General features: G+C 35.6%; 1 protein-coding gene and 1 pseudogene across 2 annotated transcripts; both read right to left on the reverse strand.

Annotated features, from left to right (window-relative positions):
- Positions 1 to 18,371: 18,371 nt before the first annotated feature.
- Positions 18,372 to 19,728, reverse strand: LOC127791559 (uncharacterized; annotated as a pseudogene).
- Positions 19,729 to 28,378: 8,650 nt separating this feature from the next.
- Positions 28,379 to 30,834, reverse strand: LOC127792271 (F-box protein At5g07610-like). Of its 2 annotated transcripts, none has more exons than XM_052322723.1 (3): positions 30,739 to 30,834; positions 30,577 to 30,646; positions 28,379 to 29,992 (listed from the first exon to the last, which is right to left on the reverse strand). In XM_052322723.1, exon 3 carries the CDS (start codon positions 29,662 to 29,664, stop codon positions 28,774 to 28,776), a length of 891 nt encoding a protein of 296 aa, XP_052178683.1. In that variant the 5' UTR covers positions 29,665 to 29,992; positions 30,577 to 30,646; positions 30,739 to 30,834; the 3' UTR covers positions 28,379 to 28,773. The 2 variants fall into 2 exon arrangements, with proteins under 2 accessions (XP_052178683.1, XP_052178682.1); XM_052322722.1 differs by having other exon boundaries at positions 28,379 to 29,997.
- Between the last annotated feature and the right edge of the window lie 41,255 nt (positions 30,835 to 72,089).

The following is a 72,089-nucleotide window of genomic DNA, read 5'->3' on the forward strand; positions in this document are numbered from 1 at the left end:
TCTATGACTAGAAACATTTAAGATCAAGGCTTATAAGGAATATGTTTCATGATCGTTATCTCTATGCACGACCATATTCCATGAGCCTATTTGATCTATGGACTTTGTCAAGAATGGAAATAATAAAGACAATCATCAATGACAAATAAAACATAATACCTTACAATAATAATTGATTGAAGATAAAGAGTCACAACGAAAAAATATGATCAATTACATATAAATATAATTGGCTTGTGGGGCGTAACTCTAACAGTAGCAACGGTCAAAATTCTGACTGTTGGAGGGGCACTGTAGCGTTATTGTAGCGGTACTGTAGCAATAGTGAAAAATTATTTTTTTTGTCCAAATTTCGCAAAATTATTTTTTATACATTTTAGAAATAATTTGAAAAATAATTTTAATGCAAAATAACATTTTTAAAAATACACACTTATAAAAAAATGTTTAATAAATTAAATTAAAAAATATTTTTTTAATAGAAAATGATATTTTTGGTAATACACATGTTATGAAAAATATTTTATAAATTAATTAAACATAATTTGATACTATAATTAATATATTTAATAAAAATGCTCTTTTTGTTAATCACTAAAAATACTATATTTTGTATATTGAAAATTCTCTTTTTGTTAATCATCAAAACTTTATTAATATGAGCAAGTTGGCTCAACAACAAGGTCAATTCCAACGGTGTGATGTGGAATGGAGTTTCCACGATAGGTTGAGTATGCTAAGGAGATTTCTCAAGGTTGACGTGTTGTATGATTTTGTATATGTCATGCTTACGTTCATTTCATGCATTCTATAAAACTGTTTTATGTGCCATCACTTAGATGATTCAACATCTAATTTGGGTTCTACCTCTGAAACATTCGAATGTTCCAGACGAGGGTTGCAACAGGGAAGAGGACGTGATTGGATAGAGTTGAGAAAGTATGAGCGTGTTAGATGATATTATGTTTTCTTTCAGTTATGTAATCCTTATTTTGTTTGGAAAACAGTTTGTATGAATGGTTGTAATATCCTATGATTTTAAGTTTTGTTATTTCCGCTGCATGAGGTTATGCCTTGTTTAGCTTAGATATGTTGGTCTTAATAATACAAAGGCTGGACTGGGGTTTTGGGATTTTGTTAGCATGTGAAGATTGTTTTTTGGAAACACTGCGCGTGTATGGATCTTATGTATTGACGAAAATCCTGGTAACTCCTTATAGTGACACGCCAGACGAGGCGAGATGTTACAATATTCATTTGCTTCTTAAAACTCTTAAAGAGTTTTTAATTATAATCTCCATGCTTTAAAAATTTAAATTCAAATTTGAAGTGGAGACCAATTTAAATATCTTAGTAGACATAAAATTCTATCTCCCACTATATGCTATCTCAAAGTGCAAGTCTAGCCGGAAAGGTTGGATGTAATACCCCAGAACTTGATATAAAGCTTGGATGTTGTAATAAAAATTATAGTAGTAAAATAAATGGTATTTGATTCAGGGCAAAAGAGAGAAATCTTTAATTCTATTGAATTACGAATGTAAAAAGGGTCAGAAGTACCTAGGGAAAGAGTTAACAAGGTAGGATTTTATGGTTAAGGAGGTAAAAGTGTTTCCAATGGAAGTTGAGGGTTAAAGTGTAAACATAAGTGGTTTTAGGGCATTAACGTAATAAGGGAAAGGAGGAAACCGGGCCTAAGTGCAAATGTCACAACTTGTAAAAGGGTTAGTTTGTTTCCAACTAAAGGGAATGATTGTAATGATGAGTCCTTATCCTAAAGTCACATGGAGGCATGACTTGGAGGAATGAGATTGGATTTGGAGAAAAGAGATAATGGTAATAATGAACCTTTACCCTAAAGTCATATGGATGCGTGACTTGGAGGAATGGGATTGGACTTGGAAAGAAAAGAGATAATGGTAATGATGGACACTTATCCTAAAGTCAGGTGGAGGCTTAACTTGGAGGCTTGGGATTGGAAGGAAATGGAAATTTAAGATAATTCAAAGGGATAATTCAAGGGTTAGTAATGATGACTTGGGAAGAAAAAAATGATGTAACTTAAAAGCTAAGGGATATCTTGAGATTTGGGGTGTCTTGGGAGATTATATAAAGGGGGGAGACCTATGTGGAAGTGAATTATAGCAAGTGTAGTGAATGCATCAAGTAAATCAAAGAACAAAAGACTCAAAGGAAGCAAGAAAGAAGAAGGGTGGAGACATCTCACCAGAAATCAGCCAAAACAGCGGATAAAACAAAGAGGTAAGTTGACTTTCTTTCTGTGGGTTGTAGAGAGCGAAAATGGGAGTCTGTAGGTACAAACGAAGAGTAAATTGGAGCAAAAATGAGCAAGTTATAGCATTTTTAATTTTAGGTTGTAGAATCCGTAATAGGGGAGGCAGCGCATGCATTGCACGCGCCAGCTGCTGCTGCGCATGGCCGTGCGTGGCCACCCTTCCAGAGGTGCGTGAGGGCGCGTCCAGCCTTCATTTAACCTAGAATTTTCACCATAATTCTCCTATTTTAATTATCTACAACCCCATGTAAAAATATTTAAGGTTTGGTTCACTTAAATGCGTGATTTTTGCAGAAACAGCCCCTAGTGCTCGAAACCGGGCTGTGAACAATACTATTGAAGGGAAAACGATCAAGGTGAGTGATTCCTGCATGTTTTGTGACACTTTGAGCATTTGTTGCTTCACTTGTGTGTGGATGTTGGCTTGCATATCATGCCTTTGTGGCTTGCATGTCATATTTTCCCTTGGTTATGCATATTCCTTCTACTTTGTCATATACCATGTTTATGTTGGTGACTGTGGCTAGTTGTTGGGACATCATGGAAGAAATCGTGCTCTTACGATGAGCCAGTGAGTGACTATGATGACCACGGGGTGATTGCAACACCCTGGCATTGCTACCACAGGGGTGAATTTCATAATTGCATTATTGCATTTGCACGGACACATATTTCTTTTTCTGATTCACTCACTTAGATGTAATTATCTAACTCTGGTGTTTCATATCCCTGGGACATTCAATGTCACAGCTTTATTAGAAGTATCAAGTGTTTTAGGTTCCAGATCAAAGCGTGGGCAAGGAGGTGAAGCTTCGCTAGCTTTGGGATTTTGGTTTCATTATGTACCCTTGTAACCTAAGTAATGTATTGTGAATAGCAGCTAAGGCACTCAGGGTTGTAAGAGGTGTGTGTATGTGGGTGTCCTACATCTGAACCTACAATGATGTGTTGAGTCATTTTTGGAATGTTAGAAGTCATGAGCATTACTTATACTTGGAAATGAAATCTAGTGGAAACCCCCTTATCTAACTTTGGTTAAGCTTTCAGGTTTAATTCAATGCTTCTGTTGGTAAGGGTTTCCAATAACGTCCGAGGTCATTATTAGCATAAAGTGAATATCTTAATCTTCTTTGTGTAATTGGAAAGTGGGGCGTTACAGTTTGTATCAGAGCTAGAATAAATAGTTTGGTTTGGGTTTGAGTTAATTAACTTTGAAGATGCAATGGTGATATGAGTTATTTTAAGTTTTGATATGACTAATCTTGGAAGATATTTTGGTTTGTGACAGGAATGGATCCACGGATAGAAGAAAACCAATTCCAGCATGCCATCATGGGAGGATGGATCGCGTTGCTAGGAGGACGATATATGCATCCGGGGGAGAAGTTAGTAGATTTCCTAAATTTAGTTACCCTACTTTACAACAATTTTTGACCTGTGTGATGAATCCCTATATGGTGGACTTACAAATATTCTATTTGATTTCCTTACTAACCCTGGAGTGGCAGGACGCAAGAAACGATCTTCGCATTTTGGGACCCTATAATGACTTTGTAACTTTTATTACCCATCTACGCGAGGTAGAGGCATACCTAAACCCTGTGGGGGAAGCAACAAAGAAACACACCAAGAGGGGGGTGAATTGGTAAATTAAAAATTTCTTTTAAGAAAAAGAAACACTCTCGTTTGGTGAAAAATAAATTTGAAATCTTATGAATGATTAAGCAAAATAAGTAAGAATAAAAATGCTAACAGAACAAATGAAAACAGAGTGCACAAGAGACCAAGATTTATAGTGGTTCGGATTTTAAAGCCTAGTCCACTACCTTAGCTACCAACTAAGGATTTTTAAGCAACTTCACTATCAACCCCCTACTCAATATGAGCAGGTCCTCTAGTCATTGACTAGGTAATGTACAACCCTCCCAATTTAATGGGCTCTCTAGATTATGCTAGGAAACTTTATAGAAAATGTGAAATTGAGAGTCTAAGAGTACAACTCTTAGTTACAAGCTCTCTCTTTAAATAAATAATAGAGGCTGAAAATGAATGGAACAGTGAGATATCAAAGCCTCAAAATTAATAATACAGAGAGAAAAATTAAACGCTCAATGTAACAGTGAAAGCTTTGTAGTTCAAGATGTTCAATGTATTCAACAGCCTTCAATGAGTCTTCAACCACCTATTTATAGTTGATGGTGGATAAGTTCAAATTTTGGACCGTTGTGGGTGGTTGGGCGACCATTAAATGCGCCAAAAACTAGCCGTCGTTACAAGATTATGAGAAACAAATAGTCGACAGATAAAATAGGTTAGTCGACTATATTTTCAAACAAAACAAGGCATAGTCGACAGACAAGAAAGCATAGTCGACTATCTTTTAACATAAATACACATAGTCAATAGACACATACACATAGTCGACAAATACAAAAATATGAAGAAGATTTTGAAATTCATGAACAAACATAGTCGACAAAAGAAAAATCATAGTCGACTATCCTTACATGATAGTCGACAGAGTGAAAAATAGTCAACAGAGGCCGTATATAATTGACAGATTAAACAAGCATAGTTGTAGTGACCCGTGAGAGGGGCTAAGAAATTTTGATTAAATTAAATATGTTTGAGGATTTGAAAATTTGAGAATTTAAATTTTTGGGAATCAAGAGGATTTTCGGCCATGGAAAATAATTTTTGAGTAATTTAAATTTTTAAGAAGACAAAATATCATTATTTGAAATATTGGGATTTTTATTAGAATAAAATTTTTGGGAGGAATTGAATTAATTGATTAAGGGCATATATGGAAGGAGGAGATCAAAAGAATTAAGTGATTTAATTTAATAAAAAAACTAAGAGTTAATTTTGAGTTGGGACTTTGACGTATAGGGTTTCAAGGCCTCTATATATAAATTGCATGGCTTGCAATGTGGCTTCACACTACTGGAAAGATTGAAGGAGGCAGAGAGAGTTTTTGAGAAAAGAGAAGGAAGGAGAGGAAAAGCAGAGGCTCTACATATTGTGTAATACCCCGAGAGCCCAAAGAAGTTAGTATATATCGAGGATAGTGTAAGAAAGGAAACAACACCAGCTGGATACCTTTTGGGCTGAATGTTGGCAAAGAACTCCCAAGTTAAGCGTGCTTGACCTGGGGTAATCCAGGGATGGGTGACCCCCCTGGGAAGTTCGTGTAGGCCCATTAGGATAAGTTGTTTTGGATCTTCCTATCGCTCGAGCGGGATGTTACAAGTGGTATCAAAGCCGACCCCCGAGCCTCTGAGCGCGGTGGTGGGGCAAACCTTAGCGAGGAGGCTGAGTCCCGAAGGGGGTGTGAGGCCCCTATGGGGGGTGCGTGTAGGCACCTTAGGCGAATCCCACATCGGCCATGCACGGGGGGAGATCTGGGACCGGTTGTAAGGTCGCATGACGGGGACGTCATGTGCTTAAGGGGGGGAGAATGTAATACCCCGAGAGCCCAAAGAAGTTAGTATATATCGAGGATAGTGTAAGAAAGGAAACAACACCAGCTGGATACCTTTTGGGCTGAATGTTGGCAAAGAACTCCCAAGTTAAGCGTGCTTGACCTGGGGTAATCCAGGGATGGGTGACCCCCTTAGGAAGTTCGTGTAGGCCCATTAGGATAAGTTGTTTTGGATCTTCCTATCGCTCGAGCGGGATGTTACATATTGATTTTGCAAATAGAGAGTTTGGTTTTGCTTTGGCAAGCAAGTTCTCTCTTTTTCTTCTCTTCTGTTCTCATTATGTGGATTTAAACCTCTTCAATTAATGATTTTCTTGAAGTTCTTACGCCAATAACCTTCCCATTAGCTCTCTGTTCAAGTTCCTCCATCTACATGTACATATATATAAATATTTGTATAACATTATCACAACAACGTTTGACCCTACTGTTGATAAACTGAGAATTCGATCCTTCTTTATTATGATTTGTTCATCATAATTTTCCCTTTGGAGTGGTGTAGCTTATAAGATTGATGGATATATATATATATATTTGTATGTAGGGAGTTGTTGAAATATATATATACATTCTTGGATATATATATATATGTATATGAGTTGCAGAGAATAAATTGTTTGAATTCGATCGCGTTTCTTTTGAAAAATTATCGTTGATTGATTGTGAATTCGTTCCCTTCAATGGGGCATAAGTCCTCTTAAATTATCTTTCACAATAGGTGTAGATAGTGGTCTGATTTTGGAAGTAATATACATATGTATATAATTCCAGAGTCTTTGCGTAAGATTTCAAATTATAAGCAGGAAGTTACTGTAGCAATGTTACTGTAGCACAGAAAAAAAATACATTTTTTTTCCATCCTAATATGAGTTTAGTGCAAGTAGAAATCTCTTTAATTAAGTTCTAAATTAAATTTAAATTATTTTAAATAAATATTGATAAGATTTAAAGAAATCTTATGCTTTAAAAATAATATTAAGCAAGTTTTATTCATCTAGCATATCCTTGAACTCATAAGGCTTGAGGTTTAATATTTATCTTTTGAATTGAACTTCAATTAAAATAATTACAATATTGAGATAATTTGGAAGTGAGAAGAGAAGGCACCAATTTAAAAGATTAATATTTAATTTCATGTCTCCATATAAAACTTAAAGAGACAAATATTGGATGCCTCAATATTTAGCAAAAATATTCGAAGTCTTAAACCCTTATGATATGAAGTTGGAGTTCATTGTTGTTTTTCAAGATACATAAGAGGGTTAAGTTAATCTCATAGGTTGAGGAGTAGTAACTAAATTGAGACAATGGTAAGAAAAATCTATGTTTACATAATCAATCCAAAGTATCAAGTCTCCAATACAATGAGAATTAAGACACATGCATTGCATAAGATTATTTGAGTTTATGTGCATTCATGTTGTATGAGCATGGAGCATGAGATTACTTGGAGCACTTCATATTGTGTGCTAGCACATATTTGAACATTTGGCATTTAAGGCGGCTTAGTCCGCGAAGGGATCCCATGAGCTCAGTTCTTTTGAGATTACCCACTACCGGTAGCGATGGGCGGCAGCCCTAGTAATACTATTGAGATGATATTTCTTTTCTATTCGCTCCTAGATATGGAGTAGGGGTGTTTGACCCTAGGAGCATTTGTTTGATGTTTATGGTTGCAGGTTCAACAATAGGCAGGTATGAGACTTCTTCTTTATATATATGGGCCTTGGTAAGTTTTGCATATATACCTGCATGAATGATGTTTATTTATTCCACATCTATACGAGAACTTACGCAACCATACAAGACATGCCAATATATTAATTCCCTCAAATTCATATCAGTTATCCATCAGTTTATGACCGGTTATCTATGAGTTGTGAGATGAGTCAGTCTTGACGAGTTCGGATTTTCTTTGTCTCAGCTTTAAATTTTCTTTCATTGCTTATGACTTGCTGAGTCTTGTGACTCACCTTATACTCTTCACCATTCTAGGTCATAGCGAGGTAGCTCCTGAGGCGGGTCCTAGTAGTAGCAGTAGGGAACGCTAGCAGTGTGTACGTGGAGGCCACTCGATGCCTATAAGATTTCTGGGTCATGGTTGACTAATTTAGAGATTGTCATACATTTTATTTTCAGCATTGAGGGATATTTCATTTAAGTTTACATTTTGTTGGTTGAGTTTTGCTTGCCTTGAGTTATGGCACAGTTTAACAATTTTATTTATAGTTTGTGAGAACTAATTATTATTTTTGGTATGGGTTTTCTCTTATTAATTATCGTAGCACTTGGGGTGCTACAATAGTTGACTATCCTTATAACATAGTCGACTATATTTAGGCATAGTCGACAGCATTAAACCACATAGCCGACTATCCATTTGAAAAGATTGAAAACTTAACAAATCGTCATTTTTATTCTTTTGAAAGCAAGTTGAGATTATCAAAAATATATTTTGAAACAAACCATACTCAACATATCTTCTATAGATTTTCATATCTTGCTTCAAACTTATTTATTAAAGATTGATTTTCTTATTCATATAAATCATATAATAGAGATTGATTTTCATATAGTCATTATCACATGGACCCTTGGCTAAAACTCAAGTTTTCAAAACTTCCCGGAATCCGAAATTGAACTTCCTTTAGGGTAATTAGTTCATCAAAATGTTGTCTTCAACCTAGATTTGGAATCGTCAAATGCAAGTAAGTCAATTTTGAGATATCGTCGATTGAACAAAGTTATCTCTTTCATGTTTCAAGTGTTCTACTATGGACCCATGGCTAAAACTCAAGTTTTCAAAACTTCGCGGAATCCGAAATTGAACTTCCTTTAGGGTAATTAGTTCATCAAAATGTCGTCTTCAACCTAGATTTGGAATCGTCAAAAGCAAATAAGTCAATTTTGAGATATCGTCGATTGAACAAAGTTGTCCCTTTCATGTTTCAAGTGTTCTACTATGGACCCTTGGCTGAAACTCAAGTTTTCAAAACTTCCCGGAATCCGAAATTGAACTTTCTTTAGGGTAATTAGTTCATCAAAATGTCGTCATCAACCTAGATTTGGAATTGTCAAAAGCAAATAAGTCAATTTTGAGATATCGTCGATTGATCAAAGTTGTCTCTTTCATGTTTCAAGTGTTCTACTATAGACCCATGCCTAAAACTCAAGTTTTCAAAACTTCCTGAAATTCGAAATTGAACTTTTTTATGGTAATTAGTTCATCAAAATGTCGTCTTCAACCTAGATTTGGAATTGTCAAAAACAAATAAGTCAATTTTGAGATATCTTTGATTGAACAAAGTTATCTCTTTCATGTTTCAAGTGTTCTACTATGGACCCATGGGTAAAACTAAAGTTTTCAAAACTTCCCGAAATCTGAAATTGAACTTTCTTTAGGGTAATTAGTTCATCAAAATGTCATCTTCAACCTAGATTTGGAATCGTCAAAAGAAAATAAGTCAATTTTGAGATATGGTTGATTAAACAAAGTTTTCTCTTTCATGTTTCAAGTGTTCTATTATGGACCCATGCCTAAAACTCAAGTTTTCAAAACATTTCGAAATCCAAAATTGTACTTTCTTTAGGGTAATTAGTTCATCAAAACGTCATCTTCAACCTAGATTTGGAATCGTCAAAAGCAAATAAGTCAATTTTGAGATATCATTGATTGAACAAAGTTATCTCTTTCATGTTTCAAGTGTTCTACTATGGACCCATGGCTAAAACTCAAGTTTTCAAAACTTTCCGAAATCCGAAATTGAACTTTCTTTAGGGTAATTAGTTCATCGAAATGTCATCATCAACATAGATTTGGAATGGTCAAAAGCAAATAAGTCAATTTTGAGATATCGTTGATTGAACAAAGTTGTCTCTTGAGTTTTAGGCATGGGTCCATAGTAGAACACTTGAAACATGAAAGAGACAACTTTGTTCAATCGACGAAATCTCAAAATTGACTTATTTGCTTTTGACGATTCCAAATCTAGGTTGAAGATGACATTTTGATGAACTAATTACCCTAAAGAAAGTTCAATTTCGGATTCCGGGAAGTTTTGAAAACTTGAGTTTTAGCCATGGGTCCATAGTAGAACACTTGAAACATGAAAGAGACAACTTTGTTCAATCGACGATATCTCAAAATTAACTTATTTGCTTTTGATGATTCCAAATCTAGGTTGAAGATGACATTTTGATGAACTAATTACCCTAACGAAAGTTCAATTTCGGATTTCGGGAAGTTTTGAAAACTTGAGTTTTAGGCATGGGTCCATAGTAGAACACTTGAAACATGAAAGAGAGAACTTTGTTCAATCGACGATATCTCAAAATTGACTTACTTGCGTTTGACGATTCCAAATCTAGGTTGAAGATGACATTTTGATGAACTAATTACATTAACGAAAGTTCAATTTCGGATTTCGAAATGTTTTGAAAACTTGAGTTTTAGGCATGGGTTCATAGTAGAACACTTGAAACATGAAAGAGACAAATTTGTTCAATCAACGATATCTCAAAATTGACTTTTTTGCTTTTGACAATTCCAAATCTAGGTTGAAGACGACATTTTGATGAACTATTTACCCTAAAAAAGTTCAATTTCGGATTTCGAGAAGTTTTGAAAACTTGAGTTTTAGGCATGGGTCCACAGTAGAACACTTGAAACATGAAAGAGACAACTTTGTTCAATCGACGAAATCTCAAAATTTACTTATTTGCTTTTGACGATTCCAAATTTAGGTTGAAGACGACATTTTGAAGAACTAATTACCCTAACGAAAGTTCAATTTCGGATTTCGAAATGTTTTGAAAACTTGAGTTTTAGGCATGGGTCCGTAGTAGAACACTTGAAACATGAAAGAGACAAATTTGTTCAATCAACGATATCTCAAAATTGACTTATTTGCTTTTGGCGATTCCAAATCTAGGTTGAGGATGACATTTTGATGAACTACTTACCCTAAAAAAGTTCAATTTCGAATTTCGGGAAGTTTTGAAAACTTGAGTTTTAGGCATGGGCCCACAGTAGAACACTTGAAACATGAAAGAGACAACTTTGTTCAATCGACGAAATCTCAAAATTGACTTATTTGCTTTTGACGATTCCAAATTTAGGTTGAAGACGACATTTTGAAAAACTAATTACCCTAAAGAATGTTTAATTTCGGATTTCGGGAAATTTTGAAACCTTGAGTTTTTGCCGTGGGTCCATAGTAGAACACTTGAAACATGAAAGAAACAACTTTGTTCAATCAATGATATCTCAAAATTGACTTATTTGCTTTTGACGATTCCAAATCTATGTTGAAGACGACATTTTGATGAACTTGTTACCCTAAAGAAAGTTCAATTTCGGATTTTGGGAAATTTTGAAAACTTGAGTTTTAGGCATGGGTCCATAGTAGAACACTTGAAACAAGAAAGAGACAACTTTGTTCAATCAACGATATCTCAAATTTGACTTATTTGCTTTTGACGATTCCAAATCTAGGTTGAAGACAACATTTTGATGAACTAATTACCCTAAAGAAAGTTCAATTTCGGATTTCGGGAAGTTTTGAAAAGTTTAGTTTTAGCCATGGGTCCATAGTAGAACACTTGAAACATGAAAGAGAGAACTTTCTTCAATTAACGATATCTCAAAATTGACATATTTGCTTTTGATGATTCGAAATCTAGGTTGAAGACGACATTTTGATGACTAGTTACCCTAAAAAAGTTCAATTTCGAATTTTGGGATGTTTTGAAAACTTGAGTTTTAGGCATGGGTCCATAGAAGAACACTTGAAACATGAAAGAGACAACTTTGTTCAATCAACAATATCTCAAATTTGACTTATTTGCTTTTGACGATTCCAAATCTAGGTTGAAGATGACATTTTGATGAACTAGTTACCCTAAAGAAAGTTCAATTTTGATTTTCAGGAAGTTTTGAAAACTTTAGTTTTAGCCATGAGTCCATAGTAGAACAATTGAAACATGAAAGAGATAACTTTGTTCAATCAACGATATCTCAAAATTGATTTATTTGCTTTTGACGATTCCAAATCTAGGTTGAAGATGACATTTTGATGAACTAATTACCCTAAAGAAAGTTCAATTTCGGATTTCGGGAAGTTTTGAAAAGTTTAGTTTTAGCCATGGGTCCATAGTAGAACACTTGAAACATGAAAGGGAGAACTTTCTTCCATTAATGATATCTCAAAATTGACATATTTGCTTTTGACGATTCCAAATCTAGGTTGAAGACGACATTTTGATGACTAGTTACCCTAAAAAAGTTCAATTTCGAATCTTGGGATGTTTTGAAAACTTGAGTTTTAGGCATGGGTCCATAGAAGAACACTTGAAACATGAAAGATACAACTTTGTTCAATCAACGATATCTCAAATTTGACTTATTTGCTTTTGATGATTCCAAATCTAGGTTGAAGACGACATTTTGATGAACTAATTACCCTAAAGAATGTTCAATTTCGGATTTTGGGATGTTTTGAAAACTTTAGTTTTACCCATGGGTCCATAGTAGAACACTTGAAACATGAAAGAGATAACTTTGTTCAATCAAAGATATCTCAAAATTGACTTATTTGCTTTTGACGATTCCAAATCTAGGTTGAAGACGACATTTTGATGAACTTGTTACCCTAAAGAAAGTTCAATTTCGGATTTTGGGAAATTTTGAAAACTTGAGTTTTAGGCATGGGTCCATAGTAGAACACTTGAAACAAGAAAGAGACAACTTTGTTCAATCAACGATATCTCAAATTTTACTTATTTGCTTTTGACGATTCCAAATCTAGGTTGAAGATGACATTTTGATGAACTAATTACCCTAAAGAAAGTTCAATTTCGGATTTCGGGAAGTTTTGAAAAGTTTAGTTTTAGCCATGGGTCCATAGTAGAACACTTGAAACATGAAAGAGAGAACTTTCTTCAATTAACGATATCTCAAAATTGACATATTTGCTTTTGATGATTCGAAATCTAGGTTGAAGACGACATTTTGATGATTAGTTACCCTAAAAAAGTTCAATTTCGAATTTTGGGATGTTTTGAAAACTTGAGTTTTAGGCATGGGTCCATAGAAGAACACTTGAAACATGAAAGGGACAACTTTGTTCAATCAACAATATCTCAAATTTGACTTATTTGCTTTTGACGATTCCAAATCTAGGTTGAAGATGACATTTTGATGAACTAGTTACCCTAAAGAAAGTTCAATTTCAGTTTTCGGGAAGTTTTGAAAACTTTAGTTTTAGCCATGAGTCCATAATAGAACAATTGAAACATGAAAGAGATAACTTTGTTCAATCAACGATATCTCAAAATTGATTTATTTGCTTTTGACGATTCCAAATCTAGGTTGAAGACGACATTTTGATGACTAATTACCCTAAAAAAGTTCAATTTCGAATTTCGGGATGTTTTGAAAACTTGAGTTTTAGGCATGGGTCCATAGTAGAACACTTGAAACAAGAAAGAGACAACTTTGTTCAATCAACGATATCTCAAATTTGACTTATTTGCTTTTGACGATTCCAAATCTAGGTTGAAGACGACATTTTGATGAACTAATTACCCTAAAGAAAGTTCAATTTCGGATTTCTGGAAGTTTTGAAAAGTTTAGTTTTAGCCATGGGTCCATAGTAGAACACTTGAAACATGAAAGGGAGAACTTTCTTCAATTAATGATATCTCAAAATTGACATATTTGCTTTTGACGATTCAAAATCTACATTGAAGACGACATTTTGATGACTAGTTACCCTAAAAAAGTTCAATTTCAAATTTTGGGATGTTTTGAAAACTTGAGTTTTAGGCATGGGTCCATAGAAGAACACTTGAAACATGAAAGAGACAACTTTGTTCAATCAACGATATCTCAAAATTGACTTATTTTCTTTTGATGATTCCAAATCTAGGTTGAAGACGACATTTTGATGAACTAATTACCCTAAAGAATGTTCAATTTCGGATTTCGGGAAGTTTTGAAAACTTTAGTTTTACCCATGGGTCCAATGTAGAATACTTGAAACATGAAAGAGATAACTTTGTTCAATCAAAGATATCTCAAAATTGACTTATTTGCTTTTGACGATTCCAAATCTAGGTTGAAGACGACATTTTGATGAATTAATTACCCTAGAAAAGTTCAATTTCGAATTTTGGGAAGTTTTGAAAACTTGAGTTTTAGGCATGGGTCCATAGTATAACACTTGAAACATACGAGGTAAGACATTGCATACACACATGACATAGCATTATGTACCCTTACTTAGATGATTCATCATCTAACTTGGGTTTTGCCCCTGGAATATTCAAACGTTCCAGATGAAGATTGTAGAGATTCAAGGATAAATGAGGCATGAAATGACACTTATTAAAGTGCATGAAGAATGGAATGTATGTTACGTAGCCCCTATATTTAAGTTCTGCTACTTTAGATTCTGAACATTTTGAGGAATGTTGAAGATATAAGACTTTATTTATGATTAATGTTAAGATATCAGGTTTCGATCTTTGCTTCCGCAATTTGATGTGTATAATGATTCTCTTTCTACATAAAATATATGGAAATTCTGGGATAGATTCGAGGAATGATGTGGTTTAGCTTTAAGTTTGAAGAAAAAAAAATTATTGTCCCAAGTTTATAACGCGCCCGGGAAAGCGGGGCGTTATAGTTGGTATCAGAGCTTAAGTTTATTGGAAGCCTTAAGTGACTTTGATGTAGTTGATATCATAGTTAAACCCTATTTGGAGATTAGGGAATATCAATTTGGAGACTTAAGAGGATCCGATATTGATAGAACCAGTTAGTGGGAACCCCAAGTGGAGGCTTAGGGGATAGAAATTAATGGTTCGTAAGACGAGATCCCTATTTCAAAATTTGGGGATTATCGGTTGAAGGCTTAGAGGTTACTAGATTTAAGTGTTGTGTAGTGGGAGTGCATATCTAGGTAAGTTCTGGTTAAGGAAAGACTTGGTATTTAAGTGTGTCCATTTGTGACCCACCTCTCTTTCTTGGGAACTTACCTGGTGTACTATTCACAAACATACACTATTCCAGTATACGATTACTATTCTCAGTGAATAGTAAAAGCCTAATAGAAGCTAGTACAATGATCTAGCTATTGAAGTTAAGAATCGATGATATGATTCGGGTGTAAGGTTGACTCGGTAACCATGATTATGGATCCGAGAGATTTAGAGACTGTTGATTTGAGGTCATTAGTCGAAACCCTTGCGATGAATGATAAGATAGCTGGTAGTTATCAAGAATGATTAAGTCATGGATGATTAGTCTAATGTGATATAACCTAGATGTTGAGTTAGGATCGAATGATAAGTATTTCGAGGACCATTTAGTGTCTCGGAAATAAGATGAGTAGATCAGGGATCCAACAAATTGGGTCAAGCAAGAGGCCGAAAATGGCCAAGTGATGCATATGAGTTACATCAATTGATGAGCTGGCGATGGTACAACCGATATGACTCACAAAAATGGGATAAGGAACCCTAGCAGCATGATGACACTACTGGTTCGGTGTTCGCAGTGACAGATCTGGATCTAGGGACCCACGTGCAGATGGTTAATGGATGGCTTGTGATAAGGTACGGGAAGCTCGTCGATCGGAGCATCATAGCAGACTGCTTGGGAAACGATCAGATGCTAAAGATCTGGGACAGCCCAGTAGGGTCTGTACCTTGTATGGGTCTAAGTCCCAATGGTCTAAGAGTGAGATGTACCACTAGTTGTGATTGATCGAGGCCAGAGAATCAACTTGAAATAAAATGGATTGAGTATGGACTGAGTGTCCTATTTAAAGAATTGTATCAGGGTTCACGATCAACTTGGGAGTAGGTGACACGATGACCAGTGCGAAGCTCGAGGAAAAGAATAATGCGATATTTTGTAAGACAGTGGGACCATGAGATGGTAGCCTCAATTCAAAGTAGAGTTCAGGTATCGAAAAATGAAAGAGTTGCTTAATAGGTCGTATCAACCCTAAAGGAATGATAATAAGACTTAGTCAACGGAGGTTGTGACTACGGAAGCAAGTAAAGTTGTCAGTGGTCAACTCGACGAGGAGAACTCGGAAGCACCGTGATGAAATTGTCAATAATAGCTTGAGGTTATTAGATGCTTAACTATAAGTAGCTTGATTGAGTACGTAAATTATCGAGTTTTGAAAGAGGTGATAATTAAGAATCAATATCTTTACCTCATACTTGATGAATTAATAAACAACTACAAGAGAATATGATATTTTCTAGGATTGATGCGCGATCGAGGAGTAAAGTAGACCTTGTAATATTAAGATTATGTGTGACGCTCTTCATTGTGATGCTTGAGGGTAAATGGTCACAAGAATTTTGATTAAATGATAATGATGTCACCGATTGGGTGGGCTAAGAGGTTAAAATAGTACGAATAAAGTTAATAGTGCTACTACCAAGGCAAGTAGACAATAGAGTCGATGAGCAAGTCTAGAGATTGCAAATTGTAAGTGAAACTGTGCTACGATTAACTGGAAGTCAAAAGAGCCAATGGTCAAATGTGAGGAAGAAAATTAGATGATTTTCATATAATTGGCATGAGATCGTGCTTTAAGAATCGAGCGTGATTAGAGTTGGTTGACATGAAACGTTATTACTCGATGATTAAATTCAAGCAAATTTGAGGATCAAATGATTAATCGTATGATATAAAATGTTATTTGAAGATCACTTCGAAAAGTGCGAAGAGTTATTTGAGTTATGGGTATATGAATGAATAGGTGTTAGCTTGGTGACCAAGTAACAAAAGAGCAAGCGATGCAAGGATATTAGTATTGCTAGACTTGGAAAACAATGTTAGATTTTGGTCGATAAAGGTTAAGTTACGGAAGAAAGTTTTGGAGGCAAATAGAATCTATTAATAAAGATTTCTTGAGAAAATAGTTACATAAAGATGATTGCGGTCAATTGGCAGAAACTTGAGGTTATATAAGGTGATGAGTATCTACGAGAATGAGGAAACAACAGTTATAAGAAACTTCAAATGGGTTAGCTCGGGTAAAGATCAAGCAATGATTAAGTTTATGATGACTTAAGGTGAGGCATAGGTAGTTTCGAGGACAAAAATCATTTGAGCTTATGTGATAAACAAGATGATATGGTAGGACTAGTGACTTGTTATGACAGTCCGGAAGCCTATGAAACAACCTCGTGATGACAAGATATGTGATGTTTGAGGATTCAAGGATACGTGAAGTAGTTTGATTGCATAAAAATATTTCCTTGAGGATCAATTTGATAAAAGGTCAAAATGTATTGAGATTAGGGACTTTTGTGTTAGGGTTGGATGATTGTCAAAGCACGATTGAGTAATGCAAAATGGATGACATCGTAGGAAATCGGAATTAGAGAAGTGTCGTGATTAAGGATATCGATTGGGTGACTTAGTGAAAAGAAAATTAAAAATTGATGATATGAGAGTTGCAGGCGCATTACGACGATATGTGTATCGACTTGGATAAGAGCTTGAGATGAGACTCGTGGCCCAAGGACCGAGTTATGTGGTTAGTGGCTTTGAAAGAGAAATCTGAAAGGAATGTGTGGTTGACAAGTGGATTGTCTAGGGATTGATAAGTGTGGTCAACTCAAGAGTTCTAACTTTGAGGTTTAGAATATGTGGCAAATTTCGAGGACAAAATTTTTGTAAGGGGGGGAGAATGTAATACCCCATGTTTGTATAAGGTTGCCACGTAATTTTAATGAATTTAGAATACCGAAAAATTGGCTTAATAGTAGTTATAAGTACCGAATCGACTGCAGGGAATGCCTCGGGGTGAAATTGTCTAAGAAAAATTATATGGTCTTGATGATCGTTCTGAGAAAAGATTTATGGCACCGAAAGAAATCGGATAGGGAACAGTTTTCGGTACAGCTAAAATGCAGCTGCCATTCAGGCTGTAAAATCGAATTTTTGTAGGAGACTCCCGAAAAATCAACGAAACCCTAGGAGGGCTTCGATTTTGCGTAATGAGCAACCCTTCAGTGGTTTTGGGATAAAACGACAGTCCGGTGAGGACACTGGGGTGAAATCGTCATTATCGAGTAACTTTGAAGTTATTAATTTTGCGTTTTCGGTATTATAATGCAAATTAATTCGATGTTTGTGGGTATAATTGTAATTAAGGAATTGCTCAAGTGAAATAAAGATAAAATTTGAGATTAAATGTGTAAATGTTTTTATAATATAGTGTAATATATAGTTATATATAATATATATATGTGTCTATATTGATGGGCGTGAAGCAGTGGCTGCAAATTGAGTAAATTGGAGGCAAGCAATGAGCCAAACTGAAATTAAAAAAAATGCAATTGGAGAGTAAGTGGAAGAATCAGAATTAGAGCAGTAAATCTGGGATAGGTAAGGAAGCAATATTGGCATTAAATGTGATGTGTATGCGTGTGCGTGGAGGCCATGCCTCTGCAAATCCATGGCAATAAATGAAGTATTTTACACGAAAGGAAGATTTTACATGCCAAGGAAGTATGGGGGCAATGAGGTGAGGGAGCGATCGAATTAAGACTCGACATTTAATTCTCAAAATTAGTATATTCACCCCACAAATGTTCAATCAATTCATTTCGAAGTGCAATGTGAGCTTCTTTATCCTTGATTTTTCGGTGTCGAGCGAGGAATTCTTGAAATCGGGTGCCTTCATCAACAACCATCTCAACGTCTGGACTTGGTGCTTCTACCCAATCTTGAATTGGCGACTCAACGTCATGTTCATCCTCGATAATCATGTTGTGGATAATAATGCACGCAGTCATTATATCGTGTAAGACATTTTTTTGCCAAAAGTATGACGATCCTGCAACTACTGCAAACCTAGATTGTAGAACCCCAAATGCCTTTCTACATCTTTTCTACAACTCTCTTGTTTCATTGCAAAATATTTTTTCTTGGGACCACGTGGCTCACGAATTGTTTGTACAAGAGTAGACCACATCAGGTATATACCATTTGCTAAATAGTAACCCATATTATATTCGTGTGCCTGTATGACGTAATTAGCGGGAGGAGCACAGTTAGGTTGGCGAACAGATAAGAGGCCTCTAAAACATTGATGTCGTTATTTGAACCTGGCATACCGAAGTCTGCGTGCCATATCCAAAGATCGTAGTCTGCTACAGCCTCGAGAATAATTGTTGGAGATCCACTTCGGCCTGCATATTGGCCGGCCCAAGCGGTTGGACAATTTTTCCATTTCCAGTGCATACAATCCAAACTACCTAACATTCCAGAAAAACCACGTTGTCTACCAACATAGAGCAGCCTCGCAATGTCGTCAGCGCTTGGTGATCTCAGATATTGACCCCTAAATACCTCCGCAACAGCATGACAAAATTTCTTCATACTTTCAATAGTAGTGGACTCCCCAATTTTGATGTACTCATCAATTGCATCTGCTACGACACCATATGCCAACATCCGAAACATAGCAGTTACCTTTTGAATCGAGGACAAATCAAGTCTTCCTAGAGCATCCCTTTTATGTACAATGTAGTTGTCATGAGCTGCGACGGCTTGAAGTATATGCAAAAATAATCTTCGTGACATTCGAAAGCGGCGGCGAAACATCCCTTCGCCATAACATGGGTTCTCGGCAAAGTAGTCGTTGAATAATCTTTCATCAGCAGCCTCCCGATCTTGATGAATGATTATATGACTAGGTATCGAGCCTCCATGTATCGGTTGGTGTTGTTGCTGATCAAGCAAGTGAGCGAGAAGGATGTTGTTGTTGTTATACAAAAGACTGGCAGCTTCAATTTGGGCATCAATTGCTGCTAGGTGATTCATAAGTTCTACTTCGCTATCATAATCACTTTCGGACAACGATGCCGAAGAAGTAGAATAATTTGAGGGACCTCTAAGATTGAAATTCATTATGGTCAATAAGGAATTTCTTTTTCAATGATTTTTGCAAATATCGAGTGTTGCAATTTATAGATGTCAGATATATCTTATCCCCAATTCTCACCTCGTTATGCAAACATGCATCACAACCATTCATTAGATATCATCAAACCTCACCCATTGGATTTAATTCCCCATACCTAACCTTATCTTATCTCCAAGTCTCACCTCGTTTTGCAAACATGCATCACAACCATTTATTGAATATTATCAAACCTCACCCATTGGATTTAATTCCCCGTACCTAACCTTATCTTATCTCCAAGTCTCACCTCGTTTTGCGAACATGCATCACAACCATTTATTGGATATCATCAAACCTCACCCATTGGATTTAATTCCTCGTACCTAACCTTATCTTATCCCCAAGTCTCACCTCGTTTTGCGAACATGCATCACAACCATTTATTGGATATCATCAAACCTCACCCATTGGATTTGATTCCCCATATCTAACCATATCCTTCTTTCTATTTTACTATAAATAGTGTGAGCCTCTTCATTATTTTCCACATTTACCTTCTACTAACGCTAACCTTCACCTTCTACTAACCAACAAAAAATGAGTTCTAACAAACGAAGTGGCTCATACATCGTTCAAGAAGATATACACCTATGTCATGTATATCTAGATGTTTCTCAAAACCCGATCATAGGTATGAATCAAACGAAAGAGAGATTCTGGTCTCGAGTTGAGATTGATTACAACAACGCACTACCAGAGTGTATCACTCAGACTCGGCCGCTAAGATTATTGCAGACTCGCTACACGACAATTTCAAAAGCTATTGGCAAATTGCGAGGATGCATTCAACAAGTGGAAAATTTGAATCCAAGTGGTGCTTCTGAACAAGATATTGTAAGTATTGATAGAAAAGTTTATTTTCTTATATTATTCGTAATAAATATTAACATGTATATTGATATCATTTTACATATTGATCGAGCCAAAATATTATTGTCACAGGATGATCAATATAAGAAAGGGTTTAAGTTTGATCATGTCTGGACCATCCTTAAGGATACCGAAAAATTTGGAAAATATGTACAAGTGGAATTACCAAGCTTTCAAACACAGATAGTCTCCAACTCCAGAGACTCCTACCTCAGGGTCTCCTGGATTATCTTCATTTTCTTTTGATATAAATGAAGAAAATCCAAGCGGCAGTTCGAGTCAATGACCTATTGGGATTAAAAAGGCGAAATCAAAAGGGAAAAATGAAGAAGAGTTTTAAAAAATGATTGTAGAAAAGATGGAAGAGCAACGTCAACTCGCTGAAATCATACGTAAGGGAATTGAAGATAGACAGGAAATTTACGAAATTCAAAGAGCTCGAACTGAAAGTAATAAAAAAAAGCCAACGCTACGAAATTTTGTTTTGAAAATAAAATTCTACTAAAAGATTTGAGCTCTATTTTAGATCCAGAACTACGCGAGTTTATACGAAAAGAACAGAGAAGAATCATGAAGAAAAGAGGTGAACAACATGATAAAGAACTTGGAAGTTCCTCAACTCCATTTGGTCATTATTTTGATGGTCTTGAAGGATCTGAAAATAATCTACCGGATTATTAAATATTTGTCTTTCATTTTTAGTGTATGTTGCAATTTAATTTTCAATGTTTACGTTTCTGTATTGCTCATGTTGTTCTCAACTTTTTAAATTTTATGGAGTAATTTATTTTATCTTGTTAAATAATTATAATCTTTTTATTTAATTTTAATTTATTATATTGTTAAAAATAATGGTCAAATTAAATATACAAATTAAGGTCAAAATGAATAATTATACATACTAAAACAAATTTAAGAGGGGACATAATAGGAATAACATTTTTCCACATTAGAGGGAGGGGGGCTATTTGGGAATAAAATAAAAAATGGAAAAATGCTGTGGGTGAACAGAGAGACGCCAGGAGTCCCACTATTTAGGACGCCATTTTAGCGTCCAGTTTTGTCGTCCCATTGGAGATGGAAAAACGGCAAAATTAGTTGATTTTGCCATTTTGCCATCTCCGTTGGAGATGGCCTAAGTGGGCTTGGGAATTCAGAGCTTTGGAAAGGGGGCGATGGAATGGTAAATTGCATACATAGGTCGGGGTAGGTCGTAACTGTGAATGGAATGTTTTTCCCGATGTGGGCATGTGACGTGTTTTGAGCTTTCTTAGGAAATGTGATTTCCCGTAATAGCAAGCGATGGAATTGCGGTTCCCATACTTGGCCATAAGGGAAGGGAAATTTTATTTTGGTTACTGACCTAGCCTTCGGTTTGGTATGCAGATTGTTGTACACCTCAAAATTGTGAGTGATTAGCTCTGATTTGATTATCCTGAATTCTGCCCTTGCTAATGCAAATGCTAATGCAGTAGTGAGCATGCTTTGGCAGCTCTATGTGAAAAGGTCGAGGTTTCCATGATTGCCTGAGAAATTTGCTTGGGGAAGTAGATTCAAAGTGAGCTAAGAAGGAAAATTTCAAGGACGAAATTCTTTTAAGGGGGGGAGCATGTAATACCCCGAAACTTGATATAAAGCTTGGATGTTGTAATGAAAATTATAGTAGTAAAATGAATGGTATTTGATTTAGGGGAAAAGAGAAAAATCTTTAATTTTATTGAATTACGAATGTAAAAGGGGTTAAAAGTACCTAGGGAAAGAGTTAACTAGGTAGGATTTTATGGTTAAGGAGGCAAAAGTGTTTCTAATGGAAGTTGAGGGCTAAATTGTAAACAGAAGTGGTTTTAGGGCATTAACGTAATAAGGGAAAGGAGGAAATCGGGCCTAAGTGCAAATGTCACAACTTGTAAAAATGTTAGTTTGTTTCCAACTAAAGGGAATGATTGTAATGATGAGTCCTTATCCTAAAGTCACATGGAGGCTTGACTTGGAGGAATGAGATTGGATTTGGAGAAAAAAGATAATGATAATAATGAAACTTTACCCTAAAGTCATATGGAGGCATGACTTGGAGGAAGGGGATTGGACTTGGAAAGAAAAAAGATAATGGTAATAATGGACACTTATCTTAAAGTCACGTGGAGGCTTAACTTGGAGGCTTGGGATTGGAAGGAAATGGAAATTTAAGATAATTCAAAGGGATATTTCAAGGGTTAGTAATGATGACTTGGGAAGAAAAAAAAGATGTAACTTAAAAGCTAAGGGATATCTTGAGATTTGGGGTGTCTTGGGAGATTATATAAAGGGGGGGAGACCTACGTGGTAGTGAAGTATAGCAAGTGTAGTGAATGCATCAAGTAAAGCAAAGAAGAAAAGACTCAAAGGAAGAAAGGAAGAAGAAGGGTGGAAACATCTCACTGGAAATCAGCCAAAATAATAGGTAAAACAAAGAGGTAAGTTGATTTTCTTTCCGTAGGGTCGTAGAGCACGAAAAAGAAAGTCCATAGGTTCAAACGGAGAGTGAATCGGAGCAAAAATGAGCAAGTTATGTATTTTTAATTTTAGGTTGAAGAATCCGTAACAAGGAAAGAGGCGGCGTATACATCGCACGCGCCAGTTGCTGCTGCGCGTGGCCACCCTTCCGGAGGCGCGTGAGGGCCTATCCAGCCTCTGTTTGACCTAAAATTTTCAACATAATTCTCTTATTTTAATTATCTACAACCCCATGTAAAAATATTTAAGGTTTGGTTCACTTAAATGCGTGATTTCTGCAGAAATAGCCCCTAGTGCTCGAATCCGGGCTGTGAACAGTGCTATCGAAGGGAAAACGTTCAAGGTGAGTGCTTCTTGCATGTTTTGTGACACTTTGAGCATTTTTTGCTTCACTTGTGTGTGGATGTTGGCTTGCATATCGTGCCTTTGTGGCTTACATGTCATATTTTCCCTTGGTTATGCATATTCCTTCTACTTTGTCATATACCATGTTTATGTTGGTAACTGTGGCTAGTTGTTGGGACATCATGGAAGAACTCGTGCTCTTACGATGAGCCAAGGAGTGACTATGATGACCGCGAGGGTGATTGCAACACCCTAGCATTGCTACCACAATGGTGAACTTCATAATTGCATTATTGCATTTGCACGCATACATATTTCCTTTTCTGATTCACTCATTTAGATGTAATTATCTAACTCGGGTGTTTCATACTCCTGGGACATTCAACGTCCCAGCTTTATCAGAAGTATCAAGTGTTTCAGGTTCCAAATCAAACCGTGGGCAAGGAGGTGAAGCTTCGTTAGCTTTGGGATTTTGGTTTCATTACGTACCCTTTGTAACCTAAGTAATGTATTGTGAATAGCAGCTAGAGTACTCAGGGTTGTAAGAGGTGTGTGTATGTGGGTGTCCTACACCTGTACCTACAATGATGTGTTGAGTCATTTTTGGAATGTTAGAAGTCATGAGCATTACTTATACTTGGAAATGAAATCTAGTGGAAACCCCCTTATGTAGCTTTGGTTAACCTTTTAGGTTCGATCCAATGCTTCCGTTGGTAAGAGTTTCCAATAACACCCGAGATCATTATTAGCATAAAGTGAATATCTTAATGCTTCTTTGTGTAATTGGAAAGTGGGGCGTTACATTGGATGTTTCGAAACATGTGGTATATGTTTCAAAACTTTAGTGTAAATTTGTGCTGTTTCGAAACCCATGAGCTATGCTTTGAAACAGTGTTTTAAATCTTATCTCTAACGACTATAAATGGTCAAATTTCTATCTCTTGATATCAATAACAGATGTTTAGAGATAAAGAAATAGCAACCACACACACAAGCATAAGTGGTGAACAAAAGCGTTTTAGTGAGCTCTCAAAAAAGATTCAAATATACATTTGTTGTGCTATGAATGTGTAAAGAAGAAGCAAGTCGAAAACAAGAAGTTTCGTGTCGTTTAGCTTTCCTCACCTTAAGTTAATTTTAGAGGTTTGTACAACCACTGGTAAGGCATTTGTTGCTATCAAATTTATTGAGCTATAAGTATAAACTTTATTTATCTTCTTAATTGTTGTAAGGTTTGAGTTGAGACTTAAAACTTACTGTGTTAAAGGTTTGAGTTGAGTCTCAAAACTTATTGTGTCAAATGTTTGAGTTGAGTCTTAAAACTCATTGTGTACAAGATTTTAGGATGAACCGTGGTAAAACCCTTGTTGTGTTTTTCACTAATGAAAGTAATTGGGATTGAAAAATCCTTCAAGTGGGAAGATTTGAAGACAGTGGACTAGGTGGGGTGTCGAACCACTATAAATCTTGTGTGCACAAAATTTATTACTTTGTTTGTTTATTACACATTACCCAAACTTTCAAAGAATTATTATCAAAGCCTAAAATGAATTTTCTTTGGGTATAATCATAAGTAATTAAATTGATATCATTCTTTAATGTCAAACATCTTTAGCATACTCTTTCTTAAAGAAATTACATATGTTGAAGTTAGTATTTTGAAATATAAAATAAAAGATTTCGAAACAAGCAAAATAGAAAGGTATATTTCAAAACATATATCATATATTTCGAAACTTGCAAAATAGAAATGTATATTTTGAAACATACTTCATATACTTCGAAGCTTGCAAAACAAAAAGGTTTATTTCGAAACATAACTTCTATATTTAGAAACATAGTCATCTGTCATTAAATCAGTGTTTAAAAGAAAGAAAAATTTATACAAATCCCAATTCACCCTTTTTCTTGGGATATATTTGTCATTATTGGAACTAATACATACATATTATGTTATTTTACTCTTGGTAATAAAATGATTTTGATAATGACTATATGAAAACCAATCTCTATTATATGATTTATATGAATAAGAAAATCAATCTTTAATAAATAAGTTTGAAGCAAGATATGAAAATCTATAGAAGATATGTTGAGTATGGTTGAGTATGGTTTGTTTCAAAATATATTTTTGATAATCTCAACTTGCTTTCAAAAGAATCAAAATGAGAATTTATTAAGTTTTCAATCTTTTCAAATAGATAGTCGGCTATGTGGTTTAATGCTGTCGACTATATCTCGACTATGTTATAAGGACAGTTGACTATGCATAAGGATAGTCGACTATGCTTGTTCAATCTGTCGACTATATATGGCCTCTGTCGACTATTTTTCACTCTATCGACTATCATGTAAGGATAGTTGACTATAGTTTTTTTCTGTCGACTATGTTTATTCATGAATTTCAAAATCTTCTTCATATTTTTGTATCTGTCGACTATGTGTATTTATGTTAGAAGATAGTCGACTATGCTTTCTTGTCTATCGACTATGCCTTGTTTTGTTTGAAAATATAGTCAACTAACCTATTTTGTCTGTCGACTATTTGTTTCTTAGAATCTTGTAACGGCTAGTTTTTGGCACATCTAATGGTCGCCCAACCACCCACAATGGTCCAAATTTTGAACTTATCCACCATCAACTATAAATAGGTGGTTGAAGACGCATTGAAGGCTGTTGAATATATTGAATATCTTGAACTACCAAGCTTGCACTGTTACATCGAGCATTTAATTTTTCTCTTTGTATTATTAATTTTGAGGCTTTGATATCTCACTGTTCCATTCATTTTTAGCCTCTATTATTTATTTAAAGAAAGAGCTTGTAACTAAGAATTGTACTCTTAGACTCTCAATTTCACATTTTCTGTAAAGTTTCCTTGCATAAGCTAGAGGGCCTATTAAATTGGGAGGGTTGTACATTATCTAGTCAAGGATTAGAGGACCTGCTAGTATTGAGTAGGGGGTTGATAGTGAAATTGCTTAAAAATTCTTAGTTGGTAGCTAAGGTAGTGGACTAGGCTTTAAAAGCCGAACCACTATAAATCTTGGTCTCTTGTGCACTCTGTTTTCATTTGTTCTGTTAGCATTTTTATTCTTACTTATTTCGCTTAATCATTCATAAGATTTCAGATTTATTTTTTACCAAACGAGAGTGTTTCTTTTTCTCAAAAGAAATTTTTAATTTACCAATTCACCCCCCTCTTGGTGTATGCCATATCATTGCAATTCTATCATATTATTATTATATTATTTATTAAATTATATAATAGATGCATATTTTATAAATATATTATTTAACATAAATATATATACATGAATATCAACACTATATATATAATATATATTTTTCCCCATGTTTCTCTCCCCTCTATGTTCATCTCTCTACCCAAGAAACCTACTCTCTCCCCCCCCCCCCCCCCCCCCCCAACCTAAGAAAGCCATTTTTTCTCTTCCACTCTCTCATATCTTCTTCCCTTCCTTGGCCGTCTTCACTCATTGAATATTCTTATGAAGATGGAATTGAATTTGATTTCCAATTGTAGATGTGTATTATGCTCAATACTACCATCATTTTTCTTCATCACAAAGGTTATCGACGCAATTTCTCTCTTTTTCTCTCAATAATCGCCGCGATAATCCTTGAGGTGTCATTATTTTTCTTTATCACAAAGTTTATCAATACAATTTCTCTTTCTCTCTCAATGATTGCCACGATGGCCCTTGAGGTGTCACTAGCAATAGTATCATTGAAAAATAGTTTGTTTGCTCATTGTTGATGTTGGGCTTTGTATTGCCATTGCATTCTATTCTTCGTTTATTTCTTTTTATTCTGTTAGCTTTTTAATTAGAAAGATTAGGATAATTATTTGCCAAAGTTAACATCATTACTACAAACTAAACTTATAGAGAGAGGTGTTGGGCAAAAAGAACTTAAACCGTATCAGCTTCTAGAACTATTTTTAAATCAAATTTCTATGCAAAGAACCAAACTATAAGGGTGAAATGTAATTTACCCTAAATTCAACCTCCACCAACACATGTTCTTTCTTGGATGCTTTTCAATTTGTGAAACTCATTTCAATTAAACAAATAATATTTTGTTCACTTTCAAGTTACTAACAGATCACATCTTCTAGCTTTTAGATTCCATTCTTATTATTATGTATAGGTATTTTTCTTTAAATTTCTTTTTTTTATAATTGATTTGTGTTATTATATTTTAATGAATATTTTATTATTAAATTTGATTATACTTTTAAGATATATAGATTAGGCTCATGATTGTTAGAATGCCAACTATTTTCTTTTATAAGGAACAGGTATTTTCTTAACCTAAAATAATTTTTTATAATTAATTATTTGATATAATATACACATTTTTTATTTTCAAAATTTTGGGCACAATAAAATTATTGAAAAATAATGTTTAATTTTTATTTTTAACATATTAAAATAAGTATTTACTTAAATAATAAAATTGATATACTTTAAAATATATATGTTGATCCAAAAATGAACACATCTTCTAACTTATAAATGACCTTTTGGACAACTTTATCCCCTCAATATAAACCCATCATGGTCTTCTTCAAAAAGTAACATCCAAGACCCTTCATTAGGTGGACAAAGTCGTCTTCAATCTTACTTTTAGGGTATAACGCAAATAATAAAACTCTCAATTTTTTTTAAGAATAACTGGAGATTAACTTTTAGAGGAGACAAAAATGTCCCATTTAGTGGGGATTGACTGTGTGTCTGTTTAGGAGTATATAAATTTCTAACTGTATCTGATTTACCAAGAGGTCGAATTAGGGCAAAAGGCTGATCTCCATGTCCATATCCATATCCATACCTATACCCATACGCTCAACCTTGACGACAGAAGCAAAAAAGATTTCCATATCCATATCCATACGCTCGCACTGTGATACAGTTTAATGTTTGCTTCATTTACCATAAGCAAGTCCACAAATTAATTAAACGAAAGACAAAGTAAAAGAAGCAAATTACATCCAAAACAGTAAACAGACAACTGAACTGAGAACAAGAATAATGAAGAAGCAAGAGCAGCCCCACTGCCCACTGCAGCAGCTTTCCAGTTTCTCTTTGACCAAACAAACAAATTTCATCAAATGTACTTTGCACGGACAATGCACGTTCCACGGTATATATATTCTTGAGAGCTAACCTTGTACAGATGAATGCTGCTCCTCGATCTGTTCTCTGTTACAAGGTCTCGGCAGATGAAAATCTTGATTTTGCCGGAAAATCCTTTCAAACTCAAACATTAGCGTAAGATTCGATATAATGACAAGCACTGTAGTATCTCAGAGAAGCTTCATTCACACTCAGATCATGAATGATGCTGAAGGACTGGTCCACAAGATTGAACCGTATGATCTCCCCAGGAACGTGCAGCACCAGAAACGACTCCTCGTCCTTCTCTTCTCGGACGAGAGAAAGCACGCAGTAGGCCTCGTCCTGGCGGCGGCTCGCTAGCATTTGTCCCATCCTAGGAAACGCAGCTGCAACCGGGTCCAGATTGATGTGGTACCTCACAAACCAGCCGGAGTAGTCCGCTTCCATCTCGTACACATCCCACTGAGATCCTGCTGATCCATAAATCTCGAGGACATAGAGGTGTCCACGCGCCACCAGTAGATGCATTAGGCTCCTGTCGTTCCACGTCATGCCCTCTCGGACAGGTGGTGCTGGCATCCTCCACAGCCACTCCTTCTCGACATCGAAGTAGTATCCGTCACCCCGTTTAGAAAACCAGTGTAGAGCGCCGTTCCAGAAAACCCCATCTCTAAAACCTATATTGCGCACGTGGAGGATGAAGGGTTCGCTAGAAGTCCTCCAAGAGCGGGAATCAGAGGAGTACACCTCAATCCGATAAATGGTGTGGAAGTCATCAGGGTCTGTCCACGGAATATCGTCAGCGCTCCATACTTTTACCACTTTGTAGAATGGAGATCTTGATGGGTCAAAAGCTAAGTTGAGGCCATCAAAGCCATCATGCGGATGGGAATCGGGAAGTGTGGTAAATTGCTTGGTGGTGGGATTGATAACATGGTAGCCGCCTCTCCGATCGATCTCATTGTAGCCTGAACAGCATAACAGTCCGTTGCATGAACTTTGAATTATTAGGCCTGATAGATTTGGAATCATGATGTAACCGACTCCAACTTCAAGAGCATCATCAGCTGGGGATTTGTCATTGAAAAGCGAGAGGAAATCAAGCCCTGGCTCATTTAGACTAATGAAGTCACTCCGGTCTGTATAACCAACAAGGGAGGGGTACAAGAATAAGCCGGAAACACAACTGGGGATCGTCGGCGATGAGAGAAAACCAGTGTTTAGAAACTAATTTGGATCGAAAAAGTGATTTTATGGGTAGGCGTCTCAAAATTTCAGTTAAGATGTGGTCGTTCGCAATATCTGCTCCTGTTGATGATGTGCTCTTTGCCTTGACAATCTGGCTTGCATCCATGGAGAGCTTTCCTGTGTCATATCTCAAATATTATACTTTCTACAATGAGAGAGTGATCAAATACATGTATGCAGTAAAGATGTCATAACATGAATCTGAACAATAATCATCAACAATACTCAATTTCAAATCTATGTTCTACAGACATGAATATCAAGATGACGATCATCAACTCAAACAATTGAAACGAATTTCTATTTCCCCGTCTTATGTATTTTCAACGATGAGATCCCAATAAGGTTTTGCAGGCTGAGTACAGGAGAACGATTAATTATCCCCTCGCTGTGCTAGTCTGAATATATGATCAACTAAGCCCCAACAGGGACATACTCGAGCAACGAAAACAATCAAAATTAAGAAACTAAGCACGTCGAACGATCCTATAACTAAATAATAGTAGTAAGCAGTAATTGGACTCAAAATTTCCTTTATTTATGTAATTTAGAACACTGCAACTAAATCATGATTCGTGCTAATTTAGTAATAAATAATTTTGGGTTGATTAGTAATCAAAAGTACAGCGAACCAAGGAAAAAAGGGGGATTTTCTGAATTTCTTAAACTGAAAATTGTTTCTTCGATCATGGATACCTCTGAATCTGCGTTTGGGCTTTAAATTTCGTTGGAATTCTTCCATCGGCACTCGAAATGGTCCCTGCAACTGGTTATAATCAAAGGGAAATCAGGGTTCAGAGAGGTGTACACGGAAATGAAAGGAGCAAACTCCAAATGGAAACTGCGAGTGAAAGGTACCTGTGATTTCAGAATCAACTGCTTCACGCAACCAAAAGCCACATTACGCTGAGCTCTCAAGTGTGAGAGAGGAGGAGGAATTGTAGAATCAGGGCCGGTCCAATGGTTAACCAATTTATGCCATGGCATTAGTCCCCCAAATTAGAAGGTCCACATTTTAAAAATTTGTAATATTTATATATATATATATATATATTAATAATTAATATTTTATTAAAAATTAAATATAAAATATTTTAAATTTTTTTAACTTCATCATTTTCCATTTTTTAACATTGTTGTGGTGTTCTCCATAAAACTCACTTTCTCTTCCCCAGTTTTCCCTCTTCCTCTTTCTCTCTCTTTTTTTCGTGTGCATAGCACAACCATAGTCACTAGACTCACACTCACTGCACTGCACACAGTGACACAACACAACACAACTTCGTCTTCGTCGACAGCTTTGATGCCGTCATTCGTGGTTCGTGGACGAGCAATAATAGGCTAACAACAGACTGTTGGGCATAACTGGTGACTGGCTGGAAAGTGACGCACGCAATCGCTGCTAAAGCAACCTCCCGGCTCTCGCCGATAAGCACTGAGCCCGCAACAGTAGGTGTATCTGTCGGTGAGCATTGCCATTGTTAATAACTAATAAGTGATTGTTGCTTTGCTGTTTTGGTGTTTATTTTGGCGTTGGGTCTTTTGTATTTAAGTGATTAGTGTTTGTTTATTGGTGTTTATTGTTTGGTCTTTGTACAATATTGTCAATTTAAGTGATTGTTGGGTCTTTTATTTTATGAGTCTTTTGTTGGGTGTTTACTGTTGGTATTTAAGTGATTGGTATTTATAAGTGATTAGGTCTTTTATTAAGTGATTGGTGTTGTTAATCTCACTTTTAAGTGATTGGCGTTTTTTGTTTATTGGTCTATTATGGGTCTTTTGGGTGTTGGTCTTTTGTTTAAGTGATTGTTGTTGAAAGTTGATGTTTATATTAAATTAATGTTAATCTCACTTTTATTGTCAGTTTTATGGGTTTCACTTTTATTGTTCTTTTATAGGTCTTTGGTGTTTGTTGTTAATCTTACTTCAAGTATTCTTGGTGATTCAATTGGTGCCTATGCTCTATTCTTGTTTGTTGTCAATTGGTGTGATACTCGTTTTATTGGTGTTTATATTAAATTGTAGTTGATTGAATTTTAATTTTTTTTATTTAATAAAATGATGAAATATTTATTTAAAAAATATATTATTTATTTTTTTATAAAAAAATTAATATTGAAAGGCCTCAACAAATCTTTTCGCCTAAGGCCCCCAACTCTGTTGGGCCGGCTCTGTGTAGAATTTTCCTTAATTTGGCAACTCAAATACAATGAGATATTTATAGGCGCAACGACAGTAATCAAAGGCAGTAATCTCAAATACACGAATCCATTCATGATCCGCACTAATCACATGAATCAAAATAAACAATACATGAACCATAATTAATAAACTAACATTGAACTTGCGTACATATAAACCAAGAGCCGTCTCTAAAAAATTCAAAAAAATCTTCAACACTCCCCCTTAATTTGAAATTTTCTTCTTTACTCCAAGACTTGCTATTAATTGTTGGAAATCTTCAAATTTGAGTGGTTTCATAAAAATGTCATAACTTGATCTTGCATCTTTACATTCTTAAGTTCCACTTCCCTTTTTGCAATACAAAAATGGTATCTTGTATCAATATGTTTACTTGGATTTAAGCTCTATTTCATTTTTTTGCAATACAAAAATGGTATCTTATATCAATATGTTTACTTGGATAATTAAAAACTAAGTTCTTGGCTAATGCTTGTGCAAACTTGTTGTCAATTCAAATTCCAGTTGCTTCCTCTAGTGGCAAATGAAGTTCCTTCAATAAACTCCTAAGACAAATAGCATGACAAGTGCATAAAGTTGCAACCACATATTTAGATTCACAAGTTGAAAGAGTAACAATGGATTGTTTCTTCAATCTCCATATAATAACACGATCACCTATTAAAAAACTCGAAACTAGGAATGCTTTTTCTATCATCAACATCTCCTGGAAAATCACTATCACAAATTCCTACGAGCCTAAAATCAAGAGATGAAGAATAAAGGAACCTATAGTTAATTGTACCTTTGAGGTATGTGGGTAGAAGTAGGAGCTTTCATGAAACGACTTACCACCCCAACTATAAAGAGAATATCTAGCCTTATACATGTCAAATATCTCAAGCTTTCCATAAGACTTTTTAATATAGTGGGATCTTCCTTATATCTGCCATCAAACTATGATAATTTTATTCCATATTCCATGGGTGTGTTCACAGGAGGTTGCAATTCAACATTTTGAACTTTTTCAACACTTCTCAGCATAGCCTTTTTGTGAAATAAAAATTCCATCCTTCATTTGCTTCACCTCCAAGTCCAAATAGTACAACATAACTGCTATGTTCATCATCTCAAACTCTAGTGACATAGCTTTCTTAAATTCTTCAAATAATCTTGTATTGTTGCGGATAAAGATAAGATCATCCATCCATATAAAGGCAAACAAGTAGAATATCTCCATTTCCATATGATTTTACATAAAGAGCATATTCATGAGAGTAACAAACAAATCCATTGTCTTGGAAGTACTAGTCAATGCGAGTATTCTATGCCCTTGGTGCTTGTTTTAATCCATACAATGCTTTCTTCAATCTCAAAACTTTATCTTCATGATCTTTAATTGCAAAACCAATTGGTTGCTCAACATAGATCTCCTCTTCAAGAAAGCTATTTAGAAGCTGACTTTACATCAAGTTGGCAAATCTTCCACTTCATTTGAGCTGCCAAAGAAATTAGTAAACGAATCATCTCCATATAAGCAACAAGTGCAAGCACTTATCCATAGTCTACTCCATACTTTTGCTTATAGCCTCTAGCAACAAGCTTGCTTTATATCTTTTCACGTATCCATTTGTATTCTCCTTTGCCTTATAGACCCATTTGACTCCAATAGCTTCATGATCCTTGGAAAGAGTTGATAATTCCCAAGTGTTGTTTTTCTCAATTGCTTTGATTTCTTCCACTATAGCTTGCATCCACCTTTTGTCCTTCATAGCATCCTCAGAGTTTAAAGGCTCGTTATTTACAAAAAGACAAAACAAATTATTCACATCATAATCGGTGAACTCTTTAGTTTCATCATAAATATCATACCTCCTCTCATTTGGTCTAAGATTGTTACCTCTTCCTCTTGCTCATTCTCGACCTCAATATGGTTGATTGCTCATTTCATCATTGTTAAAGTTGTCATGATCGCCTCTACGTTTTCCTCCTCAGCCACGACCATCTCCTTGGCCACGTCCTTGTCCTTTTTTATTATTTTCTCCATTATCATTCTTCAAAGAAATATTGGCTTTCTCCAACAGTTCATCTTACCTTATTTTAATCTTATTTTCATGGGCTTGTAAAGAGCCCTCTAAATGTTCAAGTGTCATGGAGTCTAGATCTTTGGATTCCTCAGTAACACAAACCATATAATTAAACTTTGGGGTTAAGGAACGAAGAATCCTTTCTACCACATGAACATCTTCAATTTTATCCCCATGCCTCTTTATTTGATTTACAATAGCCTTCATCCTTGAACAATAATCTAAAATGATTTGAATTTCTTCATGCACAAAGCTTCAAATCACCTCACAATGATTGGAGTCACACATTGTAACACCCTGCTTTCTCAGTCCATATTCAATCCATTTCATTTCGGGTTGATTCTCTAGGCTTTCGGCCTCAATCAATCACAACTGATGGCACACCTTACACCCTAGACCATTGGGACTTAGACTCTACACAAGGTACAGACCCTTTTGGGTTGTCCCAGATCTTCAACACCTGATCGTCTCCCAGGCAGTCTGCTATGATGCTTTGGTCGACAGGTCTCCCGTACCTTACCACAAGCCATCCATCAACCCTCTGCACGTGGGTCCCTAGATCCAAATCCGTCACTGTGAACATCGAAACAGTAGTGTAGTCACGCTGCTAGGGTTCCTTATCCCGTCTCTATGAGTCACATCAATTATACCATTGTCACCTCATCAATTGGCGCAAGTTATATGCCATCATTTAGCCATCTTCGGCCTCTTGCTTGACCTAATCCGTTGGATCCTTGATCTTTACATCTCATTTACGAGACACTAAATGATCCTCGAAAAATACTTATCATTTGATCCTAACTCTTTAGCTAGGCCATGTCACATCAGACTAATCATCTATGATTCAATCATCCTCGATAACCACAGTTATCCTATCATTTCTCGCAATGATTTCAACTAATGATCTCAAATCAACAATCTCTAAATCACTCGGATCCATAATCATGGTTATCGAGTCAACCTTACACCCGAATCATATCATCAGATCCTAACTTCAATAGCTAGATCATTCTGCTTGCACTAGTTTCCATTAGGCTTCCACTATTCACTGAGAATAGTAATAGTATACTGGAATAATGTTTGTATGTGAATAGTACACCAGGTAAGTTCCTAGGAAAGAAAGGTGGGTCACAAACGGACACACTTAAATACCAAGTCTTTCCTTAGACAAAACTTTCCTAGACATGCATTTCCACTACACAACACTTAAATCCAATAACCTTTAAGCCTTCAACAGATAATCCCCAAATCTCCAAATAGAGATTTCGCCCTACAAACCATTAGTCTCTTTCCCCTAAACCTCCACTTGGGGTTCTTACTAACTGGTTCTATCAATATCGAATCATCTTAAGTCTCCAAATTGTTATTCCTTAATTTTCAAATAGGGTTTAACTCTGATATCAACTATATCAGAGTCACTTAAGGCTTCTAATAAACTTAAGCTTTGAAACTAATTGTAATGCCCTGCTTTCTCAAGCACGTTATGACTTGGGACAATTCTGGGATAAATTTTTTTTCTTCAAACTTAAAGCTAAATCATATCATACCTCATATCTATCCCAAAATTTCTATATTTTTTCTCGAAAGAGAATCATTATACATATCAAATGCGAAAAACAAGGATCGAACCTGATATCTTACTTTAACATTAAATAAGTTCTAACATCATTGTTTCACAAACTTAATTTCCCATTACAAGGCTATTCATCACTAACTTAAAACATAACATACGTTCTTAACTAACATTAACCTTAAATAGGGTTTTACATCATCATTAACCAAATAGTTATATATCATCATTCTTCAAAATGTTCAGAATTTAAAGTAATAGAACTTAAATACATGGGCTACATAACATACATTCCATTCATCATGCACTCTGCTAAGTGTCATTTCATGCCTCATTCATCCTCGTTTCTACTACAATTTTTATCTAGAACGTTTGAATATTCCGAGGGCAAACCCCAAGTTAGATGATGAATCATTTAAGTAAGGGAACAATAAACATATTTCGTGTATAAATGCAAAATGTAAAATGTCATTTTCATATCATTTTGGTTTAAGTCGACTGCACCCAACTGCTACTCCTCATTTTTACAGTCTCCTTACCAGACCGAGGTGTATGGGTGGACCCTTAGCAGAGTAGCGTTGTCAGTCCATAATCCCAAACCCTTATGCGATGCATGATCAATAATATCACCGTGAACATATCCACATTTCATCATCAATACATGTAAATGCAATCTACATGATATATTCATATCAAGGCATGACAACATGATAAAATTATTTACTTAAAATCAGGTTTTGGGTTGAACCACTTACAAACCAAGCATTTTTCTTAAAACTAAATTCAGTTGGGAAGTGCCACTTACCTTCTCAAGCTTATCGAGCTACCTCGATATTTGTGCCTTACCTCAAAATTCATGTATCGCCTCAATTTACGTGCCAATCTCAAAATTTCGCACAAGTCACTTCAACTTAAGCCTCAAAACATCCTAATCACCATATTTATTTAAATAAACATTAAAACCTATTTTTTCATAATTTCTTGTATTTTTTTATTTTTCTCTTTATTTCTTCCTATTTTTCCTCAATAAATCCAAACTAAATATTTCTCAAATATCTCACTATGAAAATTCATAAAATAATATTCCTAAATTTTTAAAATTTTTTAGGAAATTTTACTTACCTTAACTTAGTCTCTCAGGTTTCCGCGGTATGCGTGCTTTGACCTCGAAACATGTGTTCGATCTCGATTTTATGTGACATCTCAATTTTCGTGCACCCCCTTGAAAAATGTGCCTGAACCATTTTTCTTGCCAAAATCTTCGAAATATTACCGAAACATAATTGCCTATATTCCATAATTTTTCTAGCATTTTCTAAGATTTTTCCTTATCATTTTTCTATTTTCTTTTCTTTTCTTTTTCTTTTTCTTTTTTTTTCCTTTCTTCCTTCTCCTTCTTCTTCCTCATTCCGTATGCGCTTGCCATGTGCGCGAACCATCCATGACGCGGCCACCGCTTGGCCCTCCGCTAGCCTTGTCAACCGCGCCGGATCTCCGCCAACCTTTTCTAAGCCCATTGTCGCCCGCGGTGGCCTCCCTGCCTTGCGTCCAGCCACCAAGCTCATGGCCATGGCTGTGGCTTCGCTGCTTCTGGCTGCTTCTCAGGCCTCCTCGAGGTTGCCTCCGGCCACCAGCGCATGCACAGCTTGCCTTCGTTGCTGCTGCTCAACTCGTCAGCCTCCTTGCTCTACTCGCCCACCCTCTTCCACACAGCCATGGCGGCCGAACAATAGCTTTGATGTTGCTACCATAGCCAATTTCGGTCATTCCAAGACCCACCCTCTCAGCTTCAGCACTCTCTCTATCTTTCTCTTTCTCTCTTTCTCTCTCGACCTCGATCTCGATCTCACGAGCTCTCTTTGCCTCTCTCTCGGCCATTAAATTTCCAAAGAGAAGCCACTACTTGCTCTTTTCTTCACTTCCATTCTCTAACTCTACCTCTATTTATAGGCCCTCAATAGCTCCCTCACCTCACTGCCCATACCTTCTTATGTGAAGGACACCCCAATTTAGCCATCACAATTGTCGGGCATGGTTGTCATCCCACGCACACACAGCACGCCCATATATATATAATTATATATTACATCAATAAATATAGAAAATTACTCATTTAAACCCCAATTTCACCTCTATTTCACCTATGCAATTCCCTAATTGCAAATACAGCCTTAAACACTGAATTAAATTGCATTTCGATATAGAAATTTCAAAATTAAGAATTCAAGGCTTAGTTTAAAAGGACAATTTCGTCCCAGCATCCTCGCTGGGATATCACTTCTTCTTGAAACTACTGAAGGGTTGCTCATTACAAAAAATCGGAGCCCCATCGGGCTTCCGTTGACTCCTCGAAAGTGCTTTACGATAATTCGATTTTGTAGCCTAAATCGCAGCTGCATTTTAGCAGTACCAAAAATCGTTCCTGATTCGATTTCTTTCAATACCATAAATCCTATCTCAAAACGCTTATCGAGACCATAGCATTTTCCTTAGAAATCTAAGCTCCAAGACATTCCCTGCTGTCGATTCAGTAGTGATAACTGCTATCAAGCCAATTTTTCAGCATTTTAAACTTACTTAAATTACGTGGAAACCTCATACAAACACAGGGTATTACGCACATTTTTCACTTTGCTTGAAAATAATTTTTGCAAAATCTCCCGTGCTTCCTTTGTTGTGGTTGCATCAGCCACCTTCTCAAACATTAAATCATCCAAACATTGATAGATGAGGGTGAGGACTTGTTGATTATTCTTCATTTTTTTTTTTTTTTTTGCCAAAGCATCCTTCTCTTTTTGAGACAATGTGGCTTCGTTTTGAGGTTGCACATAACCTTTCTCTGCTATCTATCACACATCTTGTGTAAGAATTTAAGATAGAAAACAAAACACATTCAAACCATCAAACACACAAATGAATACAAAAGTTTTACATGGAAAACCTAAATTAGGAAAAACACAGCAGAAAGAACAAAATATCATTATGATGATATTACTGCTATTATAATTCTAGCATATTGGGTATCTATTTATAGATCTACCACTAACCTATACATATCTACAAAAAAAGGGATTAACTTGTCTAAATCCAGATCAAAAGATGAGTCATGAAGAAGATAAATCTTCAATTGTAGATGTGTCCCAATCATAGTCAAATTTGAATTCTGGGTTACAATTATCACAAACTCCATGTTGATATGAATTCAAATATGAAATTATTCATAATTTTTTCTTATAGAAAAATCACTGAGAACTAATCTCCTTGATGAATACTAACCAAATTCACACAAAGCTCAAACTTGGTAATAGGCAGTGACTTGGTTAACATACCTGCAAGATTATCATGAGTGCTTATTTTTCTCACAATAACATCAGCTAGTAGATAAATTTTTATATGTCGAAAACCAATCTCTATTAAGAAACGTATGAAATATGCATGTTGTATTAAAGATCCAATCTTCACAAGATTTGGTAATTTGATTAGTTACCACCAAAAGTTTCCCATCACTACTAGTATTTTTAGTAACACTGGCTTCGCCTAAAACATCTTGTTATTTTTCCTTTTGGTTAGGTTCTTGTTTATTAAATTTGTTTTGCAGCTTAAAACTCATTTTTAATGTGGTCCTTCTTCTTACAATAATTACAGGCTTTCTCTATATTTCTAGACTAGGATCTACCTTTTCCCTTTCCAATAGACTGTTTTCTCATTTATTCTCCCTTTAATGAAAAAGCCACTCCCTAAGTTTCTAAATTACCTAATAATTGTTTATCAATTTGCTCTTTTGAGAACAAAACATCATAAACTTCTTCTAAAGTAAGAGTGTCACTACTATATTTGTAACCTACCTTCCACAGCAATTCCCCTAGAGAAGTCTCTAGGGAAAACCCTCAAGGGAGATAATCATTCCTAGGAAAGATTCTTCTCCTGAAAGAAGTCTTTGGGGCTAACTCCTTGGGAACCTGTTCTGCATGTGTTGTTGTCGTAATATAACAATTGAAACTTGTTTGTCTTGGAGAAGCTCAGTAAAAAATTAGTAGTGCTAGACAAAAGAGCAAGGTCTGCTAGAAATAGGACATCCAAAGGGGTTTTGCAGAAAGGTGTCTTTATAAGGGTCTCCAGGTGTTTGTAGCTGTGAAAGGGTCTTCCAAGGGAACTGCGGAGGGGTCTTTCCCAAAGGGCTCTTCGAGGGAGCTTCAGGTCTTTCGGTCTATAAGGCACAAGGAAATTAAAAGGCACGCAAAGATCTATCTTGCGCGCGCTCTTAGATGCTTAAGTTAAATATAATCATGACGCGAAAAAGGTTATGCAAATGCAATGTGATGTAGATGGTGCCTTCAAAAGAGTAGAGACTCATTGGAAGAGATATGTGTGGAAAAGTAAAAAATAGGTCTTTGAAAGATTACCTAAGAGGAGGTGAATTGGGTGTTTTGAAGATTTTTACAAATACTAGAAATATCTTGAAATATGATGCAGTAAACTTATAGGAAGAAATCAATTTTCTTAACTGCAAGCAGATGCAACAACGGATGGAATAAGCATAAATGAGTGTGCAGCATACAAGATCTTTCATATACAGGATTTAAGAAAACTTTATGCATTTGATAAGTTTATATATGAAAATATTAATATGAAGATGTATGCATTTGAGAAAGAATATAAGAGACATTTTGAAAACATTGAAATCAGTTTGAAATATATGAAATAAACTTATACAATGAGAAATGACTATGCAATTTGAAAATCTCAAATAGGTTCTTGTATGTAGTGAAATTGATGCTTAAAAAAAACCTTTTGTGAAATTTATTCAAAACTAAAACAAAAATGTTTTATGAGAACTGAATGAAAGATATACATATAGATTTGGTATAAAGAATTATATTTAGAATGAGAAGTTTATAAAATGGTTATGAAAATGCAAAAGTATATGACTTTTAAGATTATTCCAACCAAGAAAATGCTTTAATGAGAGTTACAAAAACAATGCAATGAGTTGTATTTATGTATTATAAACAGATGCATAAAAGATAAAAATATGAACACATCACATTTAGAGTGGTTCGACTAACATGCCTAGTCCACTACATTAACTCTTCACTAAGGATTTAAAAATATCCATTAAGGATAGTAGTGTAACACCCCCTTCTCCTAGAACTGCCCAAGAAAAGGTGCTATGGAGAAATAAAATAAAACTAACTGATAAACTGAAATTCGATACCATAAATGAATATGTCAATCTACTGAGATAAAAACTCTGAGTCAACATAAACTGAAAATCATAAACTCTGTTTAAGGGACAAACCCTCAACTGATATATAAAGTAATCTAAATTGACAAGAGAAAACTAACAACTTCCAAACATCTTTGGTCTTTAGTGGCTCCACGTACACACACTATTGGCCACTGCTGCTAGGCCTCACATCTGATACTCCCTCTCTAGGACCTAGAATGGTGAAGAGTACAAGGTGAGCTACAAAGCTCAGCAAGTAATAAGCTGGAAAGAATAATTGAAGCTGAATCGAAGAATATCGATATTGATAAAATACTAACTGTACTTGTACTGGGAGATATAATAATCATTGAATTGCATTTACAAGATGTAATGCACATAAAATGTAAACTAAATGCAAGTATACAACTTTGGCTCATAGGCCCACAAAATCTGATAACACATACCTGTCTAATATGAGTTTTGCATACATAAAAAAATTGTAAGTACATATTGTGGGTAATATGCCCCCAACTAGCCCCTGGTCGATATCAGGTGAGTAAAACATAAATTGAAACTGAAACTAGTGGGATCCCCGTGGACTAGCCGGTTGGCGCTTATAATACAATGTTCACATACATGCTAGCACGTGATATGTAGTGCTCCATAGAAAGTCATGCTTACTGCTCATACCAAGATATATGCACATAATCTCACAAAAATAATGATGATCGTGTCATAATAAATACTAACAAGTAATCTAATCTTCAATATATAGGAATATAAAGATTTACTCATATTTTTCCTTGAAATACAAAATTTATTGATATTCATTTAATTATTTATTTATTTTGGGGGTTGCAACATGAAAACTTCCCAGGGGGTCACCCATCATAAAATTACTCCCACATGAGCACGCTTAACTTTGGAGTTTTGAAAATATTAGAACCAAATATGAGAAAGATGAAAATTCGGTGTGAGTGTACACCATAGGCCCATTTGGATATGGAATTGGCCCATTCGGATACAAGACACATGAACTTTGAATAAGTTGTGAGAGTCATCCAGATGAGCAAGGTCTCATCCGAATAATAGACACAAACATATTTGGACACATTCGGATACAACACAAAGTATCCGGATATCACTCACAAAAAGACTTAGACTCATTCGGATACAATACGAAGCATTCGGATATCACTCACATACAACTAGACATGTCTGGATACGACTCAAGGCATCCGAATACTACTCACAATCACTTCTGGACACATACAGATATGAAAATGAAGCATCCGGATATCACTGGGCCATCCGAATATGAACAAGAGTTATCCTGATGTCACTGATTAGTGGTTAATTTTGTAAAATTTTATTATAATTATAACCCTCGTTTTGATTTTAAATTGGTTTAATTGAATAGTTATGTGTAATATATATATATATAATACATAATATATTATAATAAATATGTAAGTATAATATATATTTTATAACATAATACATATACTCAATGGAGTGCATGCATGAAACATCTATATAATATATAAGTATATAATACACCATATAATATATCATATAAATATATACATAATATATAATTTAAAAACACTTAATTGCTTGTTTGCAGGCATGAAGAATGTAGGCTTGGAGACTCAAATTGGATTGAAGAATGAAGAATTAAAGCTCATAAAGAATTAAAACCCATGAACAATTAAAGCCCATGAAGATTTAAGGCCCAACTTGAGCAACCCATGGAAGACATCATTTACAGAAGGCCCAAGGATTATTTTTAATCCTAATGAAGATCAAAAACCCAATTGTAGAAATTTATTATTTTTTTATTTATTTTATGAGTGCTTTATTATGTGTGTTTTTTAGCTAAAATCCATTTAACTATTAGGTGTGTATTATAGCTAAAATCCATTTAACTTTATGAGTGCTTTATTAAGTGTGTATTTTAGCTAAAATCTATTTAACTTTAGATGTGTATTATAGCTAAAATCCATTTAACTTTAAGTGTGTGAGTACCCATTAGATATAATTATGTTTAGTTGAATAATTGAAATTGTGTGGTTTGTATTGCATCTTGTGGGCTATAAATAGCTCACTTGATTACATTTGTAAGTGTGATTATTATTCTTGAATAAAAACTTAGTTGTTTTCTTAGAAATCTCTCTTTGAGAATTGCTTTTGTTCTCTCTTATTTTCTCTATTGTTTTCTCTTGTGATCTTACTTCCTTTCTTTCTTCTTTTAAATTTTTATGTCATTTATTGTTACTTTATTATCCACTACCTAAATGGCCGGTTAATTTCTGCCTTTAAATTTCTGTAATTTTAATTCTTGTCTTTTAATTATCCACCGCCTAAATGGCCAGTTAGTTTCTTCTATTTTAATTCTTGTCATTTAAATTATATTATTTAAATTACGTCATTTAAATTTCTATCAATTAGCTTCTAAATGGAGATGAGTAACTAAATCTAATCTTGGGTTAAGACAAGGATAGTGTCCAACGCCAATAATTTCCAAAGAAAACTACACTTTAAATGAGTGACATTAATTTAAGTTTTAGTATGGGTGTGTAGTAATTATTAGGAAATCACTAGGTTTTGATTGGAACGTAAGTCTAACTTAGAGCTTTCATGCCATATATGAGAGTTACTAGAACTGGAAACGCTATCATACCCAAACCTGGATGATTAATTTAGTTATTTTGTGTATTAATTACAATTAAATTTATGGTGGTTGCTTAAATTAGAATCCTGCATATCATGTATAGGAATTGCTTAAACTAAAACTATCATCATCTCTAATTGCATTTAATAACAAACCCTCATATCTGAAATTAAATTAATATTGCTAATCTTTTCTACTAAAATTTGAGAATCAACGGGTTGGTGCTGAAATTATCTTAACTCAAGTACTATCTAATTTTATAGTCTCACGTTAAGTATTTATTTCAATTACTGCCTTACTTTATTTCCTAGTATCTGTTGTTTAAAAAACCATAAAAAAAACCTTGTTGTCAATTTGTCCAAATGCGTGTGCGTGTGTGTGACATTCTTTTTTCTTTTGCCATAAATAAATCTCTCAGTGGACGACCTGTACTCATCCAAAAAATATAAATATAAATTTGGACTACAATTGTACTCATACACTGACGAGTATAAACCTCTCACCAAAATAAAGAAAAAAATATAAAAGTTTTAATGTGTTTTTATTGTGTTTTAATTATAGGGTGAGAGTGCAGCCAATCACTCACATAAAACTTTTTGACACATCCGAATAGCCTCTAGCCCATCCGGATGTCACTCACATACTCTGAAAAATTTATCTGGATATGAGGGAACCTATCCGAATGTCTGTAACTTTTAATCCCAAAATGAACGAACATAGAGACTGAAACTTTAACCAAATCTTAACAAAACTACACCATTCTGAATAAAATTTTGGGAAAACAAAACCCAATTGACAAGAAACAAAACCAAGGATGATTCAAGGATTATACTTGATTGAATCGCTATTTAATCATGCAAGAACTGCTAAGAAACTCACTGTAACGCATATATATATATATACATACGTATTTGCTGGTTGATATAAACTGAAAACTAAACAATGATACTAGATAATCTGGAAATAACTCACAAGAACTTGTAATAGAAGGGATTACAAGAAGAATACTTGTCTTTCAATCTCTTTGATCAGATTCGAATGCTCCTAACGAACTGCTATGCTACTCACTGCTACTGCAATTTCTCTTGACCTCTTTTTCTTCTTCTATGCGACCTCTAATCTTCACGGCATGAAGAAACTCAATGCTATGACTCTATATATATATACGCGAGAGAAGCATCCCTAAAGCCAACTTCTTCTTCTCTTAACACAACTAGGAGACTACAAACCACAGCCTTCTCACGCTCGGTTTCATCAAATCCATTAATCATATTAATTCACATCAATTTAAGTTCTAATAAGAACTCCTTAAAAGACTAACATGTCCTTGTTTTAATTCCCACAAATAAAAAAGAATTAAATGTTGTTCTTTTCCTTTGAAATCTCTAAATTGCCACATTAAATAATTAAATAGCAAATTCTCTTAGTTAATTAATTAAATAATTTTAAATAAATACTAGGCCTTCTAACGGGTTGTTACAAGTAGTTTTTACAGGTTCAACTATAACCTCCACTTTTAATGAGTTAAGTAGAAACTTTTGCTTTTACAGGCTAAGCAGTAACCTCCACTTTTACAGTCTAAGTAAGAACCTCCACTTTTCACAGGCTAAGTAGGAACCTCCGTCTTTCAAAGGCTAAGCAGTAACATTTACACAAGGCCTTTTAACATTTTGCTTAGCCATAACCAAGACATTGTTTTTCAAAAGCGCAAGCATAACCTCTTACAAGTTTACACAAAACATGTATAAGGATCTCTCAAGAGAAAAATATAAAATGATACAAGAATACCACTTTTCTCTTAGACAAAAGAGAGTTCAAAAGAATGAATGAATAAGCACTCAACTCTCTTATCAAATCTAATTTTAAAATATAGACAAGTAATCTCACCAGATATTAGCATGGAACTAAAGAAGAATAAGAATGAGAAACGCTCACTTCAAGCATTTTCTATAGGCTTGAAAGGATATAACTATATGAGTTTAGAACAACACCAGTGGCTTAAGTTGATTCCCAAGCGACAACTACTTATCTTCCTACTCTTGGCCTTTTATATAAGCTTGAGACTTTGAAGATTTGGCATAGAAACCTGCACACACTCACAACTTCTTTGATTTGACTAATAACGGTCGAATATGTTAAAATCATATGCATAATATATAGATTAGCATTAAGCACACTTGCATAAATATATACTTACATTCCTTTATAAGAGAACACACTTAGATGCATAGGAATAAAGAAATAAAGCTCCAACACTCAAAACTATCCTATTTTTTCTTACTGAGTAATGGTTATAAAATTTGAAATCAAATGCTAGTTACTCGACTAAGTCCTAGAGATTCTCGACTAATGCATACTCGATTGGACAACTTACGTAATTGATTATATAAAGTCTTACTAGAGTAAGACAAAGCTTTACTCGACTGACTCAAAAGTCATAGAGACTTTGTACTAAGCACAAGACTACTAGGCTAAACATACTTGACTAACACAAGAATATACTCGAGTATATATAACTGATACTTGATTAAAATTAAACACAAAGACTTAGCTAGATTTCATTCAATCTTCACTCGATTAAAACATATAAATATTCCATTATAAAATACATTAGTCGATTGAGAGAAAGATATACTCGATTAAGGAGATACTAAAAAAAATACTCGATTGAAAGACATTCCTTACTCGACTGATTTTTGAAACACAGAGAGTTTGTAAAAATTACATGAGTAGAAAACCTTAATAGTCAATTGAAAAAAGGTTTTACGAAGGCATATAATCGACTGATTTGAAAATCACATAGAGAAATACTAAATTAAACTTAATTATGCTTAGAATTTATATCTATAAAGATACTTGATTATACAAATACCATACTCAATTATAGCTTTAAAGATATAGATTTTGCATAACACATACTTGAGTAGGTTTTGAAAAATATATAGAGCAATACTTAAGTAATTCAAAAGCTATTTTTTATTGAAGTCAATGTGGAGATGATATAAAAAATGTTTGAATACTTTGCCTTCAAAAGATTCAAAAATATATACACTAAGTTTATCAAAAGAGCTTTTACACTCAGTTGAACTTTCAAAATATTTTCTCAAACATTTTACATCAAGCTCAATTGTTATAAAACTATATTTTGATAATTTGAGGAATATAATAATATATGAGTCTAAAGTTCTCCAATTTAAAGAAAAATATATTTATAAACTTCGTACTCCTTTATCAACCAAAACAAATACTTAGCTATTTTGAAAGACATATATAAATATATGAGTATGAGGTTTTTCAAAATATAGAATGTTTTGGAACTCATCAATAAACCAACTTTACTGAAAATATTTTTTCCAAAATTATTTTGTCCACAAATCAAAATACAAATTTCTCAACAGTTTTTAGATATGGGAAAAGAATCTAGAAGGTGAAAGGTTAGGAGTGTTTATATGCCTTGGAGGACTAGGATACATAGCAAGGTAGAATATCTGGTACATATGCACGACAACACGTGGCATGACCCTTTAAGTGAAGATGTTCGGTTCTCACTATGTTAGACTTCTAAAGGACTAGACCTTTGAGGAAGCTAGTCCTTGAAAGATCTTAAAAAGACTAGTTAGGTCTTCGGGGAAAAGGCCTTCAAAAGGGTACTTGGGCTTTAGAGAACAAAGCCCTTAAAGACCTTCCGAGAGAAGGCACTCTTCCGGACTGGGGCTGACTTCTCTAGGAAGACTCTCCCGAATGCCCTCCAGAGGGAACCTCATAGAGTGTATGTTACAACAATGGCTCCTTACTCTTGCCTTTGACTAAAAGTCAAAGGGAAGAGTACACAAAAATGCGGGGAGTTGTCTCGGAAAAGGCATGACTTGCTCCAAGATCAAATGTGACTTAAGACTTGGGGCCAACTGCCACCGCTAATCTGGAGGTTTTTGAGAACAGCCAACTTAGCAACTAGGTCATGGTTCCAACAAGGATTATTGGGCATCCCGAGCTATCCTCTGGACCACTAGTAGTTTAGGTTCATGACGTACCTTTTTTTTTGGATTTCAAAGTGTATTCTTGGCTTTCATTTCATGTATTTGGCTTGTTGTAAACATTTTCTATGAACAAATAAGGTGAGATTATTCTAGGTTTATTAGTTGTGCTTATTGTTCAGGGCTTATGTATGCTTGCATGTCATATATGCATGAGGATCAGAATTGGGATTCTTGCAACTCTAAGTGAGCTTTACTAGAACTTGCTAATCATAACGATTCAGGTAAAGTGAAAGGAAACGCCAACACTTTGTGGTTAAATGGTTTTAGCCAATTTTTATTTTTTATTTTTTTTTGGAAAATACATAATAAAAGCAGCGAAATAAAATAAGACCACCTTACAAGACTCAATATCAAACAACCATATGCAATACAAAACGAAACCATCCATAGAAAGTTTAGATGTATACTTTACTTGAGATTTTCGTTGCTAATGAAGAAGCTGAAATTGCACCCAAGGCAACTCCAAACAAAACTGGATGACTAATCTGATCATTTATGTAATACCCTATATTTTCATAAGCTCACCACGTAATTTAGATGAGTTTAAAATACCATAAAATTAGTTTGATGGCAAAATAAGTCATTGAATTGTCGACAGGGAGTGCCTCGAAACTTAGATGTCTAAAGATAAGGATATGATATTGACGAGTGTCTCGAGACAGGATTTATGACATCAAAAGAAATCAAATTTGGAACGATTTTCGATATAGCTAAGTTATAGCTTGAAAGACCAAATGATGGTAAGGGGCTTCTAGGAAATCTGCGAAATCCCGTAGAGGCTCTAATTTTATGATTAGAACAACCCTTAAGTGGTTAAGAGATGAAACAAAAGGATTTATGGTTGAAACATGCATTTGGGACCTAAGTGTAATTTTCAATTCTAGTTGAAAATAGGTGGAAATGATATTTTTCCAAATTTTTCAGGCCAATTGAGAAGCATGGAACTTAAGGGTTCATGTTGGAAAATATCAAAGTCTAAGGACTTGAGGAAAAGGGCCAAAATGCAAAAGAAAGAAGCTGGGGGCCAAAATGCAATTTTTGAAACTTGTTACCGAGGGTATAGCTGATCTGGCCTCACATGGGCCAAAATTTAGCGATGGGACAGAAACATCTTGTCAAGGCATGGCCACCATCGTCCTAGGAAGCGTATAGGCTATGCAATGGCCTTCAATTGGCCAAAGAGATGCTAGATTTTACCTATAAATAGGTGAGGGTTTCGGCCAATTTTAGAGTATCATATTGCTCAAGTTTTGGTCAGTTTTTGAGAGATTTGATAAAGGGATTTTGCTCTAGAGGTCTTGGGTATCATTTCTGGAGAATTTGGAGTGCTTTCATGGAAGTTTGAGTGGGTTTCAAAGGTGGCTAAAAAATTGGGTATTATCGCCGAAGTTAGACTATTTTTAACTGATTTGGGGCTTCTCCAGTGGTTGTTTCAGGCACCCAAGGGTACCTAGGTGATCGACTTGAGGAGGGCTTCAAGGTGGTGCAAGAATTTAGGTGATTGGCGCATCTCCAAAAACGGGAGAAAGGAAGAAGACGACCAGCGTGTGCATCACACACGTGGGTCTTCACGTGCAGTCCATGTGCATGCGCGTGGGTCGAGGTAATTTCCTATATTTTTTAGAAAAATATTTTATGATTTATGGTGAAGAAAAATTTGGGAAAAACCTTTAGGAGGTAATTATTTTGGAATTTTCGAGGAGGAAATAAAAAGAAAATAGAGGAAGGTTAGGAAAAAATTAGGAAAAATAGATATTGATGTTACTTTGAATAAATATGATGGCTAGGGATCATTGAAGCTCAAGGTTAAGCAATAGGATGCTTGGCACGAGAATTTAGGTTGGATGCGAATTTCAAAAAATCCCAAATTAAGTTCAAAGTGAGACTCCGACACCCATACTTCTATTTTTTGTGAGGCTCCTAAACTCCAAAGTACATTTTTCTTGGAAAGATTCCTATTGCATGAAATCATGTTGCATTTATGAAATGTGTTTTGCTGAAAATATATGTTGTTGGCTTTCAATTGTTATAAAATCTATGTGACCATACTATTATACCTATATGTTGTTGCCCGGGGGCAAAAGTTTGGATATCCCTCGAGAGGCGCTATGCATGCGCCATCGAAAAATCTTTCGTGGGGAAGACCGTGAGTTTAAGGGACAACGGATGTGGTGTTTGCATGAATTCTATGAGGTCGAGCCAATGTGACTTGGTTAGGGACCTTCCAAGAGGTGTTATGCTTGCGCCATTGAGAAAGCTTTCGTTAGAGGAGATTGACATGTTCATGAGGTATTTCAAAGTAATCCTCGTTGTTTCCTTATGCATTTCATACCTGTTCATGCATTTATATAAACTATTTTGGAGTTCTCACTAAAAGATTCATCTTCATCTTCTAATTAGACTATCCATGAAATATTCAAATGTTTCAAGTTTGACAAGCGGCTCAAAGGGAAATGAGATAGCTGGAGAATATGTTTATTTCACTAAATGTAGCATATATTAATATGTCTTTACTTATGTACGAAACCTATGCAAACCTTAGTATATTTTAGTTATGTTTGAGACATTCGGTTATCGTTTTTGAGAGATGATATCCATGTAATTTGTTTTGTGGACGTCTTGAATGGTTTCTCATATGATAAATAAAGCATTATGGTTATGTACCATATCAGGTTCGATTTAAATTTTGCATTTGTAATTATAACACATGTCTTAGCTATTTGAGTTTGATAGGCTGAGAATGTGAAATTGGGATTTTCAGGAATTGTATCTTGTACATCAATGGATGTGTTGTAAAAAAAAGGAATTCTTGAAATCCTAATTTATTTAACGCCTAAGAAATCAAGGGTGTTACAATTTGCACAAGGGTTCTAGTTAGTCCACGCTCCAAGAAATTGATGAAACTTGCAACAAAGCCTATGTTCTAGCTAAGCTTCTTGGAGGTGATATGGCTGTAAAATGGGTTAAAAAACAAATGGTTCCAAATCCAAATAGTGCTACTAGTGGATTGGGATTGCTACAATAGAAAAATGGAACAAGGAGCAATGGGGAGCATGACGAGAGAATGGGTTTATGAATCTAGAATGAGAAGAATGCAACAGCCAAGAGAGAAAGAGAGAGAGAGAGAGAGAGCTTAGGCAACAAAACCAGCAAGCCTAAGCATTTTTGTTCACATTCCTCAAATACTCAAACCCTAAACACTCACATACCCTCCAAATTAAATAAAACGACTAGGAGAGAGATGGGTGTTGTTTCTAAAAATACAACAATTAGAATTTTTATGAAATTGGAAAAACTGTAATGGAAAATTTTGGTATCGCTAGGAGTTGGCCAGTTAAAGGTCATGACTTCCTGAATGGGCCTTTCCGAAATGATCTGGGGCTTCCCCAAGGGGTCTTTCTGAAAGGATCTAGAGCTTCCCAAAAAAGATCTTTCCAAAAGGATCTGCTGGTACCCCTCTCAAAAAGGAAGGTAAAAGGCTTTCAAAGAGAGTTTGGGACCTTTCTCAGAAAGGAAGGTAAAAGGCTTTTGGATAGAGTTTTGAACCTTTCTTAGAAAGGAAGGTAAAAGGCTTTCGAAGAAAGTTTGGGACCTTTCTTGGAAAGGACGATGAGGCAAGCTTTTGGAGAGAACTGCGAACAACCAATGAAAGGTCAGAAGGCTTGCAAGGGATTTCCGCCCGCGAAAACCCTTCGATGCTTAAGTTAGCTACCGAGAGAAAATGTATTACTGAAAGAAAACTAAGGATTCAAAAAGAAAAGTTAAAAAGGTGATTGATTACCAAAAGTCCATTTCTTAGTGTTGTAGCTTTGCTTTTATAGGGTGCATCGCGATTACATATGTCAATAGATCTGGGGGACACATGTTGATTGGTTATGCTTTATTTTGGAAAGAAAGAAACACCTCCTTTCTAAAATAGTTCTTTACAAAAGAAGGGTTCTTTCCTAAAGAACCTTTCAGAAAGAACCATTACCACTTGGAATCCAAAATAACCTCATTTGCTTTCCGATCTTGGGGTACCACAATTGCCCCCATTCTTTATTTTTGTACTTTTAAGTAAAAAAATGAAGAGTAATTTTGATTTTTCCACGACAAAGATTTGGAAACGCATGCTTTTTGAGACATTTCTTACCTTCAAAGACGCTTCACTTTCTGAAGGGTTGCTATAAATTGAGGCGTTTATTGCGGTAATCACTTTATGCTTGTCTTTTTTTTCCGAGAGAGGTTTTGACTACCGAAAGAAATTCTTTCCGAAAGAATCTTTCTTCTCCATTTTTTTTGAAAGAATTCTCATCGCTCATATTTTCTTCCTGAAACAGTCTTTTAGGTAGGTGATTTCTTTTCGAAAGAAATTTCTTTACTTTCCTTCCTCTATAACTCCTTTCCGAAAGGAATTTCTCCCCTGCACTTTGTCTTCGTGTTAACACTTCTCTTTCCAAAAGGAACAACCTACTGTTTTCAAGAATTCTGCTTCTGTGAGACTAGTTGTCTTCCTAGGGAATTTCTTTTCGAAAGACTTTTGCTTCCAAAAGATTGTCCACACAAAGGATTTCTTTTCCAAAAGACCATTTTCTTCCGAATAAACTTCCTTTTCGAAAGGATATTTCTTTCCGAATTTTACCCTTTTTCCCACGGCTGTCTCAGCCTAATCTTTTCTCCGTCTTATTTCATCCATTTTTTCTTCACCACTATGGCAAGTGAAAAGATTTATCACCATGACACCATTTCTGAGGGAGTCACTCATTTTCTTTTGAAGGGTAAGCGTTCTTGCATAACCGAGGACGATGTTGCCCTCCTCTACCGGGACTTTAGGATTCCCTATAATTACCTTACTAGGCTCCATCTCCCTAAGGAAAACTGTGTAGTTGATGTTCATGAGGGGTGGATGAGTGTCCACGAGGCTAGTTTTCATCTAGGTTTTTATCTTCCTCTCCAAAACTTTGGTCTCAAGTTCCTTTGGTGGAGCGAGTTAGCTTTGGGTCAGCTACATCCCAATGGCAGGGCCCAGCTAATGTAGCACCCCCTCCCCCAAGCTACCTTATTCTCGGGGAAACCTAAAAGACGAAGCGATATGGATCATGAAAGCAACAATAACCAGCCATAAGCAGACATACATAAGGCTTCCACCACCAAACCCACATCAATATAATAGACCACAAGGATTACAAGCATAGCTCTATTTAGGTTACATAAAAAAAAATAGGTTCTATACAATCACAACATCATCTCCCTAAGACCTTTGATGAGAGAGTAGACCCGCGCGCGCATATTCCTACTTGTCCCTCCTGCTTGACTCCTCGCTAGCTATACCCTTGTCTTTACCTAGAATGGAGGAGAGTGTAAAGTGAGCTACAAAGATCAGTAAGTATAAGAAATAGGAAGGAAAACATGGAAGATAAAAATCTGATACAGGTATGGTGGGCGGTATCCAATAAGCATATAGATGTGGATGATAAATTATAACACCAGAACCACACACCCACCCGTAATGATAATGTCATGCATAACACACATAAAAGTTGGTAAGCACACAACTGGCCAGGGGCCTCACATAACAATATATAATGCATCATAATACATACCGGCATGCAGCTGATACCTGTAACCAGAGAAGTTATAATCTCATGGGGACCATAGGTCCTATCTCATATACTTGGCTATAGCCATACATATATATATAATCTCAGTCATGGTCGTTACCACTGGGCGCACCCCTCAGTCATCACTGCAAGAGCGTAACTCCAGTCAGGCTAATGCCTACTAGTTTTGGAGATATCCCAGTAGTACACAACCGCAACGCTCATATTCTTTGTCCATGTCTTTTCAATGCACATGCAACACATAGCGTGACCACATACAAATTGCACGTGTGATAGAAATAAGAGCCGATGCTCGTGCCAACTCATGAGATGTGATGCTAGAGATCAAGCCAAGACATGCTCATGATGCGCAATTACAACTCATTCAGGACATGCCATGACAGTGAGTTTATGTGTAATTTAAAATTTGTTTTCAGCTTATAAACACGATCAACATAGTTAATAAATAGCACTGAAACATGGATTTCTTGCCTAAGCTTCAAAATCACAGTGAGGTATATTAAATAGTGCATGGAGAAGAAACAAGCTCCCATGAAAATTTCACTTAAAAATCCATTCCTTAGGAATATTGGGGAGGAACAAACCCCACTTGGTTGATAAAAACATCCCAAGAGACATAACTAACAAAACCTCAGCCAAACCCTCAACCTCATATTCAAACTTAAGAACAAAAATATTCCAAGAAGAGGGAAGAGTAGAATAGAACTTGCCTTCTTACACCTTCTATGTCACTTAACAATGGCTAGAAACTCCTTGGACAATGAGATTTAGCTTGCTGTTGAAGAGAAGGAAGAGGGTTTGAGAAGTTATAGAGAACTTACGAGAGAGAGAGCTCGAGTTTATCTCCTCTATTTTTTGTAATATTTTCCCACAAATTCTCTCTTTTATATTTTCCTCATAAGTCATGCTTATCCATTCCTTTATTTTCCCAAATTCCTTTATTATTTCCCAATCTGGAACCTTCTATATGTTTCTTGAATCAATGGCGGTTTGGGTGATTTATATATATATATATATATACATGCATTCGTGGTGTGTGAGAGATATTCAGATGTGGCATAGGTCATTCGGATGAAAGGCTCAAGCATTGTGAGAGCCATTCTCATGAAACAGTGAGTCATTCAAATGGCTCACTTGATTTTACACTTAGCCTATTCGAGTAAAAGGGTGGCTATTCAGATGAATTTGAAACAGTTGGATGGAATACTAAAAAAGAGAAGGCCATTTGAATGTTACAGTGGCCTCATTTGGATGAATTTCTCAATTTTCACTTGGCTCATTCGAATGGAAGGGTGGCTATTTAGATAGAAGGGTTTAATTTGCTGAAAAATGAATTTTGACACCTAATCGAATTTCAAGCATAAATCTCTTATCTGAACTCTTATTGAGGTGATTCAAGATGCTATTAAACGAAAAGAGAAATATCTACAACTTTCATGTTTTGAGTTTTGAGAGATTCAGACTATAACTTGGTCAAAATCGGGCTTTAATGCAAAAATCACTCAAATGCATCATAGGCTATCTGGATAACTTAGCTTCTATCCGGATCCCACTCACAAAAATTCAAAGAAGTCATCTGGATAAGCTATTGTAGCATTCAAATGACACTCACAAACCTTGACTAAATCTCAATTTTTACTTCTTCTATCCGAATAATAAGCAATATATTCAAATAGGTACCCTGAAAACTTGTAAAACCATCTGAATATCTCGTATATTATCCGAATAAGACCCAAACTCATCCAAATGCTCTTCAACCTTCACTCTTAAATCCCAAGTATTAATATTATTATTATCATTATTATTATTATTATTATTATTATTATTATTATTATTATTATTATTATTATTATTATTATTATTATTATTTTCCTAAGTCCCCCGAAACCCTAACATACATACTTACTCACACCACATTGAATCCTAAGCTTACTTAACACATAATTCTACCTACGAAACAAAAAATAATACCAAATTATTTATTAATATCAGCCCCCATCTTCGGGTTGTTACAGCTAGTTGGCTTCTTTGTACTCTACCATGAAATCGACGTAACCCCCTCCATAGACTTCCTCTTCTGCTTCTTTCACCTACGTTTGGTGAAAGAGCGCTACAACATGTATACCCTTCACCAAACTCAATGGAAGGATTGTCTCTTCATAGATTCTCCTCCTAGGGAAGCTTCCTTTGACTCTCGGTGGTTCTTGGTTCAACCACTAAATGGCTTATGGAATGCCCCTCGCTCATGGCGTACTAACCTCAATAGGGTAGCAAAGCTAAGGCTGAGCAAACTGGTAGTTAAGCTTAGGGAGAAGTACGACAATAGCCATTGTGTCCTTATTTGGGGCGATTTGAAGCATCTCCTTGACCTCCTTACGATGGATAAACTGATAAGGGCAAGATGGATCCCTAAGCCAGGCAAACCATCACATCATAGAGTGCCAAGGGAGCCATCTTCACAGCCTTCTGCTAACCGGGTGACTCTAGCTGTAGCCAGAGGGGCCATCCCTCAACAAGAGCAGCTTTCTCCTGAGGGTGTTGACCTCCTGATTGCTTATGTTTTCTTTCATGTCGTATTTTTCCTTCCTTGTTTCATTTGTCTGCACTTTTTCTTTTTCCTTCCATATTTCCCTTTAGCTCTAATCTTGTTTGTGTTTCCTTTTTATAGAGATGCTTTGCCTGATACGATGTTCCCAATGACAGATCCCTAGGTTAAGGGCCCAGGTCAAGATTCCACTTCCTCCTACCACCTAAGACGAGGCTCCTTTCCCTGAAGCTCAAGCCTATGAGCATGAGGAGGTGATAGGCGAGACAGCAGCTCCTTTGTGACGTCATAAAAGAAGTCGTCATTAAGAAGCAAAGGCAGACCCTGTTACACTCCAGCCCATCGCTGATCTTCTTACTAACCCTTCATCATATCCACGGCCTGCAGGGGAGCCCAACTTAATCCCTCATTTTTCTATCAAGATAGACTTATCGGCGGCCATAAGTGGGGCAGACCTAAGGATTATCGGGCACAATGGTGAGGAACCTACCCAAGCTACTCATAAGGCCAGGGAACATGGAGCAAGTGCGGGTTACCAGGGCATCCTAGACACGGAAGTAACTTAACGCCTGGACCAAATAGCCATTGATGCGTTTTAAGTGAACAGTTGTGGGTGATTCCGATGAGTGATCATTAACCTGAAGCTAGCTGATTGTCATGTCCTTCATGTGGAGGAGACGGTAGCCACTTGAGGATTAGCTCCCATCCTGCCTTCTCTACCTCCTCCCCATCAGGGGCAATTCAACTAAATGGTAATCCCTTGGTGTGAGGAGAAAATTTTAGAGTGTAGCCTGGCATTCTGGACATGGATTCCATTGACATAACTGGCATCGACTCCCGTCTTCTCTACTCCACCATTCTCCAACGCAATGAGAATCGATATTTTTGAGACTCTTCGCAAGACATGGATGAGTTCAAACGTTGTCTCGTGATTGTAAGCTCTCTCTTTCCTACCTTCCCCAAGGATTCCATTTTCTAATTCTTTTGTTTCCTTCCCTCACAAGGTGCCTAGGGTGTAGTGGTAACTAATGTGATTAATCAGGCGTGCCTTGCTTGTCAGGAGGCAGAGATTTACGAGTGGATATAGAAATCCAAGCACTGGAAGGAAGAGAAACAAGTTTTAGACATGACGATCACCCATTTAGAGTCGAATAAGATGGGACTGCAATCCCAGTTCCAGGATCTATCCACCAGCCGCCGAGCTACCAAAATGGATGCCACGAGGTGGAAGAATGAGCTAGAAATCCAAGAGAGGGCTTATTAGGAAAATGTCACCTCCTTGTTGGAAGCTTGAAAGGAAATCCTTCGCTTGAAGGGGGAGCTCGTAAGCATTGAGAAGCAGGCAGCTGAGGTGTTCCCGACAGCAGCACGTGCGCAGTCAGAAGTTGAGAGGTCACATGAAGGTAGACAGTAGGAGATTAAGGAGGCCATTATGAATGCGGTGAAGCAATACGGATTGTCCAATGATTGTTGTTGCCTCAAGGACGAGTAGTCCAGCTGCTTCTCCAGGTTCGCCTTCTACCTTGGCCGTAGCTTCTTGGAATCTCAACGCCCTGAGGAATGATTCTCATATATGATATTTGTCGACGCTTTGTCCTCTACCATTCCTCCCAACTGGTGTAAGTGCGAACCTAATGACCCTGGGCCTAACGTGTGCGTGCAACAAGCATCAGAAGACGATCTGAGCAACTTGTCAGGCCCTAGAGTCCCTATACCCCTGATGCCGAAGATGGCGAGGTCATGCCGGAGATGATGAACATGATCCAAATGATTAAGCGTAGTCTAAAGCTAAACTTACTTGTCGACACTTCTCAAGGTTCGCCTCAAGAAGGATCGGGAGTTCCAACTCATCAACCAACTCAGGATTAGCATAGATCTCATCTTTTGTATTTCTTTTAAATTCGGGCTTGATCTCCCTAAAATTTACCGCAACTATACAGGTCGAACAAGTAATATAGGAGTGAGTAAGAATATCGTTCCCACGAGGAAAGATCTCAAATACAAAAATTTCAAACTTTCTATATTATTTAAACAATAAAAAATTTTAGGTTTAATAAAGAACAGAAAAAATAAAATTAATTTAGAAAGCAACGTGAATCAAAGAAATCAATAATTAAGGCACATGTATGAACCTAGCTATGTAATGCAAATTATAGATTTTTATACGAATGAATTAGTAAATTGAGTATGTGACGGCGAAATCACCTAATGCATTCATTACCCTATTTCTAGGTTATAAAGAGTCTATTCTCATTTAAAAACTTTCTATATTTCTATGAAAGTTTAATTAAATGAAAACATATTACAATTTATGAAATTCCTAGTGTATTGCTAAAAATCGCACAAAGAAATAGAATTTCATTTCTAGTCAGTTTTACTTTATGGTGTATGGTACCTACAATGCAATCCCCAACCTATCTCTTCTCTTTCTCAAGACTATGCATCAAATCATGTAAATAGTGGCCAATTATTCACAAGCATGAAATCCAATACCACACAACTCAATATAACCCAATTTATTCAATCACATACAATTATAAAAAAAATACACCATCATAGTTTTGTCCAATACATGGCCTTAGTTTAACAAATTAGTTTATGCAAAAATTAATTAAAATGCAAAGTAACAATGAGCATAAGCAAACTAATTCAACAAGAAAGAAGAAGACAAAAATTTCTTAGCCTAAATCAGTTCAAATCTGAGTTAAACAAATTTCTCACCCGCGTTCACTACGCCTACCCCTGTTGCATGCTTCCATCTTACTTTCGCAGCACCAAGCTTCTCCAATTTTCTTCATTATCTGTTACTCTCCTTTAATCTCCAATCTCCAATTCCTCATATATTATATTATATTATATATGTACATGCACAAGCTGGGCTGCCCTAACTCATGTTCACGCCACTTCCTTTATATATAATATATAATCTATATAATAAAGCAGAACAATTTTTGAAAATTTCTAAAATGTATCAGAGATACATTTTGATCATATGGCTAAGATGAGTTTTGAATGTTGGTTAATGGTTGGGATGAATTTCACTTCCTGCCTAATATTAGAGACACAAATGAAATGTATGGTTGTAATACCCCATATTTTCGTGAAGTTGCCACGTATTTTAAGTGAGATTAAAATACCAAAAAATATGCTTGAAATGGCAACAAGTGATCAAATCAGCTGTAGGGAGTGCCCTGGAGCTTAGATACCCACTGACAAAAGTGACGAGTGTCTCGAGGCAAGATTTATGATGCTGAAAGAAATCAAATCAGAGATGATTTTTTGGTAAAGCTAAGTTGTAGCCTAAAAAGGCCAAATGATGGTAAGGGGCTTCCAAGAAATCGTACATATCGAGTAATTTTGAGTTATTAATTTTTGAGATTTTAAGTATCTCGATAAATTTGATGTTTGAGGGTGTAATTGTAATTAAAGAATTATCCAAATGAAATAAGGATGAAATTAGGAGCTCATGGGGTAAAATATTAAAATTGAGAACTTGAAATAAGGGCCAAAATGTCATTTGAAAGAAGTTTGGGGTATTAGATTGGATTTCCAAAATTAAATCCATTCTACCTTTGGATTTCAAAAGCCATTCAATTATAGCTTTGAGTCTTTAGAGTCCATGGCTTAGCTTGTGACAAGTGGCACCATGTGATTGGTTCAAAGAATCTATAAATAACGCCATGGGGTTGTCTCCAAATCATTCCAAATGAGTTTGAGTTTTGAGAGGTTCTAAGGTGGGGATCTACTCTTGAGAGAGGAGAGGGAATTTTACAAGAAGAAAGGAAGAAAGCAGCGGAGAAGCGGGAGAAGAACAATCCTCGCCGGTGTTACGGGTCTTCACCGGAGTTCACCAAAATCAGTTAAAAAAAAGTGAGGTAAGTCATTTTTTTATAATCCTATAGAAGGGGAAGAGAGGGTCACGTAGGTTCAAACGAGGGTCGAATCGGAGTTAAAATGAGGAAGTTATGGCCGAAAAACCAAACCTGTAAGGCCCCGCCTTCTTGGGCGCCTTATAAACTGGGACAATTTGGGGATAATATTTTTTTTTCTTTTTTTTTTCAAACCAACTACTAAATCACATCGTTTATCAACCCAAAATTCCATTCATTCCAAAGATAGTCATCAACGTTACATGCGAAAGCTAAAGATTAAACCTAACGTTACAACAACCATAGTTTTGATAATACAACAACGTCTTTCAAATGTTCACATGTTAAGCAGCAGAACTTAAATACATCAACTTAATCATTACATTCATACTTCATCGAGCACTTGAAAAGTGCCATCACATGCCTCGTCAGTACCTGGTTCTGCTACAACAACATCTGGAACGTTTGAATATTCCAAGGGCAAAGCCCAAGTTAGATGATGAATCATCTAAGTGAGTGAAATAAAATCATAATTTTCAGGTATGGATGAAAGATGCAACATGTCCTTGTTCCTTATTTCATTCCGTGAATCGATCGTACCATATGCTACCCCATTGCTACGGCTTCCTTTCCATGTCGAGGTAATGGTGCCGCAGTACTGGTCCGCATTCCCGTTTGCACCTTAATGCTATCCCTTATTGCTACGGCTTCCTTTCCATGCCGAGGTCAATGGGTACAACGGTGCGATCGTGAGCTCATATGCAATGCATGATCAATAAACGACAACATGGATGTATGCATATTTCATCATAGCATGCAGAGGCAACTACATGGCATTTTTACTTCAAAGCATGACAACATGATCAACTTCATTTACATCAAATCGGTTTTCATAACAGAACGTTCACAATCCACTTTAGGGGAAATTCTCATATAAAGTCAAGTTTTTCGGAACATAACTACTCGTGCTAAACCAGGTTTTCAAAGTAGGGTATTCACGTAAACTAGGTCGTAAGTTAGTATACTCACTCACCTTTGACAATTTTTGGTATTCCTCGAAACACGCGATTCACCTTGATTTGCGTGCAAATCCTCAAAAATTGAACCAATCACCCAAATCAAGCTTTAATGCACCTAGACATCATATTCAATCCATAAATACCAAAACCAATTTTTCCCATATTTTTCTCACACTTTTCCTTTCATTTTTCTCTATTTTTCCTAACCAAAATTCTAAAATAAATACCTACATCCATTTTTTCTCAAATTTTTTGCATAACAAATCCTAAAATATTTTTCTAGAAAATATAAAAAAAAATTGGGAGAAAACCTAATACGCACGCCCTCTCACGCCCAAAGCGCGTCGACTGCGAGTGGGAGAGGCGCGTGAGCCCCAAGCTCCAATCGTCTTCTCCGGCGATGGCAAACCGAAGATCTGGTTTTTTTGCCTAGCTTGTTCTCCTGCCTCATTTGATCACAATGGTGCCTCTAATGGCTCGAAATGAGGCTCGGAAAGCCCTCAACCAAGGCTTCAAACTCTCGGCCGACCGGTCCGCCTCCTTCTCCGGCGGTCGATCGAAACCCCTTCAAACGCACATAAAAACACCCAAAATTCTCCAGAAATGATCCCCACCCTCTTTAGAGCAAAAGCCCTTTATCCATCTCTCTCGATTCGGCCTTAAACATGCTCGATTTCAACTTTAAATCTTCAAAACCCTCGGCTGAAAATCCCTCTATTTATAGGCACAATCAGCCCTTGAAATCTCCATGGATGTGAAGCCCAACGTCTCAAACACCTAAACATCCCCTTGGGCAACCAAAAAGCACCGGCAAATGGCCTCGAATTCACGTTTACAGGTTCTGCCATGGCCGACCCTTTCACGACCGTTTTCTTGATTTTTTCGGCCACCCCCACGCTCGATGTCGGCCACGATTTGTTCCCCACGCGAGCCCGACCGCCCCCCTTGATCTTCCCATGGCCAGAACAGCCTGGTTGGAGGCGTGCATGAAGCTTATCGGCCATGGAAGCTTCACACTTTGCAAAATTGCATTTAGGCCCTTCTAATTTTGGAAATTTTCACTTTGGCCTTTCTCACAAGCCCCTGAGGTTTTCCTTGCTTCCACTAAGACCCTAAGGTTCCAAGATTGAAATTCACACCCCGAACTTTTAGAAAAAATGACGTTTAGACCTCCCTCGGGCATTTTCAAAAAATTGCGCTTAGGCACAATTGACTTATCTTATTGAAATTCTTTTTGTTTCTACCCGAAAACATTGAAGGGTTGCTTAACTTGGAAAATCAAGGCCCCCTAAGGGTTCCGACATCCTTTCGGGAGTCCCCTCTGATGATTTATTTTTTTCGGCCCGAACTGAAGCTGTACTGAAAACTTTTTCTGATCCGATTTCTTTCAGCTTTAAAAATCATGATTTGACTCGAGAATCGATGATGCGATTTTTCTTTTGATCTTTCGAGCTTTGGGATACTCCCTTCGATTGATTCGGTTAATTACCGCCACAAATCTGCTAATAAAACTTTGGTTTAACCATCCTAATTGCACGAATTATAAAACATTTCTCTCTTTTATTCACTTCGAAAATGGGGTTTTACAAAACCAAGGCGAAGCTATCCGAAACTGGTAGGCAGCGCGTGAGATACATGCACGGGAAAGTGTCATGCGTGAAGGCGCATGGCCCACATTCCCTGGGTGCATGAGGGCCCATTTTTCTTCAACTTTTTTAGTTTTGTCCCTAATTTAGTGTCCCTCAACCCTATGTAAAGATATTTTAGGTTAGGTTTACCGAAACACGTATTTTCTGCATAAACCTAGGCCGTTTGCAGTGAAACTGTACCGTCTAAGAGATAAACCAACAAGGTGAGACTCCTGCACACCAAATCCTATTTTTATTCTCTTATGAGAGACTTCTATTGCATGAGATGTGTTTTGTGAAGTTCTTGTATTTAAACTCTTATTATTCTCTTACGTGATATCATGTTGCATATATGAAATGAATTTTCCTAAAAAATATATGTTGTTGGCTTTTTAACTGTTGCATTTATAAAATTCGTATGGCCATACTATTGCACCTATTTGTTGTTGATCGAGGAAAAAAGTCGGATATCGCCCGAGAGACGCTATGCGTGCACCATCGAGAAAGCTCTCGTGGGGAAGACCGTGAGTCTAAGGGACAATGGATGTGGTGATTGTATGAGTTCTATGAGGTTGGACCGAGGTGACATGGTTAGGGACCTCCCAAGAGGCGCTATGCGTGTGCCATTGAGAAAGCTCTCATTGGAGGAGGCTAATATGTTCACGAGGCACTTCAGAGTAGTTCTCGTTATTTTCCTCATATGTTTTATACTTGTTCATGCATTGCTATAAACTGTTTTGGAGTTTCTCACTAGAAGATTCATCTTCTAATTAGACTATATCCTTGGAATATTCAAACATTTCAGGTTCGATAAGCGGCTCTAAGGGAAAGGAGGTAGTTGAAGAATGAGTTTAATTTACTGCTTGAAGTATGTTTATCATATCTATATTTATGTGCGAACCGATGTATAATTTGGATATGTTTAAAATGTTCAGTTATCACTTGCAAGAGATGATGTCCTTGTAATACATTTTGTAGACGTCTTGAATGATTTTATCTATGGTAAATAAAGCATTATGGTTGTGAACCATATCAGGTTCGATCTAACTTCCGCATTTAAAATTTTAACACTTGTCTTAGGTATTTGATTATTGGGTTTGTTAAGCCGAGAATGTGAAAATTAGGGTTTTGCTGAATTTGTGTGAGGTATGTTAACGATTGTGGTATGAAAAATTTTTATATTCCCGAAATCCTAAGTTATAACACGCCTGGAAAATTTTTGGGTGTTACAATGGTTAAGATTCATTTGATGGAAAATCAATGTATAATGTGATTTATGGACATAGTTCTGCAGCATAATAAGGAGAGCTCACATCTATGTTGCACGAAAATGGAAACGGTAAACGCAGAAACACAGAAACGGTATTTTTCAAAAAAGTTAGGAAACGGAAACGCGAGGTAAACTGTAATTTTAAAAAATATAGGGGTGTATGTGAAATTAATATATAATTTATATACTATAAATAATATTAAGTTATAATTTTGCAAACCTTAGATTTGTTTTTCTCTGCCCTGAGAGAGACCCACGCTGCTTGCTGTCAATGACCGACTGTCGCCGCTTCCTCTGTCTGCCACCATCGCTGACTCGCCGCCTCTCTTGCCGTCGAAGCTTCTATTGCCCTCGCCCTTGCTGTCGATCTCTGCCATCATTACTGCCTATCTCGCCATCAACGAGTCTCTTGCCGTCACCCTCGCCTTCGTCTCGCATCTCTCATAGTCGAAGAGTCTCTGCCACCGTCGTTCGCCTCTTTCGCCATCGACGAGTCTCTTGCCTTCACCATCACATTCGATCTCGCCTCTCTCACAGTCGAAGCGTTTCTGCCATTGTCGCTCGCCTCTCACCATTGTCGCCACCCACCACCATACACCATCTCTCACCTCGATTGTCGTTGCACATTCCATATCTTGCCTCGCCGCTGCCTTGCCTCTCAGTGACCATTGTCTTCCTCACTGCAAGTGAGCGACCATGGTCACTAGAAACGCGTTTTAAGTGTGAAACGTATTTCCCATATTTTCTATAAATTACGAAACCGCCCCCAGAACGTTTCACAATTTAAAGAAACGTTCTGAAGGCCATTTCGGGCCTTCTTCACATTTTCGAAAAGGGAAACAGTTCAGAAACGCAGAAACGACACCTCCGAGTCATTTCCGTGCTTCATAGGCTCACATTACGCAATGCATCACTCATTGCCACTCTCTACCACTCCCTCCCTCACTCACTACCTCCCATTCTCCCTCTCTCTTTCTCTCTCTCACAGACCCACCCACCCGCCATCTCATTACCTCTCTCTTTCTCTCTCTCCCACTCCCTCACTCACTGCCTCCCACTCTCTCTCTCTCTCTCTCACGGACCCACTCGCCCACTCGTCGTCTCACTCTCTCTTTTTCTCTCTGTCCCACTTCCTCACTCACTGCCTCCCACTATTTCTCTCTTTCTCTCTCTCTCCCCCTCTCTCCCATTCCCTCAGTGGTTCGCCGAAGCTGTTTGACATTTCCTGGTCGCCACTGCCTAAGCTCAATCACGGCTCTTCACTCCTTAAAGTCATCATTGCCTGAAGCTCTATCGCGGCCTCCTCGCTGCTCAATGCCACCATTGCCTTAAGCTTCATCGCGACCTCAAGCTGCTCAAAGCTGCGTCTACGCTACCACTGCCTAAAGCTCCTCGCTACATCACTCACTACGTGTGTATGTATATATTTTATGTATTTCATGTAGTCCCTTTAGTTTGAGGCCTTAAGATTAAAATGATGGTGGAATATGTTAGTGTAAATACAAATATAATATTTGTTAATATAATATATATAGTGATTTTAATCTTAATATAGTGATTTGTTAATGGAAAACATATAATATAGTGATTTTTTATTGCTTTCTTTAACAAAAAAGTGACATATTATATTTGTTAATATTAATACAAATATAATTAGTTTTGATTTTGATTAGGGTGAAAATCTCATTTTCATTTGAAAAATAAGGGATGTCACTTTTTAATTAAAGAAAGTAGTAAAAAAACAAACCAAGTGTAAATTTGAAGAATATATTTTTTGGATGTCTATTTAAAAAAATTTCTCAATTGAACATGATTTTCTATTTTTGTATTTCTTGTAAAGGAATTTTTTGGGATATCTTTGTGATTGTGAAGTGCATTTGAGTTGTGTGGATATAAAGAAATGATGATTTATGGAGGCTGTCATATGGGTTTAAGATATTCATTTATGTATCCTGTGCAACAATCAATGCACTGCTAAAGTTAAATTTTAGTCTCAATGACAATTTAAAAACATTTTTTATGAACAAATCATGTTATAGGCGGGATAAGCAAAGTTCTATTCATGTAGCTGCACTATTATGTCCTTAACACGAATAGCATAACAAATGACACAATTGTTGTAGTTGTCAAAGCTTTTTAGATTGTGAGTATGTGATCTCGGCACTGATGAAGTTATTTACACCATGTTTCTTATTTGAGTATGACACTGACGTATAATGAGCTATGATTTACAGATATGCTAAATTTTTTTATATTTAATTTACAATTTTAATGTTAGATTTTTCTTTTCACCTTTATTCCATGTAATATAGTTTTAGTTTTAATTGAGAATTTTTTTGATATTAATTTTAATAAAAAATTAAATTACATGCTAATACTCCTAATTGTAAACAACTAGAAATAGTCTCTTCATAAAATAAAAATAAAATTATTTTTAATGTAGGATGATTTCTCTATTTTTTGATTTCAAATTTAAAATATCACTATTTTATGTTAAAAATATTATTATTATTATTATACCTTAAAAACTTCAACCCCCCCCCCCCCCCCCCAAAACAAAGCAAATCCTTTATCAAGACTCAATTTACCCATGAGCCCACTTAACCCAACATCAATGGTAAATCAAATTGAAAAAATATTCAATCTAATGGTAATTTCACATTATCAAATCATATATTATTATGTAACTAAACTATGAATACATGGTACCAGAAAATAATAAATGTTATTTTATTTTTAATTTTATCAAAAATTATTAATAATCATGTGTTAATTTTTCACATTATGTCATCTTACTTAAACTATTCTTACCCATGTGTTGTAGTCACTGGTAGTGGCAACAGTTGAAAGTTTAAATACTTTTGTCATTTAATTGTGCCCAAATCTCCAAAGCCTCTTCATTCCTACTGCCATTGCACCGAATGTATTTTAGAAACTGTTTAAAAAGAAAGTGACAGTGAGGGGTGATTTTTGTGGAGCTATCTAAAAAGAAGAGACTGTTTGTTTGGAGCTATTTAAAAAGAAAGGGATGGTGATTTGTTTAACTGATCTTCTTGCAACAAAAAAATAAATAAATAAACTCACACACTCAAAAACAAATTGTACCATTCAAATGTAATATATTTGTTATGTGATTCTAAAAAGAAAGGGATTGTTTTAACATTTATGTGTAATATAGCAAGAGAGTTTATGTTTTTTTTTTCACCTTTTTAAGGGAGTATAATATTCTATGTTGTATTTTAAAAAATTCTAGTGAATGTATGTGTGTATGTTACTTTAGTTACCTTCATGAAATAATTATTCATTATTGCTTATAAAATGACTATTATCTGTTGAATTTTTTTTTTTTTTTGCATAAATTTATGTTTGTACTTTCCAAGTGATAATTATTCAAACTAGGTTTTGATTTTGGTTTTAATTTCATTTCTATAAAATTCTGCTCCGATTATAATTTTATCATTTTAATGTTATTGTTAAAATATATTTATTCTAAACATTGGGTTGTCCTTTTATCATTTTGGTTTATATTTTTTTTTTCTTCTCCTCCTTATTGTAACCCGTTAAGTATTTTCTATCCATGACAGTTATTTATTTAAATAAAATATTAAATTTTATTATTTGATTTGGTAGTAACTGATTTGCAAAAAAACATTTCATTGTCAATGAAATCCATGTTAACTCTTATTATTGCTAATGTTTTGTTTTTTTTGTGTCAAATTATATAACCAAACATTTTAGGGTTGAAATACAATAGTTATGGACAATATCACTATTTTTAGTCAAGTAAGTTTTTTTTTTCTTCATATAAATTTAAGTACCTCTTTTATAATGTAAGGCCTACTTTTAAAAAAAAACTTATCATATCTAATTTTCTTTTAATAAAATATTTTTTTTCTTATACTTTATAGATGGATGGAGACTTACACCAAACTGTAATATCAACTCCGTTTACTAATTTTTTTATTTATGTGTATAAAGTTTTATTTATCACTCTAAAGTGTTTGTATGTATAGGTTCGATTTCTTTAAAAAAGAAAGATTAATGTTATTATTTGCGATAAGCATGACCTTAATACTATTTGCATTCATAAGATAAACCTAAAAGTCACTTGAACATTGGATATGCATTTTCTTATCATTTTAAAAATAATTTATAAATATATTCTACTTATTTTTTATTATAGGAAAAGGCAAAGGAAATAAACAAAACAATATCAAAAGAAACAAAAAACATTATCCCTTCTCGCAAAGGAAAGAAAAATCCACATCCTGTGGTATAATTTCTCAATAATTTTTAAAAGTTTCTTTTTTGAATATTATCATATAGATTTTTTTAGGAATTGCATAGTGTCATATACTCTTTTTTATGTACATTTTTAAAAAGTTTCATTTTCAAATATTTATTAAAAATTCTTTTTATTGAATGTGAAATGTTTTTTTGAAACATGTTAAAGTAAGCATTAATCAGAATTTTTAATATGTTTGTCTATTAAAAGAGAAGAAAACGAATAAAAGGAAAGCACATGTTGCATTTAAAACATAGCATAATAAAAATATAAGCGAAAAGAATGAATATGTAATGAAAAAGAAACTACATAATATAATTTTTTTAATTTTTATTTTTCTTATAAGAAGTTCTTAAGAAAATAAAAAAAAAGAGTGAAAAAGAAAGTAAAAAACATTACACGCTAAAGAGATTGGTAGTGTCTTTTAATCAACAAGTGAATAGTGAGTTTGTAGTTTTGTGTGCTTAATGTATTTTTAAATTATTTTTTCCTCTCTTTTTAAATTTCATCAATACATGTATTGGTTTTTATGTAACTAACGACTCAACCAAGTGAAGAGAAAAAGTTAGTTAAAAGGAAGAAAAAATACATGATGAAAGAGAAGCAAGAGAGAGGATAATCTTCACATTTTATGCACCTACTTACATAATATTCTTATTTCAGGCACACAATGATAATGTGTTATCAAAAGTTGCATTGGCCCAACGTGCACGACGAGAACGTGAAAAAAATCAAAAGTTATGTTATGTATACCAAGTGGGACAAGCACGAGAAAAATCAAAGGAATGTATTAATCTAAAACAATATTCTTTAACACGAAATTAGTTAACAATTATGTTTAATTCTTGAAATATATGTTCTTACTATTACCACTTTATTATATAGATTTTAATTTGTCACAATCCATTTCTATAGGCCTACTCTACAACCCCATCTAGAAATATTGGTGTGGTAATCCGTGATGAGCATGACCTTAATGTTATCCGTGTTTGTGCAGTAAATACAAAATCAAGTCAAACATTGTATGTATTTTATTTATATAAGATTTTTTTAATCTTTTGAATATTTTATTTATATTTGTTAGGCAAAAGAAAAGGTCAATCCAATGTCTAAAGCAAAATAAAAGATGACTCATTCTGACAAGCAAATGACAAATGCATGTCAAGTGGTATCAGTGCATAAAATAAATTTGTTGTTTTGTGTTATTTTTGTAGAATGATTGTAATATGTTTTTGTAACACCCTCTCTCTTAGAACTGCTCGAGAAAAGATGTTACTAGGGAAAATAAAATGAACTGGCTAATAATCTGCAATCTGATACCATAAAGGAACATCTCAATCAACTGGAATAAAAACTCTGAGTCAATACAAACTGAAAACCATAAACTCTGTCTAAGGGAAAATCCCTCAACTGAAATATAAAATAGATTTAAATTGAGAAAACACTATAAACTCAACAGACTCCCAGACATCTTTTATCTTGAACAGCTCGACGTACACATACTATAAACCACTGCTGCTAGGCCCCACATCTGGTACTCCCCTGCTAGAACCTGTAGGGGTGAAGAGTACAAGATGAGCTACAAAAGCTCAGCAAGTAATAAGCTGGAAAGAATACTGAAGCTGAATCAAAGAATATTGATATTGATAAATAACTCACTGAACTTATACTATATAATCATTGTCTGATTGCATTCATAAAAATGTAATGCACATAAACGGTAAACTAAATGCAGGTATGCAATTTTGGCTCATAGGCCCACATAATCTGATAATACATACCTGTCTGATCTGAAACCTGCATACATAAAAACTGTAAGCACATACTGTAACACCCGGTGTTACCGGTGTTAAAAAAATGAGAAAGAAAGTGAGAAAATTCCAAAAATGCCCATGAGAAGGTGTTGGATCCTTGAGATTGAGGGTGCCCTATGAGAGGGGTATTTTGGTAATTTGGATAGAGAAATCCAATAAAAAGGGTATTTTGATAAATTGGAAATAATTCCTATGAGGAATTAGGTGAGTAGGTGAATTAAATCCCAATTTTGTAATTATGTGGAGATAAGGGATTAATAAATTCACAAAGGGTATTTTGGAATTTGGAATTTAATTCCATAAAAGAATTTAATTATGGAAATAGGGAAAATGGTGAATATTGAATTATGTGAGAAAATAATTAATTTTCCCTAAATTTGGTGAATAAATGTGGGGATGCCACATGGATGGATGAGATTAAAGCTTGGAAGCCAAGAATGGTGTCATGGAGTGACACTTGGCAAGTGGTGGTCCAAGTTAAATGAAGAGTTAAATAAATGTAAAAGAAATGATATTAGTCATTCTAGCATTTAATGAAGGCAATGATAATGTTGCTTAAAAAGAAAATGCAAAAGGAAAAGAAAATAGTCATGCATTAATGGTTGGAAAATGGTGGCATTTAATTAATTCATTATGGAAATGAATTATGTCTCTCAAGTGGTCTTTCAAGTGATGGCATGAAATTAGTCCCCTTAAAAATAAATGAGAAAAATAACTATTTTGGCATGGAAGACTTGATCCAAGGGAGGAGATTAAGTCTTGAAAATCTAATGGTTGAGATGATTCAAGAGAAGTGGCATGGATTGCCACATGTAAAAGGATTTGAATGGTTGAGATCTAGTCTTCAAAAGTAAAAGAAATCTAATGGTGGAGATTAAAGAAGACAAGAGCACATGGATTGTGCTAGTTTGGAAGGTGGGGATTTATTCTCATAAAGTGAAGGAAGATCCAAGGGTTAGGATCTAACCTTGGAGTTGTTAGAAATAAAAGGGTATTTGGAAGATGCTAAGTCTTCCATTTTTCATTTTGAATGGATTTCAAATGAAGAGAGAGAAAGGAAGAAGAAGAAGAAGAAGAAGAAGGAGAAGAAGAGAGGAATGAGAAGAAGCCTAGAGGTAAGGTGTGAATTTATCTTATTCTCTTCATCTTTCTAAGGGGTTTTGAGTAATCCACTCTTTATTTTCTTTAAGAAGGTTTGGGAAAAATGGGAGAGTGGCCATGGAAGCTTGATGGAGCTTGAAGAACCTTGAAGGAAGCTAAAAAATAAAGGTAAGGGATGGCCCCATGGGATGGTGGCCTTGCATGATTGTAAGTATGTTTATAAACTTTTCATGTTGTATTAAGCATGCTCTTCATGTACATAATAGCTATGGCCATAGGGATTGTTAAGATACATGATGGAAAGGGGTAGGTTAAGGCTTCAAACCTTGAAAGGTTGTGAGAGCATGGAAGACCTAACTACATTTTCATGCACATGCCATTACATGATTTATGTTTATGTTCATACTTATTGCATAAGCACCCTTATTGAGCTTAATAGCTCATGAGGTTTTTACCCTCACATGTAGGATGTCAAGGCATGAGAAAGAGCAAGGCAAAAGGGGAAAGCTTATGAATGAATAAGAAGTTTCAAGGATGTGTTGTAATGGCTCGATAAAGCCTTAAGCTATATGTATTTTCATTTGTGTTGTATGTTGTATTAAGCATCAAGAGAGTGTATAAGCTTCATTTATGGAAAAAAAAATTGAAGTTGGGGTGTATATTTATTGATTTTTAATTCTGAAATTTTTGAATAAATTTGGCCTAACATAGAACCCAAAGTGTGAGACTTGAAGGAAAGATGTATTTTTGCCTAGTGTGAAAGGCATCTAGTTGGATAAATTTTTGAGGGTTTTTAGAGGCCAAATTTTGGAATTAGGAGCCATATATTTCAGAATTGAGATATGGAGAGTTTGGAAAAAAAAAAGGGGGGGCTGAAGAGTAGCAGGGCCAGCAGCCGGCCGCGGGCGGCTGCGCTCGCACGACCAGGTGCGAGGGCGGGCGCGCGGAATGCGCGGCCAACCCCCGTGGCCAGCAGCTAGCGGGGCCTTGCTCGAGCCCCGGGCGTCCCAGCGGACCCCGCCGGCCAATTTTTTTTAAAATTTGGGAATTTTGGGGCATTTCTTAATTGAATTTGGGCCCCGGAGGAATTTTCAAAATAAAAGAATTTTTCGGGCATTTTGGAGAATAATGCCGAAATTTTGGAAAATTCAAAATGATGAGTTTTTCCTCCAAAATTGGTAATCAATCAATGGATTGGTTTAAATGGTGAATTATGGAGCCCGGTAAAATTCTTGGATGGAAAAGAATTAAATATAAATAAGAAATGGTGGTTGGGCATTTCCATGAGTTTTCCTTTTTAGCCAACGTGGTGTGGTTAAA

This window comes from Diospyros lotus, chromosome 15 (assembly GCF_014633365.1).
Source record: "Diospyros lotus cultivar Yz01 chromosome 15, ASM1463336v1, whole genome shotgun sequence".
In the NCBI taxonomy this organism is placed as follows: Eukaryota; Viridiplantae; Streptophyta; class Magnoliopsida; order Ericales; family Ebenaceae; genus Diospyros; species Diospyros lotus.

Bases quoted from the DNA above. Each gene is read 5' to 3' on its own strand.
- LOC127792271 (XM_052322723.1), bottom strand. From the start codon at position 29,664: ATGATTCCAAATCTATCAGGCCTAATAATTCAAAGTTCATGCAACGGA.